This window comes from Xiphias gladius, chromosome 10, assembly GCF_016859285.1.
Source record: "Xiphias gladius isolate SHS-SW01 ecotype Sanya breed wild chromosome 10, ASM1685928v1, whole genome shotgun sequence".
NCBI classification, from domain to species: Eukaryota; Metazoa; Chordata; class Actinopteri; order Istiophoriformes; family Xiphiidae; genus Xiphias; species Xiphias gladius.
This window is the reverse complement of record NC_053409.1, coordinates 15,297,717-15,369,805: the sequence shown is the minus strand read 5'-3', so window position 1 is coordinate 15,369,805 and position 72,089 is coordinate 15,297,717. Positions and strand designations below refer to the sequence as shown.

General features: G+C 39.3%; 2 protein-coding genes across 7 annotated transcripts in view; both read right to left on the bottom strand.

Moving 5' to 3' along the window:
* Positions 1 to 23,672: 23,672 nt before the first annotated feature.
* Positions 23,673 to 48,967, bottom strand: ppp2r5ca (protein phosphatase 2, regulatory subunit B', gamma a). 6 transcript variants are annotated; one of them, XM_040137255.1, is made up of 16 exons: positions 48,716 to 48,967; positions 48,558 to 48,623; positions 47,216 to 47,366; positions 35,641 to 35,840; positions 32,095 to 32,205; positions 31,624 to 31,716; positions 31,398 to 31,528; positions 31,198 to 31,257; positions 30,876 to 30,984; positions 30,483 to 30,536; positions 30,103 to 30,273; positions 29,882 to 30,009; positions 28,906 to 29,007; positions 28,652 to 28,724; positions 27,694 to 27,810; positions 23,673 to 26,692 (listed from the first exon to the last, which is right to left on the bottom strand). In XM_040137255.1, the coding sequence occupies exons 1-16, from the start codon at positions 48,740 to 48,742 to the stop codon at positions 26,558 to 26,560; spliced, it is 1,728 nt and encodes a 575-aa protein (XP_039993189.1). In that variant the 5' UTR covers positions 48,743 to 48,967; the 3' UTR covers positions 23,673 to 26,557. The 6 variants fall into 6 exon arrangements, with proteins under 6 accessions (XP_039993189.1, XP_039993190.1, XP_039993191.1 ...); XM_040137259.1 differs by having other exon boundaries at positions 26,593 to 26,692; positions 27,694 to 27,775; XM_040137256.1 differs by lacking the exon at positions 27,694 to 27,810.
* A 19,695-nt stretch (positions 48,968 to 68,662) lies between these two features.
* The window catches only part of htr1d (5-hydroxytryptamine (serotonin) receptor 1D, G protein-coupled), a 19,400-nt gene continuing 15,973 nt past the window's right edge, over positions 68,663 to 72,089 (bottom strand). The window contains exon 2 of the mRNA XM_040137448.1: positions 68,663 to 71,183. Within this exon, the coding sequence (XP_039993382.1) occupies positions 69,069 to 70,229 (1,161 nt within the window). The 5' untranslated portion in view covers positions 70,230 to 71,183 and the 3' untranslated portion in view covers positions 68,663 to 69,068. The remainder of the gene's footprint in view (positions 71,184 to 72,089) is intronic.

Below are 72,089 nucleotides of genomic sequence, written 5' to 3'. Positions count from 1 at the left end.
CTGAATGTCTAGGCCATGTTTAATTTTTGGGCTGGGATTAGAAGAAGAGTCATGTGTGGGTTCGGGGTCAGGGTATAATCAGGGTTAAAATAACGTAATCTGTACAGATGCAACAAATACAAAAGAGACATTCTGATGAACATCTATTGATAGTCATCTATGAGACGTGACCACATCTCCCCTGTTTTAGCCTCCTTACATTGAACTCCAGTATGTTTTAGGAATGAGAATGATTTAAGATCTTACTGATTACCTTTAAGGTTCTCTGTGGCCTTGCTCCTTGCTATATTTACAACCTGTTAGTCCCATATGAGACTGTGTGTATTTTGAAATCCTCAGCAGTGGAATGACGTGCCAGAGGAAACAAGGCTGCAGATTATCCTTATTTTACTTATTTTACTGGAGTCCAGGAATCTATCCATCTAAGTTTTTATATGGTATTGCTGATTTTTCTTTGTAGCCTGGCTATAGTGCGCTATAAAAAAAGATTATTATAATGATTATTGTTACTTGAACAGTTCAACACTGTTCAGAGTGTTACATCTACTTAATTGAAAAGTCAAAAAAAACTATAAAAAGGCACATATTTTTCATTTCAAAAGTTAACTACCACACACATGACGTCACCCACTTAACTGTCTGTTCTCAGTGTATGTGCACTGGAGGCTTTAAGTTTAACTAGTTGTGATGTAACAAAATCAGGCCTCATATGTACACATCTTAAACTCAGATTTAAAGTGATTACAGAGAAACATTTCGCCCTCAGGACATGGATATGACAACAGACTAGTAGTATCAAATTCTGAACGTGCGTCCTCCTGCACAGTGAAGGTCAACCATTCAAATACATTTTTGAGTGCAGAGAGACAAAGTATGAGAGTTAATCCCATGATCCATGAGGTGTTTCAAGTATGAAAGCGAGTGTTGTTCAAAGGCTGGCAGTTTGATTTCCCACTTTCCCCAATTGTATTGCATATGACAATCATACTGTGTGAAATTTGGTTTGGATTAAGTCAATTTATAACTAGGGAACAAAAGCACCTTTAGATCAGACCTGTCAATAGGGGTGCACTGATCCGATGCAGATATCAGTCCGATACTGACTCAAACAGCTCAACACCTCGGGTATCGGTGACAAAAGGGCTTATGTATGGGGCCAATCTATTCAATAAAATTCTGTTATTCTATGTTTACGTCTACATACACGTATAACGTCATGCATCAGCAGTGGGCCAGTAGACCAGTACATTTTGCTAGAAGGAGAGCTAACATAGCATGGAGAGATTTAAAAACAAAAGGGTGAGCAGTTTGGAGGTATTTCATGCTTGCTATGCCAACAGGTTCTACAGCTAAATCCAATGTTTGGAGGGGTGGCAGTAACACTACAAATTATAACACAGCTAACTTAATCAACCACCTCCAGAAGCATCATGCTTCCAAATTCTGAGGAGGAACGAAGAGATGAGGGAAGCGAGCTGAGTCCAGACAACAGAGACTGATGGAGAGGAGTCTGTCCTTCTTCTGTCATCATGGGCAATGTGAGATCACTAATAAGATGGACGGGCTAACGGCCCTGGGGAGGTATCGGAGGGACTTTACGTGAGTGTAGCGTTATGTGCTTCACAGACACATGGCTACAGGAAGGTACTCCAAATTTCATCACTACCATCGAGGGCCTTCAGATGGTTCAGGCAGACAGGTAAAGGAACGTTTCCGCAGCCCAGACATTGAATTGTTAGCCATGGGACTACATCCATACTACACATTCAGAGAGTTCTTACACGCTATCTTGGTTGTTGTTTACATCCACCTCTCAGGTTACCCGCAACCTTGCATGACGTCATCCAATCTGTTGCCACGCGACTCCAGTCTCCAGGGACTTCAGCTGGACAAGACTCTCCCCACTTTCACTCAGTTGTGGACTGCACTATCAGTGGAGACGGGACTCCGGACCTGAAGTATGCTACTGTTAAGAGGCCTGGAGATTCTACTTCACACATTACTTCTTGCACAATTGCATTTGTACATTTTTCTAATCACTTACTATGTATTTCTTATTATTATTATTATTTATAGCAGTTTTTACTTATCACCTCCTATTGTAATTGTAACAAAACTATTCAATAAAGTTAATAAAATTTTTCTAATTCTGATTCTGATGCCAAAGAACATGACAAGTCCAACTAAACGAAAAGGGGAACAATTCAAAGAAGCAGTTTACTTTGTCCTGTCCACACAATGAGGCATACAGCTAATTAAACACTCGTATCAGATCGGTACTATGTATCCGTCGATACCAAAAGCCCAGGTATCAGTATCAGTATCGGGACTGAAAAAGTTGGATTGGTGTATCCCTACCTGTCAAATGAAACCATGGTTTCCCCCATTTTCCAAAAGTCAAACTCAAGCCTATTACTGACCTACCGAGAAGGCATGAAGGTGTTGGTCTGTAAGATTTAATGTTGATATGGTAAATTTGGGGGGGGGGGCAAAAACTGCATTTGTTGGTAATTCAAAAAGGTGTAAAAATGATGTGAAAACCTATATGTGTCATGTTGTGCTTATGAAGGAAGGAATCAGAGGAAAACAAACTGGTTGTGTTCGACAGTTTGAAATTTATTTGGTGTCATGTTGCCTGTTGAAACCTATTCACAAATGACCTGCTCACTTTTGAGACAAGTAAGAGAAAAGACAAGAAAAGAAAATCCAAACAAAACACAAATCCAAACAAAATACTTCCAGCACCTGCAGCACAGGCTCCACTGTGTTTCAGTAAAAACTGAGGTGAGACCATGACGTTTATATGATGACTTAATGAAATTGAGTTTAACTGTTTAGATTGTATGTAAGTCAGAGGAGAGAGAAATACTGAGATAAAACATAAGAAGACAGACAATGAGGCAGCGTAAAGTTAAAATTTCAGTGATTGGTTACTAGCAATAAACATTGACCTGAAAAGCTTTATCTCAAAACCTTAAAAGCACAATTAATATGTGAGGCCAATCTCCACCAATTAATCCCAATCCAGTCCCAGCAGCACATATGGCATCAGGGTGTGATCTTGTATTAGCTCAACTACCAAGTTAGGGAACTGAGAGCTGAAAAACCTACCGTAAATGCTTTAGTCCATGTGCTCACTGGGGCCTGGGTTCAAAGCAAGGGCTTAATGTAATTCTCTAGCACAACAGGATCTGTATTAGTCCCAAAGGGGTCAGTGAGGTTAAGAGCCGCTAAGTAGTAGTGTTTAAATCCTTCCTAAGCTCAGCCACCACAATGCAGGGCCCCCGACACTACTCTGGACTCATTTCACCTTAGGGTGTGGTTTGGACAAATGGAAAGGCAAAGGGGAAGGTTATGGCAAATGCACGTGCAATCCTGTATTTCCCCTAAGATTTCCTGTACCTGTTGAAAGACATATCACACGCATCCACCAGTGAGTGTGGTTGGTTTGATGTTGGTGTTTTGGTTTTGACTTAATTGTTTAGCCAAGCTTGTTTACTAAAGCTGCAGTTTCAAGGCTCATCTTGCGTAACGCAGACTCCTGGGGCGTAAATACTGTATTACTGACTAATGTGACTTTTCTATCTACAGTCTGTTTGTCATCAATAACTGAAGGACACCTCCTGTCGCCATTTGTCAAGATCTTATTTTATCTTAAAACGGATGATATCTTTTAACAACTGTTTTTGTGGAGTGCTTGTCTCCTTAATTTTACTGCAGCTAAATTGCTGCAAATTACCGCAAATTGCCAAGCGGATACCCATTAGACAAATATTACGCACACAACTCCTCATCTAAGACTCACAATAAGTGACAGTCATACATAGCAACACACAGAAATTAATTAGGAAATGTTTTAAGAGCCAGCATATGCTTTATTTTTCAAAATAAGAACCAGGTGCCACATTGCACATCTGATGTTTGACATAATTTTGGACAGCTTTATTCGAGATTTAGAATTCATCAGACAGTGGCATCAGCCATTACAGGCACAATTACTGAGGTAAGGAGGATGGTGACCTGGTTACGGATCTACACCTTGAGGTCAGAGGACAAGGCGCTCACAGTGCATTAGTAGAATCGCTTTAGAATGTGACATAGTGCCCTGTTAATACCATCACGACTGCAGTAGATGAAATGAAGATGAGTTAGTGGTAAAGCTCTGTAAATACATACTGCAAAAAAGAAGCAAATCTTACGTTGATTATACAGATTAATGTTCAAACCAGCAGGGATTATTCTGTGACCCACAATGTTTTGTGCGCGTTTTTAGAAAGCTAGCAGCTAACAATGGCAATGTCGGCCACTGGGTCGGGTGGTCCAAGCTGGTCCAGGCTGATATATCTTAACAACTATTGGATGGATTGCTCTGAAATGTGGTACAGACATACATGATCTCTAAAAGGATCAATCCAAATTTGGTGAGACCCTGAATTTTTATCCAGTATCACAAACTTCCAAATTTCCACTTGTGCAACAAAACTATTCGGGAAACTTCTATAAGTAATAATGAAATTCAGGTACCTTAGACTCTCTGCTAAAAAAAGCATATTAACATGGCAGTGCGAGTTCTGAATACCACATAAGTTGGTCGTTCAAATGGACTCTTCTCATGAATACCATAAACACAACCCCATTTCAAAGCAGTAACTGCTGAGGCTAACTAATTACAACTTAGACAAATGAAAGTTGGAGTTTGACAGGCTCTGACAAGTAAGTAGTAAGTATGTCATTTAAGTATCTAGTGATTACAAAGTGTCTCTCCAGCTTTGTATGTTCGGCTTTCTAGTGTGTTTCTGGTGCATTACAGCCTTGTAGACTACCTCCAAGATGTTCATTCTCATTATTTTTAGTAATATATTAAGTAGTTTTGATGAACACATAGTCAGGTGTAATTTTACCTTAAAAATTAGTATACATTAAATGTTAGAAAAAGTGTCAATCTTTAAACAGGAGGGCACTTGTTCGTTCCAAAGAAGAACTTTTCAGAATACTGGTATAAATTGCATCCCCTATGGTGGTGATAGTTTACCCATTGCAGATTTACCTTGGATGAACCAAAGTATTTGGCTGAGGGTAGATGTGGGCGAGAAAGAAAGAAAGAAGGAGAGAGAGAAAGAAAGAGGGAGACAGAGAGAGAGAGAGAGAGAGAGAGAGAGAGAGAGAGAGAGAGAGCAGTGTGAGCGATCTGAGCAGGCTGAGCAGCAAGAGGTTGATTTATAATTAGAGTGAATGTCTGTTCAATACCCCTGCTGTTCTGGTGATGGCTCCATTGCATAGAGAGGCGGCTTTGCTGCTGTGAACTTAATTTGAATTCCGAAGCACCACACATCTTCCGGCATTTACGGATAGCCCTGCATGTCTGGGATGATGAAGACTTTGAACAAGATTTTCAATTTTGGATGTACTATACCATATCTTGGCTGTGACAGTCACTTGTAGCCTTATCAAATCTCAAAAATAACTTGTCTAAAAGGATTTAAATGGATTATCAGACGGATTTATAAAAATACAGACTAAGGTGCAATAAAGTTAAAAGAAGTTATACTTTCCAATTGCACAGGCAACAACATCACTGATCTAGTTAAGGATGAAATTCATAATGTTTTTAGTTAATACAGTATACTGTCATTATAATTATTATTATCTGTATAGTAGAGTGTGGTGAAAAATTTTGCAATTACCATGGTCACACATGCTCTGCTATAGAGAAATGTTTTGTCAGTTCACAACTTTTACAATGCTGATGCTATCTTACTAATATAAAGTATTTCCCTTTACTTGATTGGTGGAAAACCTTTTCACTTTACAGAAACAAAAAAAAGGTAAAAGGACTTTGCACTGCAACACTTGATACTCCACAATCTACTCCACCAAATCTCCGTTAATCATATTCCACTAGCACTTCCTTTATTCCAGGTCATATAAACTTTATAGCATCTTAAAACACTTATCTGATTCATGAAACATTCTTCTACCACCACATTAAGCACAACTAAGACAACGAGGACCATGTGGAATTGATTTACATACTATAACACACCTATTGTGATGACTGTTTTGTAACTCTGGGCCTATTAAAAGAAAGTTTCAGCACGGCAAAATTTAAATAATTTACACATAAACTATAGAATGGAGCTCAGAAAAAATCTGAGAGGCAGAGATTTCAAGAGAAGTAGATGCTGACATTTAGGTTGCAGCGATTGCTGCCAAGATGAGAATGTTATTTGGCAGTCTTAAAAGTGGGATTTAAATACTGTGTTAAAACAATTTGGTGAGCCAACTGTGTTATCTATCAGCAGTGTTTAAACTGAAAAACTATCTTTGAAATTAAAATGTGTATAACAACTAGTCTTGCCTAACTTTGAATCACGATCTAAGTAACTCGTGGACAGAATGACTGATACAATCCCATTTACACCTAACAATGTTCAGCTTTCAAATGACCTGCATATCTTTGGCATACATTGGCAAGAAGCCAGACTAACCAGAGGAAACCAGCGGAGATACAGCGAGACAAGCACAGAAAGGCACCGGCGGATTCCAACCCAGAATCTTCTTGCTGTGACAGCACTAACTACTGAGCCACTAGGCCAACTGTTATTAATAATATGACATACTCTAAACAGCAAAAATAGCCATTGCACACACACCATAAGACATAAAACACATCACGTCAACAGGATTAAAGGGCAACACACATTGGTGGCATATTGTGTGCTTCAAAATGTCCATACCCATTGTTTTCCGTGTAAACCAACACACCATCAACAGGGGTTGATGGTCATCAACTCTTCAGGATACGCCATGTAAGTGTGTGTCAACCCTCTGGAAAAGCAGCGATTTCTTCAAATCGACACATCACAGCTGGTTCACCTCGACTACTCCTCTGAAATCTCTACACTTTCCATGTGTTACAGATATTGCAGTGATGCATTGCTCCCTAATGCACGTCAGCGTTTCGCATTTAAGACTCCATGGCCACACTAGCTGCCAAAAGCATTAGGATTCAACTAGAGCTGCAACGGATATTCGAATAATTGATTAACAGAAAATTAATCAACTATTCTGACAATCATTTAATGTTTCAGTCAATGTTAAACAAAACTGCCAAACATTTGATGGTTCCAGTTTCTCCAATAAGGAGATTTGTCACATTTCACAGTTTTACATTACAGTAAACTCTATATCTCTGGGTTTCTGATTGTTGGTTGAAGAAAAAACAATTTGAAGACAACAACACTTCGGAGTCTGGGAAATTAGGTTGTTCACTCTTACCGGTTTACTGATGTTTTACATACCAAAAAACTAATCAATCGATTGAGAATGTAACTGGGAGATTGATTGAGTTGCAGCCCTAGATTAAACCTCTAGGAAACATTTGTATCTGTAAAAAATTTTAAGATATTTCAGTCTGGACCTAAGAGGTAAACTGAACAACCTGCACTGCCATCTAAGTAGTCTGAAGATTCTCAGTCATCTCAGTTGTGGTTATCTAAGATGAGTCGAATCGAGGGCAACTGGACTTGGTTGTAGATCTTGAAGACTTTTTGCCTTTCATCCAAGAAGCTTCTTCAGTTCTGAGTTCAGTTCAGTTCTCAGCACTGAAGAAGTCTCTTTGATGAGAGGCGAAACGCCTTCAAGATCTACAGCCAAGTCCAGTTACCCTCAATTCACCTCTTCTTGGATGCCATCTAAGTATGCTTAAAACAATTAAAGAAATAGACTCATACACCAGAGCTTCAACATCTTAGAAGTACAGTGTGATGTGGAGCTTTTGGTACAATTACCAATGCATAATTGATACTTTTTACAACTGTATTCAATTTAAACATTTATACATAAGGTATCAATATCACCACCAGATGACTGTGTGGACATTAAACAACCACAACTGGAAGTATTTGCTACAGCTGTCTAAAGAACGCGCTGAATTTTATTAGGCATTTACTGCCAGTTGTTCTCATTACTTTGACATCAACATACAAAACACCAATGACCACATGTAATGCTGTAGAAGGAATGCTGTCATGAATTCTCCCAGTCTCTATACCACCCAAGTGGCTTGTGTGTCTATTAAACGCAGTCTTTTTTCTGAAGCAAGTTCCAAGTGTAAACTGCCAGTCATGCGTAAGTAGTCATAATAGCTTTCTGCATGTTCCTGTTTGCGCTGGGGCAAGACATAACTTATAAACACAGGGGATATACATTCTCTGTTATTATGGATATGGGCGTTTATTGGCAAAGTTCCAGCAATTACAGTGTAGAATGTGTATATCTATGCTTTCTGAAAAGTTTTCTTCAAAGAGGTATATAAACATTTAATAACCATACACAACACTAAAAAAGACAGTTGAACTTTCCATCCTTCCCCTCATTAACTGCTTCATATTTGATTCAACTCTCCAGGATATTTGGCTCATAAAAGAAAATGGTACCCTTTTGCACTTAATAAAAAGGCACAAATTAACCCACATCCTCATATTTCAGGAGAAACTGCAGGTTATGGAGGGGCATCTAGATAGTTGTGCGACCCCAGTTCAACTTTCACACCCAAACTTAAATTGTCAGTATGCCACACCATGTTGGATGTGGATATATATAATTCTAAAAACATGGTCATTGAGGTGTCAGTATGAACATCTTGCCTTCTCATTAACATTATAATTAAAGCTCAAGCCATTAACCTCCCACATTCAAGCCATATTCATAAAGCAGTGTGCATCAACATTACACACCTTCAGATGTTTCAAATAGATTTCTTGTAAAGTTTGCAGGCCCCTATATGATTATTTGATTTGATCTGAACATTTTTGATCAGTGGCCATCAGTAACTTTCAAACATGCTCTCCTTTAACATTCTGTTTCATCTCAGACTGGAAATGATGGAGTAGACGTGTGAGATATGTGAAGAGCAGAGGACAAAACATGTGCAGGGACTTAAACATATAAACCATATGGAGAGATCAGCAGGAGACATGAACGTAATAAAAGAGGAAATGTCACATAAACAGCTTGCATGTGGGAGTAGTGCATGCTAGATAATCGTTAGTCATTATGCTGAATATTTTCTCAATCACTCTAAATTCAGCTGCAGAAAATGTTAAATAGGTTTATAGTTTCTATTAATACTGATAAAAACTACTTTGACTTCTTGTCATTACGTTAATTAAATGCACGCAGAAAGCTTCATCAGCATTGTAATATAATAATATAACACTATTCCCATGACTTAGCTCACAATTAATGTACAGGGATAAGACTGGGGCCCACTGACATCAATCACAGCAAATGATTCACAGATAAATTATCTTCTTATAATAAATATTAAATAACCTCTCAAGTAAAAATTGCACTGTTCAATGTTATTTAGCAGTAACCTTACACTAGGGCTCCAACAACCGATACCAATTCTGATGCTTCAAATCAGGTTATCTGCTGATACCTATTCCAAGTACTCTTTTTCCCAAATATCAAATCTGTGTACTTCACAGTGTGGAATTATTTGGAAGCATTTTTATAGCCAAGGATTGCTACAACTCTACAAACTCTGCTGCCTGGCATAACTGAATGACTGTGACTGATAGTGTAAACACATTTTATAAGCACTTATTAAGAAACTGTTTTTCAAGTGGATCGGTCACACCCAATCTCAAACTATTAGGTACCTTTATTGTTGTTAATATTTGTTTTAGTTGTTGAAATAGTTAATTGATGTATTCGCCCCAATATTCTCAAATTGTGTAATGAGCCTTGATATGGCTGAATGGAACATGGTCTACAAACAATCTGCAACAAGCTCGTCATCTTTTCTGTCTTTTTTCCAGTCAAATTCCATAGTAAAAAAAAAATCTAAGCACTTATGAGAAAGGTTTGAACTGACTGCTTTTGCCTTGTCACAATTACAAGAACCTTTAACGTGATTGTGTTCCCTAATAAAAAAGATCTCAGGGCAGTTTCATATAGTGCCATTTTCTTTCCCTGGCTGCAACTCAGATGATTTACCCTGCGGGAAACTGCATTGTAAGTAAGAGTCTTTCACGCTGTCATGCGATGTTCTTCGGTTTCATGATCACAGGAATGTGTCCATACAAGGATATATACAGTAAATACCACCATAGCAGCATCCCATACACAATATACCTACTATGATGATTCAAATCCCATTCAGCCATAAGTTATATGTGTAGTATGTTAAAGGACAAACATCCTTGTAAATGATCTAAATACAGTCCATGTTTCAGCCATCGTAAATGTACATTTCATAACGTCTACCTCCCTGTTTCTCCAAACAGTTCCCTCTTCCAGGATGTAAATCAAGTATAAATAAAGCAAAGTGTTAGAGTTTGCAGACAGCACAGAGAGGTTCAGTTACTATTGAACTAAACATTAGAATGGGCATGGTATTATCTAAACCACTATGAATGCAGTATGAAGGTTGGTGTCTCCTGAAATTTTGCCCCCACAGTGTGTAGAATACTAAAAATGCTGTAAACAACAATCCTGTCTGCCGAAAGATCTTATTGAGTGCAAGAGTTCAGAGGTAGGGTGGGTTCAAGCTAACAGTGCCCACGTAGTTCAACAGTGTAAGGTGTTTTTGTGAAATTACCCATCAGTTGCTTTGAGAAGTGTTCATATCATATCAGAGAAAAGCCTCTTTGTCAAGTGTCTTCACATAATCAAAGGCAAGTAAAAGGCTGTATGTATTTTTATATATCAATCTGCAGATTTTTTACTCAATTAATCATTTTGTCTTTAAAATGTCAGGAGATAGTGAAACGTGCTAGAGCCCAAGGTGATACCTTTAAATTGCTTCTTTTGCCCAAACAAATAAGAGAAAAATGCCCATCAGTTTCCTAGAATCCAAGGTTACATTTTCAATTTTCATTTTCAATTTTTTTTTCTTTTTTAAAAACAACAGAGATATTCCCAAAGATATCCAATTTTCAATTTACAAAAGACTAACAACTGCATTAGAAAATACCTGGTTCTTTGATATAAAGTCATAAAAATTCTGGGTGTAGCACTTAACTATGACTCCGAAGGTGCATTTTGGCAAGAAACCTCCAGTCAATGATCTTAAAATTCAGCTTTTGCTGAATTCACTCTTGGATTCTGAGTGAATTATGGATGAATTTGAATTTTGTTCTCAACTGCAATAACAAAGAGTTTTGAATTTGCATCCACTCTGATTCGCGCCCCTGACCATCTTTTTCTCCAAAGCAACAGTGGCAAAGGCTCATGGGTATTGTATTTTAAGCAGTCCACCATGCCAAAATGATGGAAGAAACATAATAGAAAGAGAAACTAAGTTGAAAAAAATAAAACTGGTGGTCATAACATAAACCTACTGCAAATGGTCATTACATTTTCCGGGAGAGTTCTGTATATCTGTGTCAGGTAACATTGAGGGTGTCATTTGAAGAAAATTTTGAAATGGGAATAAAGATTGGGGTAAACCACTTCTGGAACCAGCAGACCCTCCCACATCTAAGCTTTATTTCCAACAGCATAAAGATGGATCCAAAAAGACAACGCTGACATTAGTTCAGTCCAGATCTCCACTCAACAGAGCCAAATTGAGAAGCATTCGAGTGCTACAGCAAGAACTGAAATGACTCATTCAAGCATCTCATACAGGCATCGAAAAAGTCTGAAAAGGTCTTTTTTGAGCCATTTTCTTTATCACCTACTAGCAAAATTTACAGTAAGGTTGTACATGCTGTGGTCTCCTTTTGCTGACGGGTGAAATAAAGGATTACTCTTGACTTCTCTTTTTTATGTAATCTCAGTTATTCTCCAAATCACCCCAAGCAGCCACCTACCCTTTTTTTCTATTTTTGTTGAGGTTTAGTGTGTCACATTCTAGTGAATGACTCTTGTGCACAAATTACAGAAATGAAAAACTGCATTAAAGTTCAAGAGACATCTAGAAATGGGTAATTTGTTCTAATTTTTTCTGCTCTGATTTGAATCCTGGATGTCCTGGTTGCTGATACAGTGCATGAACCCATAGAGCAAAATGTAAAATGAATGTTCATTGAGGGTTTGGCTTTGCTAAGCCATTTTTCCTCATGTTTTGAAGGGGTGATCACACAGTACATCTCATGCAGCTTTGTTGAGGATTAGTTAATTAAGTCACTGTTATAACACTGAACAAAACTGATAGTTAACAACACATCTCAGTGTCTTTTAATTTAACCATGTTTCTATTTTACACTGTATCTTAACTTAATTGTGTCAAGGCTCATACCTAAACATAACACCATTTATAAGCTAAACCCATCCCTCTGGTTTAGAGGGCATTTCAAAGCACTTTGCCTAAAACTGTGGTGGCACCCATAAAGGCACACTGCTGGGCCTCCACAAACAGACTGAAGCATGCCTGGAAACAACTAAGACAGTTCAGGGCCTTGTTCTTCGTGCGTGGATAACTGAGTTATCCAGATTACAATGTTGATGGTTTGACATGAGTCTGGATTTTTTCTTTTTGGTTCTTCAAAGCTGAAAATTCATCTGGAACTGTTGTCAGAGCAACAAGTCCTTAAACCCAAATCTGCACAAGTGCATCTTATTGACGGTTTGCTGGATCAGGACCAAAACATTTTAGGATGAACCCCACACATAATAGCATTTTCAAATCCAAATGACTCATCTTCTTAGATTTATAACGAAAGAATATTGATGTTATTACGATTTATGATGAGAACATGCAGTTTATTGCAGTATCACTATGGTCTGTTTGTGTAATTATCACAATTAAATTTTCATAATGAAGAGAAGAACATAAAATTAAAATTAAAAAAATAAAAAAGTTTGTAATTGAAAAAGAACCTAACCAAATTTAGATTCAGATATAGTGAGAAAAAAAAGGACATATAAAAGACAATTAAAAAGATGAATGGAGCCATTTGACATTAAAATTGTCATTTGATCACTAAAACTTATTTAAAGATTAACTGCAGAATTCACTTTACTGAAAATTTTCATGCAATTTAAACATGCTTTTTGAGAGACTTTTAGTAAGATTTCATTTTTATAGCAGGCCCATGATGAGGATGACCTCACCAGTCATGGTAATGTCTCACTGTTTAACAGTGATGAAAATGATCAGCAGCTTATCATGTGACTGCTGATCATAGTTTCAACGTTATGCTCGTTTTGCCTTTATTTCAAAATAAGGAGTGCACTGTTTTTCATGATAACTTCATCAAAGATTAACAAATCAATCCTCAAACTACGCTCAAAGAAGCAAATAAGCTGGATGAGAATAAACAGGATTATTGTAGCCTAATAACAACATGTTAGCCTGAATTAGATAAGTCACATTTGAAAAAAAGGGCCCTGATGTCTTTCAGGAGCACAACATGGAGCTGAAAAATCTCTTAATGTTCTATTTTTATATACACTACACGGTTTCCCCAAGGAAATTGTTTAGCCGATGTGATGAGCCACTCAGATCCTGACACATCTCATCTCGTGATCAGCCTACAGTCACACTCATTAAGCATCTGGCGATTTCTGTTTGAAATGGCGCATCTCCTAGACGGTTTCCTTGAAGATTTATAGCATAAAATTTTTATTTAATTTTACCAGAAAGTTCATCCTCTTTCACACAGATTTTTCTAGCCACTAATTGGGAAATACATCACCACTTGGATTGAAACTTGGTTGCTGTATAGACTATAAAACATAGTACAATTTTGATTTAAGTTCAATTTGCCACCTCACATGGAACATGTGATTGTGTGAATATACACTATGTATAGAGTTGATATTTGACAGTATTTGAATCTGACCAAAGCTCAGCAGAGGTAACAGTTAATAAGGTTATATAAGGTTAAGATTTTTATTGGCATGAGTGTGGAAAAGTGTGGCAGCAGCATAAACCACAGAAAAGAAGCTCAGCAAGCTGACCATAACCTCACATTGTTTGAGTTGAAATATTTATATGATTCTTAGGAGATTATGAAAGATGGTGGATTTTAAAAAAAATGTAAACGTGATAACCTGTCCTATACATAGAAGACATGTTGAGTTTCCCATGAAGCCCCTATTAAAGGAAAGACAGCAGTCATATCTACACACCTTAAGTCAGTGTTGTAATATTACCCTCTACTAGAGAACCAGGATTTTAGAGCAAACAGGAAATCAACAGCAACACACCTAGGGTAGGAAATGTACCCAAGAACAATTCAGGCCACAAGAGTTAAAACACTATTGAAATGCTTCATAAAACTGGAGGATGAGAGCATTATAATGTGTGCCAAATAACAACCAATAATCCCAGGCACTACAACAAGTTAGTTAATTCTCAATTAACACCAACGCAAATAAACAAAACAACAGCCTCGTAAACAATTCATATTGGCAGTAACGTTATAGCACACACATGAAATCTATTCACGGCCGGAATGTTAGCAGTAGCAGCTAATACTTAGCTTGCTGAAGTGAAGCATTAGTAGAAGTAGATCAGCGGACGTTGTAGTGAGGGTCTTCGCGGTCTCCAGCTGCCCACAGCCAGCCAGGACAGTTCAACTCTCCGCAAGAAGTGGTGGTTTGAGGCCAAGGGCTGATGTGAGGAGCTACCGACGGAGGGAGTTACAGAATAACGACAGAAGGAGACTACTTTGCTCGCAAAAGCGTCCTGAAGCGACGTGGTCCTACAGGTTAGCTTCATTATAAGGTGCATTAGCAGTGTAGTAGTAACCTAGCAACGCAAAAGAGTGAGCGGAGCAGCAGCAGTTTAAATATCCCGCCATTTTGAAAAGTGAGTGTTGGATATACACTCAAGTGACAGTTTATTAGGTACAGCAAGGGAAAATGAACCCAGTCGTTCTATAAATCCTACCTCCATGAAGATTATAGTATTCCGTTTTTGTTGAAACTGTTTCACAGAAGTGTTGATTCAACTCTATGATCATTTTGGAGGCTTTAGTTTGTGGTTCTGTAGATAGAACCGAACAGAACCTGTCAAAAATAAAGTTGAATCAGCACCTCTCTACAAACCTCTCTAAAATTGTTTCAACAAATACTGAACCTTCAAACCAGTGGTTGCAAGGAACTTAAGTACATTTACTAAAGTACTTAACCTAAGTACAGTTTTGAGGTACTTGTAGTTTACTCGAGTCATTCTACTTTATGCCACTTTATATATCTACTTCACTACATTTCAGAGGGAATTATTGTACTTTTTACTCAACTACATTCATCTGATAAATTCAGTCACTACTTTATATATTCAGATCAAAAATACAAAATAAGTAGTAAAGTAGTAGTAAGTAGTAAACAAATAAACTATGTACTATTAAAGATTCATGTAGGACTTTATAACAACACTTTATAGTACAGCTTGCAGTATACAGAGTAATTTTGTTGTATGTATGTTAATCAGGCACCAATAAAATACCTATCGATTTTCTACTGATACTTAAATGTAGGTGCAGTGAAAGAAAACAAGACTAAGGGCAACAAGGGAGTACCTATTGGGCATTTTAGAGGAAAGGACTTTTGTACTTTTTTAAATACTGGGTACCTGTAGAGCACAGTACTGGGAAACAAACTACTCTACACTTCTACACTGTGTTATTGCTACTTTTAATTAAGTAAAAGACCAGGTACAATTTGCAGGACTTTTGTATTAGACTGCATTCGTTTTAGCTAGGTGTACCTAAACTGGCAACTGAGTGTAGGTAAGTATAGTGTGACATGGTTGAGTGTAGCAGCCCAACCATTATATACTTGAATTGTTTACTGGTTATTGTGATAAGTTATTAACTATATGAAATGATCTTGCGCTATATATTATATTATATTATATTAATGTACAAAACCAGTGTTGTAAACCAGCAAGGTGGAAATGGAGACAGAGACTGACATCTAAAACTAGCGTGGCTTGACAGTTTTTTGATCTAGAAAATTCAAATAAGGTTGTATGTAGGCTGCATCAGCATAAACTGGCATATAACCACTCGACAGGAGCAATGCGTAACCACATTCAGCACAGGGATGTAGAGGTTAACCTCCAAGGAAAGAAGGCTGCTGGTGCTAGCACTGCTAACATTAGCCAGGATTGGTAAACCAATATGACATCGTTTACCAACATACGCTTTGATCCTGCTCGGTCTGAAGAAGCAAGATAGCTCAGCGCAGCAGTTTCGACTGTTTTCTGAGTATTTTCTTATTTTTAGAATAATCGACTAGTCTAAATTTAAATTTCCATTTAATCCATGGGGAAATTAGTCATTCGGAACATCCCTAATAATCAGTACTGATATTTGAGAGTTGATATTCCTTTTTTAACATGACAACATGCCATAATTACTTTTTCCAATTCTGTTACATTAGTCAAAAGTTGAGACCACAGTGTGTATTGAATAGGACTTAACTGTTGAAAAATAAGCTTGTTAGTTCTTTCTGGTGGACAAACTGTGTCAATGAGTCGTTGTCTCCAGATCACCTCCAATTTGTTCAGTCTTCTTCACCACCTAGGTATGGAACTTCAGACACATAACACGTAACAGGTGGTTGTATATAGAGGTAGCGTGGGGTTTACCATCCATTTCTCTGTTCAGAGATGGTCTCTGGCATCAGATGTGCATGGCCTCTTTGATCTTTCTCTGGTACCGTCCACAGACTCCTGGTCGGTGACCTTTGACCCCTTCATAATCCACACAGTCTGTTGTCCAGGGTTCTTACCATTTCATTGATGCACTGGGAGGTTCTTGTTTTTAGGATTTGCCATCAGTGTTAAATGTTAAATATGAACACTTCAGGAGTTGTAGACACTTGCTAGATGTTCTGACAGATGTTCATTCTGGTTTTAAGGTTGGTTGAATCTCAAATTGGATCCTTTCTTGAAAAATTTTACCCTTAACCTGTTATCTAAATCCATCCGCGTGTAGATAATAAACAGATTGTGTGTTGTTTGTCAACACAAACACTCCTTTCCAGTCTAAGCAAGTAAGTGGGTGACTCATTTTGACAGCTGCATGACCCAACAACAGAAGCTGATTTTTTTTTTTTTTTTTTGATACTGTGCAGCTCAGTCAGAATAGATGCCTCTAAAATTAAATGGGTTATAACTAGACATTTGTGGTAAATGTTTGAGAATGTGTTATTTAATTGCCTTGTTGTTGGCAAGTCAAAGCTCCTTAAAAAAACGTTTTATCATCTCTTTAGCTTACTTCCTTGATTGCATTATTGTTTATCTATAGTGGATTTGCTGTGGCTGTACTATATTTTTAGTTTGGTTTATTTTTTGAACCGTCATTCCTCTTTTGATAGAAGGTAATTATGTGAACAGTAAGTGCTGGCCAGCTGTGTAACTGACATATTTCTGAATGTACTGTAGCTTTAACCTTGTGTCTTTCCATTTATACAACACTCTTCCCACTGTGAATTGTAATTGAAAGTCTTATTATGAGAGAGTCCTACCGGTTGTCAAAGATATTGCCTGAAAATCACAAGTAAGGTCTTAGTGCTATAGTGAATGGATTCATATTAAATTGCACCAGAAAGAAGTGCAACTTTGAATAGAATACAATATACTAATGGCATTCACTTTGCACTAAACTGGTTTATAAGCCAGGGCAAATGTTTAATTAGAAAACAGCAGTATAATAACATCATATGAAGTAGGTAGAATCCTTCATATCAAGGGGAATTTCACCTACAAGACAAGCAAAGATTAAAATCAACCACGAACAAAATGCACTAAACCACGTCATCCTGCAGGGATGTTTATCAGTTGTTTTTAAACCTCTACATACCTGACTGAAGATAATGAGATGAGGCACAGACCTGAAAATGAGGAATGAGCTCTTCTCCATTCCCAGAAAAGGGAGAGAGAGAGAGATAGAGGGCCAAAAGAGTCTCTGAAACAGCTGATTAGATTACCCCATTGGGTCTGTGGTGCGGCTTTAGGCTGAGGCTCCCACCCCGCCGCTCACCTCAGCTGCCCTCTTCCTCCATCTCTCATCTTCCCAGCCTCATATGCCCCAGTCCCTGCAGAGTAACACCTCCCCCTGTAGGATCAAGGCAGAACTTCAATCTAAAAACCTTAAATGTGCGGCTGCAGCCCATGACGGCCTCTGAGGTAAGTAAACCGCCATGGCACATGTTTTCATTGTTTTTATCTATTTATTTCTTTTATTTTTATCTATTTTCACAAGGAGAGAAATCATCATGATTTCTGTAGGGGGTTACAGGCTAAACATGAGATAGATGGTGTATGTTCTATACCTCCCAGTTTCCCTGGTGAAATCTTATTTGTAACATTTAAAAGACATCATTGATACCAGTGTTTGCAGATTTCAGATTATCCAAAAGGAGAGTACTTTTCAAAACTATGGAATTTTTTTTCTGAGGTGAAAGGGAAACTAGAGGAGAAGCATGCTCAAACAGGGTGTAAGGCTGTCAGTGTCAGTTATTCATTTCAGAGTTTATCCAATGCACCTTTTATACTATGGAAGAAGGTGCTGCCTTGAAGCTAATGCAAATACCTCAATTTTCATGACAAGTCAGGAAAAGGAAGTTTTATTTTCTTTGAGAAATTAAAGTAACCTGCACCACACTGCTTAATGATCCTAAAGAGTGAATGGTAAGGAGCTTGTGTGTACAGGCTGCCTGATATCAGAGGGTGGACAAACATCAGGTGCACAAACATTTTCAGGTTTCATCAGAGTCACTGCCAATCAATGTCAAGATCTCAAAAGGTCTTCAAGACAGACTCATGTCCTACTTAAACATGTCATTACACATTCAAGAAATGTCAGTGGAGCAGAGTCCAGAGATGCTATACTAGTTTATCCATTACTAAACCATAAATAAGTCCTCATGACAACATCCGTTTCTCTTCCAGTCCTCTAAATCATGTGATTCTCAGTCAAGGAATACAGTATGAGGCATGTAAACATCAATGGCTCTCCCAAAATATAGTTAGGCAGTACCTAAAACAGAGTGGATTGTGAAATGAAAAGCTGCAATTTGTCTGCTCCTTGTGTCCAGCATCAAATGCTCCAAATGTTAAAGATCTATTTGAATTCAAAGCCATCCTCCTTCATAACATATAATTCTTCTGATGCTTGTTTTAAAACTTTGCTGGCCCTGTCATGCATTTAGTTGATGGTCTACAGACCTTAAAATTAAAGAGAACAACAGAAACCAAGCTTCTGCATCATTTTACATTTGTAAATTTAGGATGAGATTCTGAGTATATATGGTTAAAATAAAAGTCAGCTTTTGGCTCATCCTGGTAGGAAAGCGATCTGGGACACATTTCTTTGGGATGTGTTGAAATACTTTTGAAATACCTTAGTCTTTCTGGTATCACCTTTGAAATAAAGTATCTCACCCTAGCTCAGGAGAGAAGGAGGGTGAAATGGTCTAAGATTAACAGTTTTAATGAAAATGCTCATCATCTAATTGGAGTCAACAAGCGTAAACCTAAAAAATCCATATGTACATAGCTCTTCCTTAAAACCATGAACGGCAAATCATGAACTGTTTCCTCTAAAAATAAAAACTGAGGGCGAGAGTTACTGAAATGAAAGCACAGAGCAAATTTGTGCTGTGCCTTTCATTTCATTTGTGCCCACAATCTGTGTGTAGCATCTATCTATGTGAAACTCCACTTGAGAAAGATGCTTATTCAAATTTAAAAGAAAATAAAAAACATTGAATCAGACAATAATACACATAAAAGACACATAAAATATACAAAGCCACCATGACCTGTGGTCTTGCAGTAGAAATCATAACCACAACTCCTCTTTCCCAGTGTGTTTCCTGTTATTAAATAGTCAGATTTTGTCTTCATTTATATTTATTGCATTCCATACTTTTCTCAGAAAATCAGTTATCTGTTTTTTGATAAACTAATACAATGCAGCTCATGGTGCACATGGCCTGATATCACTGGGATTTCTATGGAATAAAGGTTAATTCACATGGACCTAGCTTTTCTCCTCTACACTTCCCTTTTATGTTATTCGCCAGTGTTCTTCAAAGATAGACATTTCCACACAGAACTGGCCTTGAAAAACTGCACGAACCTTATCAGAGCCAAATCGATTAATTGGTTAGTGGATCTCCAGAAAATGAATCGACAACCAGCTTATCAAACTTAAGAATTTGGTTCTTTTTCCTGTGTATTGATTGGTTGGTTTTGGACTGTTGGCTGGACAAAAATCAGCATTTCAAGGAATCCATTAAGAAAACAATCATTAGCTGCAGCCCTAAACCCTTAAGTAAATCCAGCGGAATTTATTTTTATATTGTTCTTCAACGCATATGCACCTCACTGCTGTCACGGGGAGTGTGGATTTGGATGCAGGCAAACTGTGCTTAGGCTGCTGCGTTGTTTTTTTTGGCACAGAGGCGAAGAGTATGTAAGAAACGCCAATAAAAATCTATGTAGATGGATGGATAGATAGACACAGTGTCTTACTCCAAATATACTGTTGTTCTAACGAATGACATGTCTGACATTTTACATAACAAAAAGCCCACTAAATTAAATATTGTTTGCTCTTTTACCACGAAAGGTTGAAAATGCCATTTCACTGCAGGCCCGAGCTTTTATCTTCTCCACAAAAGACATTCGGAGGATACTGATCCCAAATCAGTAGCAAGGGGATGTAACATTTTGTCGATGAGACAGCCGTGGCTGCTAGTGGCAGCCAGTGATGTTCCAGATGGTAGAAGGTTTCCCTTCCAGCAGTCTGTCAGTCTTGGCTCTCAGCCACCTGTGAGTCAGGTAGGTCAGGTGAGGACAGCTTAGCAACAATACACCGCAATACACAAGCCCAGGAGATGCTGTGGGATTTTAAAGAGCAGGCTGGCCTCTGATCTGGATCAGTAAGAATTAATTTCGGTATCGCCTTTGTTTCCCCAACACATTACACATAATAGGTCATCGTGGGTTATGTTAGCAATATTAATGTCACGAGAAACAGACATCACAGTAGTGGCCTGCAGGGGCCATTTTCTAACAGTCATGTCCTGAACAAAGACACTTGATTAGCAAACAGAGTGACACCCTGGCTGCAGGTTCACTTTGCATCATGGTTAATATACGTAAAGCTAGTGAGAGAGAAACTGCTTTTGATAATCTGTAATTATTACCAAGGTCGTAGCATATTGGAACGTTTTACTTAGAGCAGATTGGCAGCTGTAGTTCCACGTCTGATTGTCTAACAGGGTTCAGAAGAGCATCAAGGAAACACTGTTAACATTTTACCCAAAACATGTAGTGTCACACTAGTGTTCATTTCATTGTCTGGTATTATGTTACATACTTACGGTAGATTTGTATATCACCACAATTTAAATCCCTACATTTAGGCTCTCAACTTTTATAACATCTGGATATAATCTTGCTGTTTTGCATTACTGTTTCACTGCTGTCTCCGGTCAGTGGGATGTTTTTATGTTTTAATGTGTCTTCATACATACACACTACACATATGAGCAGACATAATGCATCTGTTCTTAGCTTACTCTTAGACTTATTCCAATACTATGACCTGCTTAAGTATTTTTTTATCTGCTGTCTGATTTGATTTTTTTTTTTTTGTCTTTATTTTTTTTATGCTGCTGTCTCGGCCACGTCTCCCTTGCAACCTAAATGCGACTTACCTGGTTAGATAAAATAAACACAGCCATGCCTTTAACTCTACAAGAAATAAAATAAAAATTGCACTTGTGTACATGTACATAATATTCATTCATCCATCCACAGACTGACAATGGACTATCAGTAGTTTAAACTCACTGAGAAGTGAGCACATGAAGTTCTCCTCGGGCCTGCAGCTATGCTGGAACGAATATTGAAGCTGAAAAAAGAAACTTTCCAGTGTGGAGATAAATGGGATCATGTTAACTCCTCAGACATACAGGACAGAATGATGGAAAACATAAGGCCATGACAAGGGAAACCATATTGATTTTATTTATTTCACCTTCACCTTGTGTAACACCAAGATTTAATACTCTCTCACCACTGGGAGATAAGTTACTACGGCCAACTGTTACAGGAATAGAAGGCAACGAAATCAAAACAAAAAACCACAAGGCACGTGTTTTAACAAAAAGAGCTGACTCTTTTATTTTCTCCATTTCTGAGAAAAACCAAATTCTATATCTATCCCTACGAAGGAGCTTTGACCTCTCATATTACTTTCTCAAATGCAATCAGCTCAATGTAGAAGAATAAAGTCTCTATTAATTATTTGAAACTCCATTAAATGGATTAAATACATTGAACAGGTCTCTTCCTATGTCGGCAAATGTAAAGAATATACTGGAGTTTCCTTTCAGTGGTCACTGAAATACTTAACTAATGATGTATAGTACTGATTAATCTGCTGATTGATTTCTTAATTAACTGATTAATCATTTTGTCCATAAAATATAAGAAAATGGTGAAAAATGACTTCAAAGTCTTTCAATTTCAGTTCAAAACCCAGAGATATTCAGTATCAGTATTTGGATATTGACATATGACAAAGAATATCAGCACATCGTAATTAATGTGATGCTGAAATCAGAGAAAGTTTGGCATTTTTGCTTGAAAAATGACTGAAAAAATGAATTGATTATCAACATTTTCTGTCAGTTGATTAGACGACGAATCATTTCAGTGTACAGTTTCTTACAGTTTAAACTTTTATATAATTCACGCTCCAAAAGGCCAAAAAAAATCTCCCAGGATGTGAAAGTTCTTGAAGTATTTGATTCTACTGAACATCAAACTAGTACTTCACAAATACAGGATGAATCAGTTGAAATAGATGGAAAAACAATGGTTTGAGTAACACGATAACACTGAACCTCATGTGGTCTCATTTGGTAAACTGGTTATTATTGATTTTACAAAAGTGTCCATTTTGTTATGAAATGTTAAACAAATGTTTTTTTTGTCAGTGGAGCAGTTCCAGATAATAATAAAACTTTGTGACATATTACGAGTTTTCCTTTCTGTAGATACTTGTGTTGGGAAAGAAAGGTTCACTGGCAAACACTAATGGCAAACATCTGTCCTAAACTACTGGAAAGGAAGACTGTGTTGGACCTGTTAAAATAATTTCACAGTAGCTTCACATTGCTGTCACAGAAGAATCCGTCATGTCAGGGTGCTGCTGGGAAGCCAGTGAGACAGATATTTTCCTGCGGTGTATGTGGGGGATTGATTATTGTGTAGATTTTTATCTTTGGTTGAGATATGGATGATATTTGTGTTGCTGATTACTGGATTCCTGAGATTTTTTGTGATGCATTTATGGATCAGATACTTGAGATGGATGAATGCTGCATCAACAAGTGGTGTTAAGATGTAATCCTCCGCAAATCGTAATTGACAACTGTTAGTAAATGCCCATTCCCAACTATCTGGCTCCCCCTTGTGTTCAAAACAGCCCACTGCCAAAGCTGCTATTGACCAGTAACATTACCAACATATCAAAGGAAATGAAGAGGACATATAATCAGAACAATTTTGATAGTTGCCAGTTATGCATATATATATATATATATATATATATATATGTGTGTGTGTGTGTGTGTGTGTGTGTGTGTGTGCGTGTATATAAAAACACATATACATACACACATATCTTTTGTTTGCCAGGTTATTCACAGACAAAGAATGTACAGGACATTATCTTAGGATCAATTAGACCCCTCTCATGAAGAAGCTGATTATACTCCATTAACAGAAAATCCAAATTGACTTATTTGGAGTTGGGGAGTGGAGTGTAACAGGTACCATCAACGGCAATCACTGATACACGGATTGGTGTATATCACCTATGTAAAACCTCTGTGTTAAACCATGAAAGAACACCTCACTTCTGTAACCAGCTCTCTGAAACCCCAAACAGAAGATCATGAAAATTAGGAAAAGTCATCAAGTATCAAGCTGATAAAACAATGTTTATGTTTTGTGAGCTGTTAGAGAAAACAGGATTTCCAGGATCCAGCCTCAGTACCCTTGTTACAGCAAATTAACTTGTTTATATACAGTATTTTACTTTTCATTTAAGATGTGTGCCCTTTTAGTTAATTAAAGCCAAAATGGATGCATGGTTGAAAATATATATTCAAATATTCTCTTTATTCATTCTATATATATAGTTGTACACCACTAAAGACAGTGATAGGAGCACACAACGGGCTTGAACATTTGCCAGTTATTTAAAGGAGGGAGGAAACTTTGCAGATTTTAATAAGAAAAATAATAACATTTTCTAAATTCTTGTCACTGAAAGTACAGCCAAAACAAGAGAAATAAGAGGGTATGTGCCAGATTGACTTCTTTCACTTGCTATTGATGTTTTATTCTGTACAGAAGGACAATTTGTACAAAATTAATCTAGATATATAACACTACATGAAACAAGGTAAATCATATATACAATATTAAATGAATCATATGGTACAGGTCACATACAAAAGGACACTTTAAGTTATCATGTTTTGGAAATAATATGTTAAAATTAAAAGATCTGCAAAGATCCTGCAGAAAGAGAACAAGCCACCAAATCATTTTTAAATCATCTCGTTATCATGGATGACTTCTTGTTTTCAACACTAAAATAAACCTCTAACATCTCTGACTCAAACTCATAAAATCCATAAAACATCTCTCCCAGCAAGCAGGACTGTTTCATAAATGCAATGACCTCAACAACAGAAATCAGTTTGGTGAATGGCATTCCTCCAGGGTAAAAGGTACATGTTTAACATGGTAGTTTTAATTTACATCTTTTTGCATTCAAGCAAATACAGTATTAATACAGTTAACAAGCCAAGTCACAATGTCAGTTTATTTTCAGCATCTGGCATTTTTGTGGCCATCTGATACCAGTCTTCAGTATTGGGCCTTCTGAATGGCCAGGAAAAAGAAAGGAAAAAAAAAAAAAGAAAAAAGAAAAAAAAAATCCAAAACCTGACATCCACGCTACTAACCTCCAGAGACAAGACAAAGGAATACAACACGTCAAATATGAAGAAATCTAGCAGACCTCCTCAGTTTAAACAATGGTACTGACTGGAAGATACTTTCCGACCTTTAAAAACTGAATTTAGGAATGGTAGCAACAAAAACATGCCACACTTTTAAATTGGAATTTAAATTTACGGAAGTCTTTTTTTTGTAGCTCTCAAGTAATTTCTTTATTAATCATTTGATTTCAGTATGTTAAAAGCTACTGAGGCTACCAGGTCTTATGATTGATAATAAATTAATTCTATTTTTAAGTAATAATGAGGACTTTAAAACATTTGTAGCATACAATACCATCAGACCTTCAAGCTCTTTAAGAAGAAACAAAGAGCAGAGGTCCTAACTTTGTAACGGCTGCTAAAAACCATCAGCGAGCGGAATTTTCAGGTGTTAAAACACACAATCGTGTGACGGTACAGATCTGTGCCTCCTCTTCCATTCAACACAGTACAAAAAAAAACAAAAAAAACAAAATTCCTTTACACAGATAGACATCCCTATTCATTTTACAGTATATATAAAACCCAACACTCACCTTGAACATCCCACGGCCGTGCTCTCAATCTTTCTACTCAGCATGTAGCCATTATGTGCATGTTATAAAGCCCAGTGTATTGGTACTGCAACTTAGCTAGCAAATACATACAGCTTTCATTCAGGTTCATCTCAACTCAAACACAGTAAGTACCATTGTTTGAACCATCCAGGCATCACTATGGTCTGGTTTTCAAATATTGCCAATGAACGTAAGGAAGCAAGCATATAAAAGAGCAGTGTATGGCACAAAAACAATAAAATGGAAAGTGTCAGATGTCCACAGGACAACTTCCCCTTTCCTCGCCATCGTTCCTGGACATTGCAAGGCTAAGGACAGGCCTCAGTTTGGTCTTAAGTGTGCTAAACTAAAGAAAAAGTAATTCAAACGTCAGTGACCAGAAACAAAGGCAAGTGTCCCTGTTAAAGTCACAGATAAAAACATGAAACAAAAACAAACATGAAGAACACAACAGTCTTGGCACTGATAAGATGTCCGATAGATTCAGCAAAAAATAAAGAAAACATACAACAGATGACAGGAAAGTCTTATCTTTCATTTGCCAAACAGGTTCTGTTTTTGTTCCCTTTGACAGAAAAGAAAACCAAGCAGAGACCAAGGGACGATCCTTAGACAGTGAGTCAGTCAGTTCCTATGTAACCATGTCCAGTCCTTTGTGAACGCGTTTGCAAGAAGGAAGGAAGGAACCAGGTGAGAGGAACCAAAGGGAAAACAATGGGAGAACACGCTGAATATGGCGAGGGCTAAAAGACACAAAAAACACACTCCCGCTCCTCTTCAAATAAAGAAAAAAACCTGAGAAGGCAGAAATCTGATGGAAATGGATACAGGGCTTCTGCACTGGGGCAGCAGGAATGAAGGAGAACGAAGGATTCTGGGTAAACTGATGATAGAAGGAGGGATGAGAACCCAGCATAGGTCGCCAGTGTAATTCTGGCGACTGGGCCGAGAGGGCAGAAGGGGCAGTTGAACCAAGAGCCAGCAGGTGGCGGGACCTAGAGTCCATCGTGGGTGGTCAACATGTCTTCAGCTCTGCGGTGGGACTCCAAGGCTTTTGTGGTGTAGATATCCTGAGGCAACTCAGATTTACGACGCACCATGGGCCGCTCTTTCCGCTGGTCATGCTGCAACTATCAGACGGAGAACAAAGACAAGAAAAGAACGTTAGGCTTAATTATAATAATTCATTTCATCAACTCCTGTTATCGTGCCAAATCGTCCCTGTTCTGATCTTATATTTGCGATGAAGTACAACAACAGCTGGGGCACAATTCAGTTCCATACATCAAAATCTACAGAAGAAAACCAAGACTGACTGGGTTAAAACATGGTGTGCTGAGCCAAAATATTGAAACAACAACTTTAAATTAAATGCACAACATAATGCGTCTTATGCTAGATTTGTAGAGCCCCAAAGTGTTCAATATTAAATAAATTAGACATTATGAGATGAATCATCATATTAATAAACGTGTAAAATATATATATGAACCATTAACCTGTAACATAATCTAGGAAATTATTAAAACTCAACTGATTATCATGAAATGTTTTATCATCCTTACTGAGTTTTACTGGAGTCAAACTTTATTATATCTTATATTATTTCAAAATTTCATAATTTCAGTTTGGGGACAATGCCACTTTTTATTTCGTAATGACAGTGACGATGAATTTCACAATAATAAGCTCCTCCTGCCTCTCTCATTCATACATATATATTTTAAGATTTTATTAATGATTATTTATTTTGTAATTACTTATTTATGTACAGTATATAATACTGAACACTTTGGGGCTCCTTGGTACTTAGACATCAAGCGAGGGGAGGTAAACACACAAAACAGAAAGCCTTTGATTCCAGTGTTTAGTCCAGATATGTTTGTTCCTGCATTTTTTTTGACAAGTAGATTAATTAAAAAACAAACAAAAAAAACAAACAAACAGAAAACCCCCACTAAAACTAAAATGAAGACTATATTTTATACACAAAGTATACAGTGATAATTACTGTAGTGCAAGCAGCTTCAGTTAGAAGACTTTGCAAGCTTTGGTAATACACAAATCTATCAATACATAGAGCAATTACGAGAGGAAAGATGAACAGAGACAGAGAGAAAGTCAGGTTTACCTGAGTCGCGCCCTCCTCAACTGTCTTTTTTAACCTCTGAACATCTTCTATCAAAGGGACATCCGTCTCCATTGCTATAGGACTATTGAGGTCAGAGGAATCAACATACATAGAGAACTATGTTGAAAAGAAAGGGAAACAAAAACAAAAAACACAAAAGGATGGAGAAAAGACTTTCAGTCGCATGCAAAGAAGAATGACTCAAGAGGCTCTGAATGAATTAAAATAAGCAACTCCGATCTATTGCAGTTATGAGTCTAATATGCTTTAGTTGAGGTGTAGGAATAGAGATGATTGAAAACATTCTCATTTCTGATTTATTTGCAATTACAGCAAGTGTGTCAATTGATCAGATCCTTTACTGTGCCAGCTCTTTCTTCCCGCGGCACTTGGGCACACGGGGGGGGGGGGGCACGACAGAGCCAGTCTAGACGTTTCCCCCTGCCTCCAGTCTTTGTGCTAAGCTAAGCTAACAGGCTGCTGGCTGTAGCTTCACATTTACTGTACAGGCATGAGAGTGTATTTCCTAAAATATTGAACTTCTGTTTATATAATGTCCAACACTAAAGTACATTTTACGTCAGCTTAATAATAAAATCAGTTTTAGGAAGGGGAAATATCAAAAGCAGGTTTTTCCACCTCTATTGATTCAAAGACTTCCAGGGATCCTGTCATATTATAGATACCATTCACCACAACTAAGCACATTTTAGAGCACTCGTCAAAATCTTTCCATCTTTACGAGCAGAGTATCAGCAAATAGAGTCTAAACAAACCTAAGCGGGATAAGATTGAAAGGGAACTACAACTCAGCAAAAAAAATGGCTTACAGGAGACACAAGACACTTACTTCATGTATATAGTCCCACACACACACACACGCACACGTACACACGTAAACACACTTTGGTGGTGAAGGAAAAACAGATGTGTTTAAAGGACTGCGCACACTGCTCACCTGAGGATTTGACTTGGCAAGGTTCTCAATCTTGATCCAGGCCTCTTCACGTTCTTTTGACTTCGCCTTCTCTCTGTTAAAGACAGCACCAAACCTCCTGTCACTAATCTGTTCCCCACCACTGATAAATGTGAAATCCAACACAATAATTCAACTGCCGTCTTAAGACTGACTGCAATGTTGTATCACTCAGACATCATTTATTTTTAAAGATTTAGTGAGTGGGACAAGTGTCTGTCTGTGTTACTGCCTACTTGTTTTTCTCAGCCCTGAACTGCTGTGTGCAGTCATCAAAGAGCTTCTGATTCATCTCCATGAAAAGCTTCAGAGCGTTGTAGATGAGGCCGTGGATGGTCCTGTCAACAGACACACACACACACACACAGAAGAGGAGTTGTATAAGAAAAAAATCCCACAACAGGAGAACCAAAGTCAAGGAGCTGTGATCCCGGACTTGCCAACCCGTTTTACAACACATGAGATATTCAGGGCAGCCAATTCAACAGTAATATAATCAGGAAGTGCCCACATTGAAGCAAATGCATTATATTATTTTCCCACACTTGCACGCACAACACACACACAAAAAAAAAAAAAAAAAAAAAAAAGGTCAAGAGTAAAATCTTTACAAACACAAACAACATTACTGTAAAGGCCAATTTTGCCCCTCAGCAGCAAACCTTAATCAGTAACACAGATTAACAATTAAGTTAAGAAATTATGCTTGACACTTGGAAAACTGCTAGAGCACTTCAAAATTACTCACTGAAATTATTGCATAAACAATAAGCTTTGAATTGTTGGTTGTGACATATTTTAATTTTATTTTTGATGTAAAGCAGCTTGAGCTGAAATATTCAACTATTCTTGTATTGGGCACCAGAATTAGAAAACTTCAAATCAAGTGTAAAAGGTTGACCTGCAGCAACAGGTGCAACAATAAAAGGAATTGCTGGTTATATTAAGCAACCTCTTAGAGATTTGTTATGATAAATACATCTGATTAAGTGCTTATATCACATGCATGAGAGTACATTCTGTGACCATGCCCGATTAAGTCTACACACACACACACACACACACACACACACACACACACACGAGAGATCACAATGTGAGCTATTTTGTCAGGCGTTGTTAGACTGGTGTTACATGCAGTGTGAAGTACATACAGGACTTTTACGGACGTTGGTCCAGCCCGTGTGGAGATGCTAAGCTCAAGTATCTTACTTGTTCCAGTGGGTCTTTGAGTTGCGGTACAGGGCAGGGAACATAATTGGCAGAATCTTCGCTGCGTTGTCGCTGATCAGACTCATGATGTACTCGTTGTTCCAGTAGTACAGAGCTCTCTCTGCCACCTACAGGAAAACAATATATGACAGCTCAGTCAGGCGCCTGAATAACTTATTCCCTGAGTAATGATGGTAATATTGCCAATACCCATCAGTTACCTGGAAGTGTGGGCTCGACACACACTTGGCCAGCTGTCTGAACAGAGGCTCCTGCACCTTAACAAACTCTGAGGGCTCGATGACGTCCAGGATCTCCTCCAGCTCGTTGAGGAACATCACTTCCTTGGGACTGTGAGTCTTTGGCCAGTACTTCAGTAGAGCCATTACCACCTGTTGGGATGGTGAAGACAGATAATGCTAGTGCTGAATAACTGTTCAAGATGGATTAGGGGGGAGCGGCAGTAAATATCAGACAAAGAACTAAGAGATGAATTCTTGCATTTTTACATCAAAAAGTGAGCTTGAAATGAGGAGTTTCAGCGAGAACTTTTAAGCAGAGTAAAATGAAAATTATTCTGCCACACTTTTATCTGACATACCGGCTCAGTTAGAGTGCTGTCCTTTTCCAAAAACTGCACCACACAGTAAGCCAGCTGCACAACACAAACAAATACAAATCATTAAGCTTTCAAAGCATTTGAATTTACGCATAAGCTAACGAAAGGTAACACGGCAGGAGACACGGGGTGCCTGAGGCACAGACTGGCTAGAACATGCAATAGCAGCTTTTGACAAAACCTGCAGAATGACCTGCTGCGCTCATGAAAAGAAGAGGAGTGTACTTAAAGCAGGTTTGGACAAGAATATTTAAATACATTAAAAAAAAAATGTAACCATTAGTAATGCCTGTGCCGTATCTCTTTCCGAACAGCTTCACAGTTTCAAAGCTAAATTAAGTTCCTCGTTCTTCGTTTTTTGCTCAACAAACTTGCCTGTGGATGGTAGACACTGAGTGATTTGACTTTGTGCAGAGGCAATAAAACCTTCAACAGGAAAATTTTGTGCTCTTCTTTTAGTGGTAAGGCAAATCCATTGATTATGCTGTAAAATAAAAAATACAAAAGAATCATTAGAACATTTCAAAAACAGTGTGGCATGATTAATTAGCTTAAATACTTACACTTAGGAAACTTTTACATTTAAGATAAAAAAAATTAAATGCAATTAAGTTTTATGGTGTGTTCTTTTGTTTGTCAATGATTTCATCCGTAGAAATGAAATTGATGTGCTTGTACATTTAGTTAAGGGCCATACCTTCCAAGTATTTCCAGTAGTTCAGCTATACCATTATGGTGCTCTGTCTCATAGATAAACCTGTGAGAACAAACAGGAACTGGTTTCAGTGGCAGAACACAGATTCCATATTTGCCATCAAAAACACGATTCATTTGTTGACCATTTCTCTTGGTATAAATGATTAAAAACAAACAGAGCAGTGGGAGAACTGCACTGACCTATAGAAAATGTTATTGATCTGTTTTCTGATGTACGCTCTCAGCCCCAGGAACTTCCCATAGATCCTGTGAAGGGTAGTTTTGAGGAAGTCTCTCTCTCTGGGATCCTCGCTGTCGAATAGTTCTAGGAGCTGCAATGAAAGAAGAGTGAAATGTTAATGAAAGCTGTGTCTTTTAATTTTGTTTTTTTCTGCCTGAGAGTTTGACAATATATTATTTTTTTTACCTGCATAACAAATTTCTGGTCGATGTATTTCTTCGCTATGTTGGGCTGAAAGTCGGGCGATTCTAAAAACCTAAGGAAAAATTCATAGACGAGCTGCGAAAGAAACAAACAAGAGAAAAACAAAGGACTTAATTCTTGGAAGGGATTCGCGCAAACTTAAGGTAAAGTGAACACAGAAGTAGTTTTTGAATGCTCTAAAATCGAGTACATGATTTTCAAGCTGTATTGTATACTGCAATTCTCAATTGTTCTTTCAATTCTGGGTGTACATCAATACGGTGACTGCTGGCTGTTAATTCTGTTCTTTTTATATATACATATTTCTATTTATTTATATGCACATAAAAAGTAATCATACAGCAAACTACAGAATCCTAACCGCATGCTTCAGCCATGCTGAGTCTCTTCTAGGTTGAGAATCATTTATAAAACTCATTGTTTTGCAGATGATTAAACAATTAAAATGTCAACCTGGAGGTGTGGCCACGCCGCTTCAAGTGTTGGCTCATCTTCCTCTGGATCAAACTCTGCTCCAGTGGGGTTGGACGATGGAGGCAGTGTTCTGAACATATTCACGGCAAACTGGAAGAGGAGAAATGAAAATGATACCCTGAATGTTTATTCCCCTGGACAGAATGCTATTCATGTCAACTTCCTTTTGTTTTAATAACCTGGAGCCGTAGTTCATGCTTCAACCGTACCAAATATCTATATAAATTTGAAAAACATACTGGCTCTGCATCTACGCAAGTTAGATTACAATAGCTTACAAAAGATTGTTTTTCATTTAAAAAAAAAAAAAAAAAAAAATACAACTAGACCTGAAATTCCTGTCACAAGTTTCCCACTCGTGAATCAATGTTTACTGTCATGGCGTATCGTTAAACCAACCGTGAAACCACATCAAAAAGACTGCTTCTTCAATTTGATCACTGTTTTCAAGAATGCCGATCTTTGGATTCTTTTCATAAACCCTGGTGAGTTTCACTCTATTTTGTTTGAACAACGCACTGTTTTGAAACAATCCATGCAAATAGAGTAACTGCTGTTACTCTATTTGCATGGATTGTTACCAGGACGTACAGCGCAGCCTCCTTCGGGACAAATCAGAAGCACATGGGGTTCAGTACCAGAGGCAGCCATAAAGTAGATGCACTTGCTTGTGGAACGTTTGTTTAAAGGTTGATTATAAATGGCATCATATGACGAGTACAGCTCATTTATTCAGCTCCTAGCCCTTGTGTTAAATGATTAGGAACACGTGTTAGTGTCACATTTCATGATTTCATTTTTCAATGTTCTTGCAATTCTGGATTCGTCACTGCTCAAAAAGTCAGAAAGGAAATTACATCAAAAATAAATAAATTAATTAATTTAAAAAAAACAAAACAAAACCCATAACTGTCTTAAAAAATGAATTTGATTTGAAAAATTTGATGCCAGAGTCTAGAATAAAATTAACAAAATTCTAGTCATAATTCTAAAGGTCTGTGCAATGTCTCATCTGGGGTATTCTGAAATAATTTTTCCATGTTAACTTTGCAACTGGCCTCCAACGGTTTGGCCCACAATAATCCAAGTGTGTTGTGTTTCTGGTCTCACAGTGTCAACTGACTCCCCTGAGGCCTGCTGTTCCCTGCCAGGCAGATCATGGGATACTGCAGGTGGCCTACTAAAACACTAGGAGCCTTGTTTGAAAAAACAAGCTACAAGGTAGATAGACTGTCCAGGCTGTGCTGCGCTTAAACTCAGAACAGGCGGTGGAGATGACTAGGCTTTAACTCCACAATAGAAACTGTAAATAGAAATGTCATAACCGTGGCTATAGCAATTCTGCTTCAATGATGAAAAGATAAAAGCGGCGAGGGAGGAGAATTTGACTAAAACTTAAGTGTTTTCATCATGTTTATAGCGCCATTTCTGTGTGTCTGCACACTTAAGATTGTGATGAAATACTAAGCGGGACATCTGTCATCATGATAATCTTGTTTTGCTCAGATTCTTGCCTCAGTTTAGCTGCTGTAGATCAAAGTAAAAGCAATTCTTCCAATTATTCCAAACAACCCACTGTAGCGTCTACGAAAAATGTAAAATGAATCACTTCTTGCGCCAGGGGAAAAGTCCTTTTCTGGGAAATACCCTCTTATAATGGAAAACCTTTCATGTACTGTGTGTAGGTTGAATCAATTAGTAATGCAGAGTAGAAAAAAAATAACATTTCTATACACGAAACCTTGCAGATAATTCTATTCATGTTTTGAAAGAAAAAAAAATTACCTAAGAAAAAATCTTTTTTCCAGTTCCAAAGTGACTTTAACCTACTTCATCCTTAAAAATAAAATGGATTTTAAAATGGCAACATCAGACTCTCTGATTCACCCACTAGTTTGAAAAAGCTGTGTGCATTAATGATGCCTCCGATTTCTTTTGATCATCTTTGTGATGTTTCTGAGTCCTCCTGTGGTAAATTCAATTGGTTGGACATGATTTGGAAAGGCACACACCTGTCTATATAAAGTCGCAATGCTGACAATGCTTATCAGAGCAAAAACCAAGCCATGAGGTCCAAGGAACTGCCTGCAGAGCTCAGAGACAGGATTGTGTCGAGGTGCAGATATGGGGAAGACTACCAAAAAAAAAAAAAAATGCTGCATTGCATGTTCCCAAGAGCAAAGTGGCCTACATAATTCTTCAATGGATGAAGTGTGAACAGCCAGGACTCTTCCTAGAGCTGGCCACCCAGCCAAACTGAGCAATCGGGGGAGAAGTGCCTTGGTAAGAGAAGTGACCAAGAACCCGATGGTCACTCTGGCTGAACTCCAGAGATCCTGTGCGGAGATGGGAGAAACTTCCAGAAGGACAACCATCACTGCAACACTCCACTGATCTGGGCTTTATGGCAGAGTGGCCAGACGGAGGCCTCTCCTCAGTTAAAGACACATGAAAGCTGGCTTGGAGTTTTCAAAAAAGAACCAGGACCCTCAGACTGTGAGAAACAAGATTCTCTGGTCTAATGAAAGCAAGATTAAACCGTCTGGCCTTAATTCAAAGCATCATTTCTGGCGGAAACAGGGGCTGCTCATCACCTGCCCAATACAATCCCAACGGGGAAGCATGGTGGTCGCAGCATCATGCTGTGGGGTGTTTTTCAGCGGCAGAGACAGGGAGACTGGTCAGGGTTGAGGGAAAGCTGGGACAGAGCAAAGTACTGAGACATCAATGTGATATTTTTTCCTTTTTAATAAATTAGCAAAAAATTCTGAAATTTTGTTTTCACTTTGTCATTATTGGGTAATGAGTGTAGACTGAAGAGGGAAAAAACAAACAAACACAAGCAAAGGGCTGCAACATAACCAAATGTGAAATAAGTGAAGGGGTCTGAATACTTTCTGAAAGCACAATATACAGCCTTTCCTTGGGGGGGGACTGGCGCCAATCCCAGCTGACATATCACAGGGCTTACACACAGAGACAAACAACTCTCATTCACACCTACAGGCATTTGAAAGATATATCAAACAATTGTTTTGACTATAAAAAAATAAAAAAAATTCCCAGAGCCCAAGGCAAAATCTTCACATTGCTAATTTTTTTCCAACCAGCAGTGCAAATCCGAAAGAAAATAATAATAATTTGAGAAGCTAGGACCTGCAAACCTCTGGCATATTTGCTTGGAGGAAAAAAAGAAAGAAAGAAAAAAAAAAAAAAGCTGCCAATCAATCATGGCAATAGCAAGCTTATTTACTGAACAAATCATTTCAAGAAAGATGACTGAATGGATGATCGGAAGTTAATACTTCAAGAAAGCCAGCCCTAAGAAGAAAAAGCGCATCAAAACATGATCACAAAAGTCAGCTGGGACATATACCGACTGTTCAATCATAAAATCAACTCTTTTTCTAATTTACCGTCCAACCAGTTCTGTCGTGCAGCTACAGCCCGCCCCTATTCTCAGCCCAAGTGTCACCCTCATCTTTAGCTTTAACCGCAGACTTAATCCCCTCCAGCTCTACTGACCATGTGCACCACCTCCGGATAGATGGGTTCTGTGATGACATTCCTGTTGTGAGTGATGTACTCCACCATTTCGCTCAGCGCCGCCCGCTTCACTTCCTTCCATTTCAGGTCGCTCAGCGGGTCAGACAGGAAGTCGAAAAGAACGCAGCACTGTCGTAACTTCTGGATGAAGAGTTTCTCCTGCTCCGCCGGGGCCACATCTAAGGAAAGACAGAAGAAAAAGGTGAGGTGCGTGAAGGGAAAAAACCGGAGAGAGTCCGGGGACAACTGAAAGAGAGTTGAAGGCCAAACAAGGCTTCACACTGATGATGGAATAATATGGTTGAGAATATTTGAGAATGGAGCCATTTTCAAAGAGTGAGGGGTCACAAGTGAAAAGAGGGGGACGGTCTCACTTCCAAGGATGACAGTTAAAACAGGAGTGTGATAGAAAAAGAAAAAAAAAAAAAAAAAGTAATAGGAGGTAGCAAGACAGTGATGGAGACTAAAGAGAGAGAAAGGCTGAGATGGTTAGAGCCCAGAGGGGGAATAATGACAGAGCAGAGAGGAGGAGAAAACACACAGAGAGGGAATGGAGGATGATGGATTTGGGAACTAGGTGAATGGTCACAGTCTAGCCATTTCTCTCTCAAACGCACACACACACACACACACACACACACTAAATATTTATAAAGAGAACCTAGCTATTTAAGTCCGTCATTACATTTGTCCATGGTGGTTTGAGGACTTCCTTTTTTGCTTCATTTCCACCCGAGCACAGCCTTGTAAACAAACAACCTCTGCCAGTCAACACTTCACACATGACAACATGAAGAGGAAATAACCATAACTAAATTCCAACCTGCTAATGTGTTGCAGTAATAACCCATCATGACACCATAATTACATAGTTATGTGATTCAACTTTGATGTAGCTTGTTTCTCTGTCTCCTAATGATGCCTGTTATCTTTGCATGTCAATATTGAGGAAACTTCTTCCCTTTCCCTCAGCTACCCAAATAATTGCTTATGTGGCACTGTTAATTTAATTTAGGATCTGGACAACTAAAACACACCACACATTATTGCAGTAGCTTTATATTTTGGGGGAAAAAAGAAGCCAGTGCCAGTACCAGCTATTTCTGCATACAGGTTTGTGGATGTGTATGGTAAGATGCAAATAAAGCTTTATCATCCATTGTTAGAATAACATTTCACAATAACCCCCTCCCTTCATAGATCAGATACTCCTCAATGAAAGAACGGATATGTTTTTAAAAGCTTATTATCTCAAATGCCATACAGTACACTGTAATGAAACTTTTGATAACCTCCGGGTAGAGAAAGGTCCGTTCCCCGACTGACTGATGGAAATTTGATTCTGTAATACCCCAGCTGGAGCTGTGATAGAATAGGCAAATTAATGTCACAGTATTCCCTCACTGTACTCAGGTGTGGGTTAATTTAACTGACAGAAGCAGCTGCATGTGACAAACACAAGAGGTCTGTCAGATCAAGACACTCTCATTTGGTTGCTAGCGATTTATAAGGCACCAACACAACAGACTTAAATATGATTAGTTTTGCTAAGATCATATTTATGCTTTCATTCATGTCGTTCCTGGTCAGGTATGTTCTGAATTTGATAGAGGATGAGGGTTAGGTTTTTTTTAGCCATCACTTTTTCTGGCATGTTCCCCTTCAGAAGACGAAAAAAAGTAAACCTTTGACCCAATACCTCGAAAAATAGGCAATTGAGGCTTAGAATACATATACAAAGAATCACGAAAATGTGTGCATCTGGAGTAGAGCTATAGGATTTTGCAAAGTCTCATGAATTTAAGATAAGTTTTCACATGAATCGTTTCAAGAAAATTCATGACATGAACATGGGAGGTCCTAGCTGAGTGCAGTAAAGACTGTTTCCTATTATATATGTATATTATTAGGGGAGCCAAATTAGATCAGATATATACAGACCAGTGACAAATTAGAGGAAAAACAGGAATAAATGAATGGAGAAACATAACGAATGCAGATGCTTCCACACAGGTGCACTGCATGGTACAATTGCCAGTCATGCTCTGTGGCCTGTATAAAAATGCTGAGCAGGCCCAGTAGATTCTGATTTTGTATCAAGATGGCAAGAAGAAAAGATCTAAATGACTTTGAAAGAGGGTTCATTGTTGGGGCATGGATGGCAGCAGCTTCAGTCACAAAGACTGCTCACCTGGCTCGTGTTTCAATAGGAACAGTGACTAAAGTGACATCTGCATTTAGTAAATAGGGTCGGAAATTGTGGCCGACAGCGCACATTTGATGACCGTGATGCTCGTGCATTAGTGCGATATGTAAGGAAAAACAGGAGAGCAACTCTTCTTCAGGTGACTGTGAATGTCACTGCAGGATGTGATCAGACTGTCAGCAAGAACAGTCCGTCGACAATTACACAGAGAGGGATATTATAGCAGGGTTGCAGTACATAAACCCTCATTACAAAGATGAATGCGCATTTGAAAGTTCATCGGTGCAAAAACCATAGGCACTGGTCTGCAGAGATGTGGAAAAAAGTGATATGGACAGATGAGTCATTCTTCACCATATTCTCCACAAGTGGGCGAGTGCATGTGTGGCGTGCACCAACAGTACAGGCCTGAATGCTTGACCCCTACTGTGAGGGGGTCCAGTGGCTGTGTTTTGCCGTGGGGGGCATTTTGCTGGCATGGATTGTGTCCACAGAAAATCAGTACAAAGTTGTCCCGAGGGATCACCTTTATCCTATGATGAAACATTTCTTTACTGATGGGAGTTGTCTCTTCCAGGATGACAACGAGGTTGCACGAGGGGTCACTGACTGGTTTGATGAGTACGAAAATGATGTGAATCATATGCAATAGCCTTCGCAGTCATCAGATTTCAACCCAACTGAACAGCTATGGCTGATTTTGGACTGACGGGTTAGACTGCCCTCTCCCCCACCACCATCAAAACATCAAATGATGGAATATCTTTTAGAAGAATGGTTTTCATCCCTCCAGTAGAGTTCAGAGACTTGCAGAATCAATGCCAAGGTGCACTGAAAATGTTCTGGCAGCACGTGGTGGCCCAATAACTTACTAAGACACTTTATGTTGTTTTTTCCTTTAATTTGTCACCCATCTGTTATTCAAGGGAAAAAATAAATAAATAGATGAGTCCCATTCCTCTTCCATGACTACTGTACTGTAAGCTGTGGGCAGAAGGCTTCCAATTACTGGGATAAGCAAATTAGGTTAGGGGACAAATTGTGATTTATGCATTTTAACCATTTTATTCTTAGATAAATTAATTTGTTCTTTGTGTTATGCCGCTGCCTTCCATCTTGTTTTAATTAGACTGAAAGTAATGAGCAAATAAAAAAAACTGACATAAAATTCTGCCAATTCAGTCCTGTAGTTGTTCAATAAGATGGGAAAACACTGCAAGAAAAACTTGGTAAAGACACTTGGATGGAAAAAATAGGCAGCTAAACGTATTTGCTCCCAACCTAATTTCAGTTAACGTACTCAAAGAGTGACAAAGGCCATAGCACAGAATAGAGGATGGGACACACGCACACAGAGGCGCTTGAGATTCTTGCAAACAGGTAGATTCTAGGTAAGAATGTGGATATCCTATTCAGACATAATGGAGATTTGGTCCGGACACGGACACACAGGACACTTCACACACTTCTGCAGCGTCAGTTTCAAGTCAGCCAATTTATCTTAATGACAGTTAAAGGCTGGGAATTCCAGAGCAGAGAGGGTAAGTGTGTGTGAGCTGCCATTATCGGCCATTTCCATAAAGATTTGACGACCAATGAGGCTATCACTGTAACAACAGGAGAACACTGCGAGTGCCAGAGCTCCTATTTAAAATCAAATACAACAGAGAGGTTCATTCAAAACATTTATAATTATTATTATTTCTATGCGGTCAAAATCAGCTGAGAATTGTTGACATTGTGGAGAAGACGTTTCAGAATGAGGCTTGTTAGTCACTGACAGGAAGAAACAGCAGCAATAAGGCGGATAGGAAACTAGTGTTGATTTATTTTCACGTTATCTTTTAGTGCACCATCTCTCTGCTTGGCATTAGTTTTGTGTTGTAACATAGTTTGTCATTTATGCTGGTTGCACTGGGACTTGAACCTGGACTGGAATGTGTGGCCATGCCTTGCACCCCTGACCGCGTCAGACTTGCATTGCTCCTATTACATAAGTCTGTCGCCTGTGTTATAAAGTTTCTGTACACTCCTAAAATACCCAGCGGGTTGTTGTGTAACAGATAAAGGCCCAGTGTTGTGATCCCAAAACTGATGTTAAGCACAATGTGACTTCTATTAATGTAACTAACAGAAGCCTTAGGAGAACAAGCATGCGCATGCACACCCAAGTATCGTGTCTTGTAGAGAACAGAGAAAGATTTATCAAGGCCCCCCTGTTCAAAACAAATATAATAAATAACTGGAGTCACACTGGAACAACGGTCTTTACTTTTCTCTTTAAATAGGTCAAATGAACAGCTGCTAGTCTGGAGTTAGAACTGGTTCGGCAATCTGCTTTATCGACAGCATGTTATGATCAATGTAAACATTGACTGATTACTATTCATAGATATGTAGAGGGACAGTGTGTTACAGTTTTGAAGGCATATGAGCAACTAGTTTGGCCACATTCATTGTTTGAAACTGATTTGGCTGCATTGTGAGCAACACCTGAGAATGCATCCAGCATAAATACTGCAGATTACAGTTCCTGAATCGTGGCTGATGGTTGTGAGGAAATAGTCAAGAGGCATCTATCATTGCCACACTTGTGACACATTCATAGTTGCAAATTTGATGCAACCTTGTAACTAGTAATGGCGAAAAGAAGTGCTTCGCAGAACTTGTCGTTAAAATTAAGTCTTGTATCTCAAAGAAACAGACCGTCTCCCAAAATACCTGATAACGTGATGATGGCTCTGAACACAGGCATGAAAGCATCCATAACATACCGAGGAAATGTTGGGATGTGGACCCTGATGCAGAGGTGGTCAGGGTTGACGTGTCAAAATAGTTAGTGTAAATGCAAATCCATTCCTAACAACGCTGAAGGGCCACCTAGTAATTTTTGCGGTGTGTGTGAAGATCTAAAAAATATCCCAAAATTGCCAATGTGCTTGAACTAAACAAACATGGATGGTGGTTTTCATGTCTATACCTGGGTTGGGACACCACAATCCTGTACATGTTTATGTAGAAAAGCACATTTTTTTTGTAGTAAGAGTTTCAGTTTCCCCACATACAGAAGCAAAAATGTGAGTAGCGAAGTGAAAACCGCTTCCCAGTGGTCACTCAACCATTAAATTGAGACACATTCAAATGCCAGGTATAAAATGCAATCTGTCTCAACTGGACCTAGAGTCAATCTTGAGGTCAGGAGATAGGACATTTGGTCTGAACAGGGTTATAATGATAAAGACACACAGTGAGAGGAAAGAGAAAGAGGCAGAGAGTCTGAATGTTCCCCAACACTGATTTGTCATTCAAGGCAGTCGTCTCTGTGGCTCAATAGAGTGTAATCAATAATTGCCCGCGGCTTAATCTAACGCTGGGCTGCACCCAAGTACAGTGGTAACTGGCTGGGCCTTTCAAACATGACTGAGTGCATTGTACACAGCCCGATGCTGTAATCCTAAAACATTACTGCCTCTGCTTTGACAAAGATGTCTGGACCATATTGACAGCTGTGCTCTGTTGACAAAGACCTGCACTTAAGAGAGACAGTCCGATTTCATTTCTTGTGCCTTGTTTTGAGAAAAATGTCTTGAAGGTGCCTAAGCATGTCACTCACAGGAGGGTGACAGGGGAAAAGGGTGGGGAGATGGAGAAGGGGGCTGCTGCCTGCTGCAGAGCAGTGGCTTTCTACAGACTACACACTATGACCAATTTGTGCCCAGATGAACTGGAGTGTGACAAAAATGCCGGGCCCAGTAGAGCAGCTAAGAAGGAGGTGAAGAGGGCAGACGATGTTTCATTCCTCCTTAGCGCTTCCTTAAGGGCCGCGATTAATAATTGCACGCACAAGTACAGAGACACACAATTACAATCAAACACATGAAAAACTAAGGAGAAGACCCTTCCCTAGGCTATGACCTCACTTCCTTTGACATCACTGGCTTGGCGGGGGGATGGGCAGAGAGAGCAGCTAGCTAGTAAAACCAGATTTTTATGTAGCACCCGTGTCTCGCAGCTATGCAAACAAGCCGTACAGACAACCGTTCGCTAGTTCTTTTTTTTTTTTTTTTTTTTGAGTGCAGCAGAGCCGTTTTCCAAAACACAGAAACAATGATCTTATCTCAAACGCCTGAATGCTGACTAACCAAGCAGTAACCAGTGGAGGGGAACACGAGCACAGCAACACACAGCTCGCTTGCTCTTGCTCTCGCTCAGTCTCTCTCTCTCTCTCTATCTCTCCATCTCTCCTTAATTCCCTAGGACAATACAGGAAGAATCATTTGTCCTTACGTACCTCTGAAGTGCATAAGAGCCACCGGCTGAAAAGGCCCGTTGGAATTAGGTGCATCCACAACCATCCTGTCTCCAGACTTATTGCATGTCAACATCTAAACCTTAACCAGGAAGGCGATCCACTCAGGGCGAGAGGCCAGCCTCCATTTTAGCACAAAAGCAGATCAGAAAATGAAGCTCTCTGCTGCTGGAGGGAACTGGCTAGTTAGTGATGTAAGCAGCGAAGGAGCCGGCTGATTGGCCGAGCGCAGGCGGCTCTGGAGCAATGAGGGCCGAGGCTGCTGGTAGAGAGGGAGTCCGATTGGCTGAGCGGACGCACAAGGGGGCGGGACATACATTGGAATTTTGAGTCCGGCTCCTCCTCCCCACTCAATGGTCTCCGGTGACGCTCTGCACGGCAGACCCAGCTACAGATCTTAGATCAGATTGATTTAAGTCTTTTGCACAGTTTAACCATTAGCAGGGTTTTCAGCATAATCTGACTTAGTATAAGCCTTTGGAAATAACTTACTCTGAGCGTGCTTAGAGAGAGGGAGGCCCCAGTTGAAGCTTCAAAGTCTTTCATTGTTTCCTCCTGTCATCTCTGCTTGGTTCTTTATCAAAGGGAGGTGGGGAAGAGGGTCAGAAGGGGCCTCAGTTCTTTGGATTCAATGAAGAACAGAAGGAGACGAGAAGAAACCACATGAGGGGCTGAGGACAGGACTAGTGGGGACTTGGTGCTCTCCAGCAAAAAAAGCCAAAGAACTTCAGTGGAGGCTGTGGTGTGATTATTCACAAGATGAAAGACCATATCAATCTATACTGTAGTGTAATGCTGAATATAAACAATAACTTGAAATCACGTAAATGATCCAGTCCTGTAAGAGGGTTTAAAAGGACGTATAATAGATGGTTGCATGCTTTTATTTTCTTCAATGAGAAAAAAACAAATCTACAGTCAACCACCTTCGGTGGCTCCACATAATGTATTTTATATAATGAGAGGATTTTATGAGTCACACGCTATTCGGGGCAAAGGCAGAATTTGCTACATTATATTATTCTGAGCGAAGTACATGTGCATAGCAAAATTAGCTCTAAACAGGAAATGAAACCGAGAGGATAGAATATTAAATGCACGGGCACACAACGCAGGAAACTGCTGCAGCTCCTCACTGCATTCACAGCCTGTCTCAAAGTTTAAATGTGACTTGAACTCTTTGTTTTTAAAACAAATGGTCAAGTAGATGTCATACAAGACAATAGTATGTTACACTATATATGTTATGTATATAGTTGAAAGCTTTAGTGAAATATTCATTTTGGAAGTCATTACCCTAACATAAGTCCAACACTCCAAGGCAACAAATGAATAATCTGCATTTCATCTTTACATAATGAAGTATCTTCCCCTTGTTTCATGTGATTTATCACAGGACACACTGTGTGAAACCGCATTCATGCCAGAAGGCTGAGCAGAGTTTTCATAACATTGGGATTTACCACTCCATTTTCACAGTCCTTTCACAGTCTTCTAATAACAAAGGGACTGTGCTGTCTTCCAGCAATGGACACAGTCAGGCAATTAATTAAAATTTAATTAAGTCCATCAAAGAGGCTGTGATGTACAGTATGTCATCTTACAGTTACAATTAGAATTACCACTCAATAATCACCGCATCCTGGTAAAATGTTGAGGTCTAAGTGCTTTGATTAAATTAAAAGAAATATCCTGGTGCACAAAATAGCCAAATTTTAAAGATATATGATCCAAAAAATATATGTCTGACTTATTTTGACAAGGTAAAATTTCATCTTGGCTGGTCATTTTTGCCTCAGTAGGCGTAGTAGTAAGTTAATTTTGGACTTTCTGTTGTTTTTATTTCCTCTTTTTTGTCTTTACTTTAATGTAGAGAGGAGAGGAGAGGAGAGTAGGGGAAAGGAGAGGAGAGGAAGGCCAAGTGTATAACTAAACAGCTCTCACTCTCGACTATAACATTCCACAGCCATGACAACGGGCACCGGTATTTGCAGAAAGCTGCCATTTATTTCCTACTAGCAGGACAGGCTGGGTAAGAAAAAAAACCCTATTCTGGTAATGATCTATATTTTTTATTGTTATCACATCCCATGAAAAGACCAAAACCAAGAATGAACAGATCTTTCTAACATTTAGTATTTGTGTAGCCTCATACAGTAGTGGAGTAGTAGCACAGCGGTATGCATGGATGGATTATGAGAAAATTGGCCCCGAGGCACAGGCAGGTAAAAGGGCCCCCACCCCTCCTATACAGGTCCCGCAGACTTTGCGTCTCTTTGTGGTCATTTTGTGTCCCTGGCAGCTTTACCCTTCAAACACAATCTGCCATATGGAAACAGCGTACTCAAACAGAAATGACAGACATTACAATATAATACTGTGGAACATTTTTAAAGCTGACTGAGAGAGCCACAGATACCGCACAACTTCCATTTTTAACCAAAAGATGGCAGCACAGGCAGTAACTTGTGCAAGAGCCCTCTGTAACACAAGCTCATCACTAAATGTCTCAATAACATTTGGAACAATGCACTATTCATTCTTCTTCATCAGACATGCGGTGTGGCCCTACAGTCAAAGTTGTGTCCACACCAGCAAGTGACCAATGGGATTCTGTGGTCACTTGTTATTAAAGACTAAAGCGTGAGCTAAAATGTGTCATATTTTTTCCCTAATCAAACCATTTATGACTTTTCATCTGATAATGTCACACAGACCCATGTTGCCCCTCTTTCTCTCTCTCTCATACACACAAACACACACACACACACACACACACAAACTCACACACACACATACGGAGAGCACATAAGTAACTTGAAAGCTTGGGGCACCAAATGGACTTTTTGAGACGTCTGCATAAAAATGCCTTCTCTTGCTGCTAGAAACAAACTCCATTTACAAATATTGCCCCGACTGCTCTTGTATTCTCTCTGTACACTGATCCTGGTCTCCAAGTACTAGTCGGTGAGATTTGATATTTTCTGACATTTTTTTTAGTAGTTTTCTCTGTAGTTATATTTTGATGAACTGCAGTTGTAGTTGTTTATTTGTGTCATGCACAAAAGAGTTCCCAGTCCACCAAATTTTAGTGTGCTGAAGGTAGATCATATAACCACATATTGCATACAAAGAATTTCTTTACTAATAAAATCAGTCGCAAAACAAGCTCCCTTAGGCACAACTCGTCTTTTATAATCATCCAGTCAACCAGAAGAACTAAGAAGAGATGGACATTTTACTAAAAAGTCAAATGTAGCCAGTAAATAATTTTATCATGAGCAATAACTTTGTCTTCAGTGTCACCCAAACCACATGACAAACCAATTCTTTCCTCTGCAGGGAGACCATTAAAGCTTCCTGTTTCTACAACTAAGGTTACTGCAACTGAACGTACCTGTAAAGTCAATGTTTGTAATAGTGAAAATATTTCACTATAACATGTTTTGAAAAAAAAAATTTGAACATATAAAATAAAGATTCCTCTGGTCCAGAGATGCTGATGCAAAAGGTCCCTGTTAAAGAGCTTTCCGGTGAACGATTATTTTTGTCATCGATTACTCTGCAGATTATTTTTTTCCAGTAATCAATTAATTGTTCTGTTGTTTGTGGGGCTGGAACTAGGTGATGTTTTGCATATTTGCTTGAAAATGTAATGAATCAATTATTAAAATAGTTGCTGGTTCATTCTCTGTCCATCTATAAACTGATTTATCACCAAATCTTTCAGGTTTAGCTCCAAAGCGTCTGCTTTTCCAAGTAAGAAGGTAGATTAGAAAGAAACCCCAGAGACTTAACTGCAACACACTACATACAACTAAACCTCATTCATTGCAAATGGGGGACTGAGCTAGTAGTTATCTTGACTTCATTGGACCTCTAACTGTAGAGTCTGTAATCACAGAGCAGCCCATGAACTGTCAGGAGTGTAATTTGAGATCACATTCAATGCATGTTTCTCCAAGTCACCACCATCGACCGAAGGGTCGGGGGGAGGATTTTATTATTATCATTGTTTTTAAATGTACAAGTTGAGAATAAAAATTGTGACACTCTTTGGCCACGTCCCAATCGATCTTGCAAATCCTCCGGGCTGTCCACCTCTATTGCTTCTCTGTAGTGTCACCAAGCTCATCCAGGTATGAGAACAAAGCATAGCTGGGTATAGTTTACAGGAACCCACTCAGGCCAGATCCTGTCTGTAATGCTATGTGTAAACAAAGAAGCCATGAAAGATTGATGTAAATGTTCAAGCCACAACTTCACTGTCTTGTCTAAGAATCGGCGTCAGTGGGATATGTGCTAATAGAGTCAATCAGTACGGTAAATTAAAACACTGACGGAGGGGCCAGCTTGCCTTGCTATGATAATTATTTTAAGTTTGTGGAGTGGTGATCACTAAAATAACTTTAAAACAAGTCCAAACCTCCCATTCAGGCTGTATTATTTGACAGTAATAAGATACTGTAAGCTTATGCAAGAGTGCAGTACAGGCTGAAATTTTTATAGGACTCTGAGATGCCTCCTGCTCCAAATCAGGGTTTACAGTTTATGTTTGATTTGGGCTTATGTTTTGAGTTGTCATTGGCTGGCCCAGATGCTACCGTCTTCTGGTCTCCTATCCTTGCAATCGGAGTCAGAGTTATGTTACATGAGCGAGCCCTCTGGGGGTAATATCTGTTTCTTCCAGGTACGGCCGGAGATGAAGCTGATAGCACATCATTTGCATTACAGATAAAGCTGTTGGGCAGTCTGCTTAGCTCTAAATTATGTAGTGAGCAAAGACCTCAAGGTTAAAAAGACGGTTATGAGGATCCACCAAGGCTATGAATTGTTAATATGATTCCCTTCATCCATATAGGGCAAACATGCAGTCTTAGATTAAGTTCATCTAGCATTTTCCAGAAGAAGAGTAAAAGGTTATCTATTTGTATAAGTTATCACAGAGGAGGAAAATGTAGAGGAGCAGCATTTGAGGAAAGCATGAAGAAAAGAGCGATAGCTCCTTATAAAGATATTGTAGACTGAAGGAGGCATACTTGCTATTGCAGGTAGTTTCTGTAGTTCTCTGTTAGCACTGAGGGGGAAAGAGGAAGTGCTGAACCTCTTCTCCCTCGTCACGGCCAAGTGTGACCCGGGCTGCTTTACCCTCATCAGCTGAGTTGCAGGGGGCACTTTCTTATTGGAGCCCTGCAGAAACAAGAGTTGCAGAGGAAGGACTCCCGTTACTGGAGCAGGGTAGGGTGAGGTAGTTCCTGCCGCAAAGGAAATGACGCAGAAATCATCTTACTCAAGTGTCACTGTGGAGTCGAGAAACGAGGGGAGGGGGAGAAGGGGTGAGGGTGTTGTGGTTAAGGGTCAGGTTCCTTTCTGAATCAGATCAGGTGATTCTCAGCGAAGGAACCTGATCACAGCCGGTGGTGTGCTGTGCTGCATCTGTCGACAGAGTTTGGGATGGACCTCGGTGGACAAAATAATTGGGCACGGATGGAGCTGATAAAGCTGTCAGTGGGAACAAACAGCAGGTCCAGCAGTCAATCACGCAATGTACTACACTCAGTATCAATGATGTACGTCAGAAATGATAGGGACAAAAATAGCTGCTACAATGCCTAGTACTATACTCGGAGGCCAAACAAGGCACGATGGGGTGAGCTAGAGGATCGAATGCAGAGAAAATAAAGCGATAAGATCATGCTATGCTGTCACATGAGAAACTCTTCCTGCATTTCATGAGAACAAAAGGTCATTAAATCTAAAAACAAATGGATGATTGGTGAGTTTCTATGAAACCTGTCAACAACTGGTCATAGAAAGCATGTGTAAAAGCAACTGTTAAAATCAAGGCAGCGCAACGAATTTAGAAACTTAATGCAAACCTATGGGATATCCTTGGATGTGCAAGTGATACATTTAATGTGCGTGTGTGTTTGAGCTATAATCAATCAGTTTTTAACATCACAGTGAAGCTTCTGAGTAGAATCTAAACATCGTTTACCAGTAAACCTCTAGTCCTCAGGGTATTAAGGCTGTTTGCTCATTATGACACCAATTAACACCACAAGCAAACCAAAAATAGACAAAATCAACAAATTTTCTAAAATGCTCAACAGCGAAAAAGAGCCTGTGCCCCAATACACGTCTCTGTATCATCCCTGTAACAATAAATGCTACTCAATACATTTGTTTTTTCTTACTTTTTGTTTGTAAGTTTTCCCTGACTTTAATTTTATGGTATGCTTTGTGGTATGACATGGTATGTACGATAGTCATACTCATATTTTTTTCTATATGCTGGGACTACTATTACATTCATTTGACATTTTGATAAAGTAGCCAGTGCAAGCCCTCTCTGGACGGTGAAAACTTCCAAACACTTACTTCTTGGTCACCTGCAGGCCCATTCTTACTTCCAGATTTTTTAGATCTTCCAGATTTGGTTGTTTCCTAAACAACGAGAAATCAGTAAATTGGCGAGAAAACAAGATTGTAATACAGTAAGAGTTATCAAAGAACACGTCTATCGAAAGCCACTTTACCCTCTCTTTTTTGTTCTTGTGAGGCATACTGAGACGGGAGTCCCCGGTGTCAACAGTGAAGCTGTGGTCACACACTTAAAGCAGAGGGCTGGTTGACACGGCTGACCATCCAAACACCACGGGGGCTGTGCCACAACAAGGTGTCATTCTGTCTCCGTGGTGGCCTCCGAAAAAGATCTGCCTCATGACTGAGGGGAAATTCCCGGTCACGTTCGCTGCCAACGTCCAACTCACCGCCGCCGTGGCTGCACTTTTCTGGCACCGGCTGTGTCCCCGAGCCTGAGCCGGAGGTGTGGATCCCGTGCCGGTTGTGATATGTGGTCACCGCCGCAGGAGGGCAGTGCTGCATCTGGAGAGGAGGAGGGAGAGTCGCAGCGGCGGAGGTGACGGGGTTGACCCGGGATCTGCAGCCCGGACTCAAGGCCTTGCTGTCAACACAGATTTCCCCCCGACAAGGCTACTTTCTACTTCAGTGAAGTAAATTTCTGACAACTTTGTGATTAATCCAATTATGTAGACCCAAATAACGCGGAGTAAACCCTGGGCAGTTGGGGCCCCTGAGGGTCTGGGGCCTTTGGCCTACTTTTACCCGTTGGTAATTCAGCCTTGGTCTTGATAGGTCACACGTGGATAAGTTTGCCCTTCTTCTCATAGTTGGTGTCTTTAATATTCTAAGTTTAACGTTAGGGGCATCTCAGTGTATGTACGTTACTCTGTGTGAGGTTGAGGTTACACAGGTGTTAAAGGTTGTTTTGTTAGGTAAACATTAAAGTAAAGATACTCCAAAAAAAAAAAAAAAAAGGAAAAATTGGACAACATGAAGTTGCGTCACCTTTTTTGACCAGATCCAGAACAGAACAGTGGGCATGCAAACACCCAAACTCTGATAACCCCGTGTTAGATAAAGCGGTACCACTTTTTGATAAGGCACTATTTATAAAGGCTTTATAAGCTGTAATTAATGTTTTTTTTATAGATGATTAATAAATTGTTAACTAATGCTTTTTCAGATCAGTTATAAGCCATTAATTACAACTTTTGGGTTGCCAAGTTGTCGAGAATCCCCTCCCCCCCCAAGCACATGACTTTGCTCGCACTTACAAATCCATTAGGCAGACCCCCTCCAAGCCACCGAGTCTGCACTTACAAATTTTAGTAAAGTAACCTACTAATGTTAATAAATAATTAATAAAGGGTTCCACAACAATACATTCAGTTTGTAGTTATTAATGTTAATAAACTGTTTACAAAAAGATTTTGGTCCAGATGCCCTGCAGCCCTTCTCCAAAAGATAAGTGGTCAAACAGGCCATTAGGTCTCCCTAATGAATAATAATGTCTCCCTAATGAATAATAACCCTTCTCATGTCATCACCTTCAAATTAACATCTGTCTGGGCCTGAAGTAGTAAAGTTTTCAAAGTAACATTTGTCTGATGTGTAGCCTACCTTTGGATTGTGAAGCATGCTGGTGTAAAGTGAGAGGCTAATAAAGTAATAAAGACATTGTTACAGATCATTTAAAAAGGGCAAAATGAAAGACTGACACCCTACCCTGGTGCAAATATCTGAGAGCAGACCTCTGCATGTCCAACTACACCGGATGTAAAGAAACACCACCCAACTCATATGGTAACCAAATAGCACTGTAAAGATGAAATCCCATTTACAGATGCCTATTTAGTTTATTCAAATTCAATCCCATTTATTTTGCCACTTTAGCTGAGCTGCCTGCAGCTGTCGGAGAACACAACAACGGGATGTTATTATGGAGGTTATTCTCGGGTGCTTGTTGTCCCCTTTGCATTTGTTAGGTTGTTGTAATATGTAACTCTGCCCATATGGTGGCAGTGCTGTATTCTTTTGAGTTCAGTGTAACATTCACTCCTGCTGTAATAGTTTTCAGTTACTTAAAGGCAGGTGTACACAAGGAAATCGAAAAATCTTCCATTTGGGATAATTTCTTCCTTCTGTGCGTTTTTTGTTTAGGAGTTTGTAGACAATTCTGTCAGATGAGATTACCACGCAGTGATAATGTAACTTTGACAAAAACAGAAACAAAATCAATGATCTCCTTAGAAAAACTGTGTGTGTGTGTGTGTGTGGGGGGGTATAAACCACCCATATGATACTTTATGAGATTTTACTTGTTGTCGAATTTCTTCACCTAGGTGGAAAAATTGATGAAGTCCCACCTAGAAAGATGTAAACCACAGTTTACTGGTCCATGTGACACAGGATACTTGTTTTCACATCTACAGGGAACACAGGTTTTATCATGACTGATTGGAGAAGAAAGTCCAGATTGACATGAGCAATGAATGCATGTGTGGGCTACAAACAGAGTAGGATTGTTTTCTATTCTGGTTGTTGATGCAGTACACTGGTGGGTATTGATTAGGTTGTGAGAGTGTTCTGTTCTCTGAATCATTGCGTTTTCATCTCTGCCTCTGTCCATGGTCAGAGCTTCATCATCAGCATGGTTTTATTACTGTGTGATATGGCTCCCTTCATTTCCTGTCTCTGCAACAGCGGTGAAAGCGACAACACTGCACGTATATGTACATGGTTGGGTGGACGGACGACTGTGCGTGTGACAGCACAATATGCCCTTTCTTCACAAAGAAATGCAATAAATGAACTACAGGCAGCTAGTGTACTGAAGAATATCAGTGATGCAAGGGAAGATTTGCTGTTTTACCATTTTTCAATACATTAATCTAATATTTTGTTCACATGAATCTGCTCAATAGCTTAACTTCAGGCTGAGAACAATTCTCCCTCTCAAATATTTATTTTCTCTTCTCTTCTCTTCATTACCCTGGGTTTTTAGCTTTCCTGTGAGAATTAGCTGGTTTAAAATCTTTAACCTTTGTACAACCATTTAAGCTATTTTACACCAGTCCTGTGCAGCGCAGTCACTGAAGTGTGAGTTGCCATAACACCAGCTTGTTTTAGGGGAAAGCTGTCCAGCCAATGGGCCTAATGAGTTGGGCTGCTCAACAACAGCTTGTTTACTTTTCCAGAGTAGAAAAATAGAAAGGGGTAAAGTGACAGAGAAATGGACAGCTTGTTATAATGGAAGAAAATTGCTGGAGAGAACAAAGAAGAACCAGGGGAAAGATGGCTTGGTTGACTGTAATCATTGAGTTGTATCGCAGGTGCACGATCCCAAATGATAACACTTACAGCAAATGTGTATTGATTGTCACACACAAGCTCACACTTACCTGTCGGTCTGTTTACCGGCTTATATGCGCAGTGATATCGGAGGTGTCCATTCTGGTCGTATTAAATGTAAGTTTCCAGATTAAATCTGAATCCACATTATGCAGTGAGTGGCAAATTAAACTAAGCCTTGCTATTATTACATCCTTCAAGCCTGGTTCCAGACCTCTGAATTTCCACCCACATCTTAAAGTTTTACCATTCTCTGCTCTATTTTTGACAAAAACAATTTACAGTTTCCCCACAAGGTCCATTTAGTAGCTGTTGTGGAGCTTTCAATCGTATCACATGATATTCATCAGTAGATGGAGCTTTTATCAGTTGTTGGTGAATTGTAGATGTTTTAATTTCCTTTTATTTCTCAGCACTTGCAGGACTTCGTAGCCATCTTGGCTTAAAAGTTTAGTTTCAAATCTCATTTTTGCCCTGGGAAACAGCAGTTGACAAAACAATCTGGCCTCAACATCTATTTAGTAGCTGTTTCGGAGATTTATATCATATCAAATGAGCTTCATCGGCAGATTAAATTACACTTATTATTTAAATGTAACTTGGCCAGCAGCTGGGGCAAGAGGAAAAGCCATTCTTGTTACCAACATGCTACCTTAAGCATGTTCACATGCACATTAGCAACTATTGTTGACATGATTATCTTTAGCATGATGGGGCGCTCTCACTCTGTGTACAGAAATAGCATCCTGGTACCCTCACGTTGCCCCAGCAGACGGCCTGTTCGACGGGCTTTGAAGAACATCGTGTAATGCCTGCTTCAGGAAAATCATCCTCTGGGGTTCAACTTTCCAGTTTCTCCAAGCCGACCTTTCGGTCTTTTCACCTGGAGCTACTTTCTCCAGTCACCTTGCTGTTTCATGCCAACTCTACTGGATCTCACCTCATGTTCCGCAACCTACAGCTAGTGCTGCACCAGCTTCAACCTCTTCTACTTTCCCTGGGGTGTTGGAGCGCTCCCCAGATAGTTCTTCCCTGGGCTCTTCCCTTTGCATTTGTGCTGCAGCCTGATTTCTTGCTTTTACAGAGATGTTGTACTTTTCAGACACCTTTTATCAGTCAACCGTTTGTTGTTTTCACATTCAAATAATTTATCTTTTAATGCAGTGTCAACACCAGTAATGTTTATATTCACTGGAATAGCACAGACCAATATTTTAAATTATGATCATTTAAGAAATATACAGAATGCTTGTTGATTTATGTTAATACTACTCAAATTTATACATTCAAACATTTACTGATTGGCCTTTAAGCTATGGTGATACTGTGCTACATACACACCAAAGATATTTGCCGTTTCTTTAGGTAAAAATTCTATTCTAATTAATTCATTTAAGTTACATTTTAAGTTGTTCGTTCAGAGGACTCATAATGTTTATACCTGTCTTATACTTGTTTAGCTACTACTCCACGCCCAATAATAATAATAATAATTTATGCAATCTACAACAAGATAAACTTCTCTACAAAAAGACAACTCAGACATTTCACTGATGAGCTATACACAACCGTTTTTAAAAAAAAAATCTTGCTTCATTTTAGGCAGATCCCTGTACAGTGCAAGAAGTTAAGAGAGAGAATATAAAGGTAAGATCATCAGTGTCGAAGTTTTTTTTTTAATCTTCCATCCATTACACATCATTATGGTTGATGCCAGACAAGTCACTTCTAATCCATAACTACATTTAAAACAATTATGTCGACCATTCAGCTCTGAAACAGAGTCACTATCTGTTGACTGGATGATTTGTTACGCTTTGTTTTTACCACCATACTCACCTCTGTCTGGTTGTAGCAATTGCAGGCCTTTTCACAATCAGATTGTACATTCCCTTTGGCGCCAGCCTCTGACTTCCTCATTTATTTCAGCACCAGGTTAAAGTTAGAGAGACTCACTGACCAGCAATTCACAAGGTGTTTGGGCTACAAGGTCTTAAATGTATTTTGAAGTTCTGGTCATGATTTTTAAATCCACAAAAACGAAACAAAATGGGACTGTTTTGATTTATTTGGCAATTTTATAACCAGAAAGAGAAAATGTCATCTTAAAGTCTATTTATTCAAAGCTTTTGTGGTTTAATTCAAAGCATTAAGTGGCAGTATACAGGCAGGACTATGCCATTTAAGGTAAGCGACCATTTAGATATCATTTTCTACGATAATAAAAGTCCAGATGTAATGAAAAGGTTTTCTGTGACAAGCACAAAACTCCCAGGGATAGATTCTCTCATCACCCCAAGTGCACAAACAGCATCTCTCACAGAGTCTAATCTGAATTGCGGTGGGTCAGAAGGGCCTGACTTTAAAGAAAAGCCCTGTTTCTTAGAAAACACACACATGCATACGAATGCAAATAGAGCTACAATATATTTTAAAACACTCACAATTTTAAGTCAAGCTGTGAATCAGGACAATAATGACTTGGTGCTGAATAATAGTTTGGCTGAGTCACTCTTTCACTGCAAAGTCTTTGTGAGGAAACGAGAGTTTTCAGCTTCTTCCCATGAGCCTTGAGCCCGGATTGAGGTGAGTATGAGATTTTACCTTAGATATTTCTTGCCTTTTGTCTGTGAGGGCTTGAGATTAAAGGACTGAAGGGAGCCTGTAAGAGCTCCGTTATCTGTCAGGTGGTTATGAAACATTAAAAGGAACTGTCATCATGCACGTGCCTTCCCCACCTGTGGGACATGCATATGCATGCACCAAAACGTACACAGGCTTTAAATATATACATATGTGACAGAAGGGAAAATGCAAACAAACACATGCATTTAAATCATCACACAAGGACGTTTTGTGGCAGTTTTGTGATCAGTAAAAAGGGCTGGGTTTTAGTTACACTATTTGGTAATCACAGGGTTTAGAGTTCAAGACTACAGATACAGACAGTAGGTATCTCTGCTCCACTTTCTACAGGAACTGTTAGACATTTTGGCAAATAAACTTATCGGCTTGTTTGCCAAGAGTTAGATGAGAAAATATATAACATGTCATATCTGTCTGATCAATATGAAGCTGGAGCCAGCAGTCGATTAGTTTGGCTTCGCTTAAAGACTGGAAACAGGGGGAAACAGTGTGCCTGACTGCGGCACTGCACATAATCCCCCATTGATAAAGTAAGTAGTTTGTAAGAGAATTTGAGTAAAGTTGTTGGTATTTTGAAAACATTTTTGAGTGGTGTTTAAATGTTAACCTCCGGATATCTAGTCTTGAAGATTATTTATGCACAAGATAGAGAAAAATGTCTTGTGCTTTTATAAAAGCATCTACACACCCACATATGCCTGCACAGACAGACACTGATCAACACACGCACCCACAAACATTCGCTCAAACAAAACATCATCCTTTTGATGAGGCCCAGTTACTGTACAGTGCATTATATACCGGTTCAGGGTAAACTCTCCTCTCTATAAGTTACCTCATACAGTACCTGCCGTCACCTGTCTGTGACTCGCTCATTCTGCTGGAAAGGACTGTCGGACCGATCGGCACCTGAAGCTGTCGTCTCATTTTGATGTTTGCTCTAACACCGGTTTGTCAGTCTTTGGTTGCAATGAAAGAGACAGGCTGAGGTACCTCTAGGTTCTTGTAGCACACTTATTTCAAATGCCGATGCAGCGAGACAAGGGATCACTCTTATGATTCGGAATGAAATCTGCAGGCTCCTCTAACACTGTCGGGGACACTGTGTTAGGATCAGGCGTTTCTTTTCCTTTTTGTCTTCGCTTCTCTTTATCTATCTTAAAAAAATAGGAAAGGGAAATAAAAAGGTCTGTCACAGCTGCAGCTGTCAGTACATTAAAAGGAGGAGAAAAGGTCGGGAGAGCAAGAGAAGGAAGGCTGAAGGAGGGAATGGCTCAGACGTAAGAGTAGCTCTTCATTAATAATCAGATTTAGCTGCAAACAAAGCAAAGATGCATTTTTATTTAATTCACTTTTATTTAGATTTCAAACACAATATAATATAAATTCAGATTACAAAAGAATATCGCCAGTGTTATGTACAAAGCTTCATTGCTTTGTCAATGCTTTTCACCAGCAGTGGCTGTGAGTGATTGGTTGAAACCCCACAGACAATTCGGTGTTAAAGTCCCACGCACATTTGGTGTTGCTTGTATACTGACTGGGATTTTGTCGTACACGAATGGGAAGAAACACTGGCTGATTTTTTTGGAAGCTCTGAGAACACAACAGTCAATTAATGTTTTTACCGCTACACAAAGTCAAACATTTGAGAGACATTTAATCAAACAAAGAAGACAAAGTCAAGTTCTTTAAAGAATGCTCCCCCAATTTAGCTTTGGACTCTTATATCATTGTCAGAATCACGACGGACAGTTTAAAAAAAAGGAGCCAGTCTGCTCAGGTGTGGAAGGAGCATCTGCCAATCATGCTCTATATAGGCGAAAATGGAGCCAAGGACCCAGACACATGTGCAACAAAAAATATACACGAATATGTGGCCCAAGTATGATACTGATTTTTTTTTTTAATTCCATGCAATAGCAACCCTCAAGGGTAGAGTGAAAAGTTTGCTGTCATAGAGATGGGCAAGACAATCTTTCCTCGAAGGCATTCATAGTGTTACACTCATTTGTGCACACGAAAATTGACAGGAGCCGCTGTGCAAAGAATTTAAAAAAAAAGAGTTGGGGAGACAAGTTCCTACCCTGACAACTTTCTCATCTCTGCACAACCTGGCCAGTGTGGGTCTGTGTGTGCGGAGGGCTGGGGGTGAGGATAAGGCATCCAGTTGTGTATGGATGCAATTCATTGGCATAATAACTGGACACATATAAGAAAACTGAATACTGAATTTTGACATTTAATCATTACTGAATCCCACTTTAGCTCATCTCAACACTTCACTTGTGGTTCTGATTACATAGCTTTTAATGTAGCGGTTAACAACCCGCCTCTTCTGCTTGTAGCTGGAAACGCCAGTGTTAACAGAGACAGTTGATAACAAGCTTCATGATACCGGTAATGCAGAATAACCAATGTTAGTTTAGCAAGGAAGGAGAGGGAGAGAAGAGAGAGAGACAGGGACAACGTATGGGTATATGGCGGCTAGCCAAGTTCTCTAAAACCCTTTTTTTTTGTCACCTTGTGGACAAACTATGAAATAATGAACTTCAACACAACACGCGACATGCTGCCAACAATAAGTTTATGCAAGTGTTGTTTGAGTAATACAATGTCTTGGTGCTCACCTGGAGCTCAACCTGACCGATTGTACTGATTAAGCACAAAAAAGTACGAGCTTGAACCTGACCTTGATGGACGACAGTTTTCGGGGGGGGGTCAAATTTCCCTCTTTCATACACTGGGGGGGACGTGTCCCCTGAGCCTCTGTGGCAATTACATGCATGGGGGAGGGTGGTTGATAGGATCAACCCCCTTGTGGTTTCAGCTGGTTGATGCTATTCAACCACCTGAAAAGCCCTTAATTTGAAGCATACTGATGCCTTAAGGGTTTGCAAAGGGGAACTCCGGCAATTTTACACATCAAAGTCTGTTTACAGGTGTGGGGGAGTACCAATGCATATGTGACAAAAGTTGTATAAAGCCTTTTGTGGCTGTAGATGGAGCTGCTTGAAGTCTGACAAATTGCCTCAAGGGATGTCACTTGAGTCAGCATCAGCTGGGGCTGAGGAACACAAGTTTGAAAATATGAAAATAAAAATAAGTTTTGTCAGCAAAAGTCTTATATTTTACCTATAATATCATAAATGAGCAGGGAAATTTGTGGATTTTAATGATGGATTTTAATTCAGCTGAAAACATGTTGGGATGTGCATAAACTACAATACTTTCATCACCACACTTCATTACAGATAAAGTCCTGCTGAAAAGGAGGCTTCTAAGATTAAATAAGAATCTGTCCGTCTGTCACTCAGGGCTTGTTCTGACTCCTCTCTTCTGCACCTCTGACTATCTCAGACTGCCTTTTCTCTTGCTCTGTCCTATTCAGATTTCTTCCTCCTATCTCCTCTTCGCTCTATCCTCTGCGTTCGCTCTCAGACTCAACTCCGTTCCTTTCTGCTGGTGAGGTACTCAGGTCAGAAAATGAGCCAGCTGCTCGGGCTAATCTGGAGGAGACAGGCGGCTGCAGACCGCAACAGAGGTTGACAGAAAGGCCAGCATTTCCACGCTGATAAAAGACTGTGCTCGTGTCTCAAATCAGTTACCATTCAACTTGACCTATACAATGTACTCCACCGCCACAGAAAAGGAAATGTAGTTACATGTCTGGAGAGGCTCCATGGCCAGACGTGAAGTTCAAAATCACCGTGAAGAAGTAGAAATTTAAATTTCGACATTAGGACCTCAGAGTGATGGAAAAGATGATGCTGTGTATTGGCTGTTATGAGGATCAAATAAAATAAACCTTCAACAAGGGAATAATGGAGATTTTTTTTTTTACATCAATCATCTGCCTGTAAATAAACAGCTTTTTGAGTGGTTAATTGCATGATTATATGTTACTGTATGTGTGGGAGTTGTAGATTGGTAAAGAGGGTTTTGTTAATTCATGCTTAAAACATTTTTTTAATCTCTGCATTGATTTTTTTTTGGGGCTCTGTGTCTCAGCTCAAGGCACAGAATGTAAAATATGATTTCTGCCAGGTACCGACAGCATAATTAGCCAATAATGGGTCCTTCAAACTGTTCAGAAACCAGACTTTTATTTAGAAATTCCAGACTAATTAGTCCCACTGTTACTTCTTTGCAGGCATTACAGCAAGTATGGTCAAGACTCTGCCATTTTATCTCGGCCTCTGGTTGTATGGCAGCACTTTACATCAAAAGGCAGTTGGGATGAAATTAATCTTCTGGCAAAGTTAGGCAGTGAGAAATTTCTTAGAGGATTTCTGGTGCCCTTTAGGTAGAGTAATGTGATTGTTTTTTTCTTGTGAGCGCGTGTGTGTGCACAACTTGGCTTGAAGGGAACACCAGATTTTCAGGATTGCTCGGAGTATTTCTGTCCTAAAAGTTGTTTAAAAAAGAAAAATTTGCTGGAATTACAAAAGTTGTATTCTCATGTTTACTACAGTCGTTTATATTGGCAGTGTAGCTTATGTATGTATGCCAGTGAATAAGGGCGTCTTAGCTATGGTAGAGGTGTGGCTTTAGGGATGGCAGTGCTGGTCCGTCCACTTTGATCCAGACTAACATAACTAGACAACTATTTGATGGTTTGCCATGGCATTTTTCTACAGATATTAATGGTGCCCAGACGCTTAATCATACTGATTTTTGTGTTCCCCTGACTTTTATAAAGCACTACCAACAGGTCAAAGTTTTCCCTTATTCTTTGAAATACTGTATCTCAACACCTACTCCATGGTTTGACACAAAGGATTTTCTAGGTTCTCAGAGGGTGAATCCCTGACCTTTCCTAAGCACAACCTCACAGAGCTGCTAGCATGGTTGTAGACTCTTGTTCTTCTTTAAACGTGTAGTTTAACATGGTAATATTGATTAAGCCCTTACTTTAAACACTTCTTACCACATACAGTGCTTTACTTTGCTTTAACCTGAATGATAGCCAATCTGTTCACTGTTAAAATATACACAGTGTGGTATCACAAAATGGCGTATGAATAACATGGCAATGTCTTAAAGTCATTTCACGTGTTATCACTATGCAGTTTTTGCTTTTTGAGTGCCAATTCAAACCACATTGTTTTTCTACTGACTAACCCCTAACCCTAACTAAGACGGTGCTAAATGACGTGCGAAAAGCTTAAAATGCGTCGACATGACACGCCAAATGTCTTTGAAAAGTGGCTTACTATTTATATGCCATCCCACAACATCACATGGATATACTTTATATAGTAAAAGAAACAAAAGCCTCTCTAGCTGCAGTGAATTTCGATTGACAAAACTGCAGCAGTGTGGGTCTGAAAAAGCAGACATTTTTTCATCCCTGGAAGAGCATGCTGAAGGAGCAGGAACTATGAAGTATTTATTGGAGCTGTCACTGGACAGCGTAGGAAGATCACTGTGGTTGGGTTGTCCACTCAGCAGTGCAGTCGCAGCCCACCACTTATGGCTCACGCCCTGTTGTAATTGAAATTTAGATGAAAATGAAGCAGCTTTTGCCGCGGCCCATATGAATTACTTCCGTAGTAAAGATGTACTGAAATGGTGAAAACATAATACTTCCACAGTCTCCAAAAAAGGTTACTTCAGTGCTGTTGAAGTAAGGAAAACATATTATAGATGTAGAGTTAACCAAATAAATATTATTATTAATATAATATATTATTGATATATTATTCCTATTAAAGAGGGAGTCTACATGAAAAATGTGTCCTTGTAAAAAGATGGCCAGGTTTGATTATGAGATTTATATCTTTCATCTCAAGATCCTGTTGACATCTTTTGATTTGGTGAGAAATTATCTGTCTTTGAGTAAATTCCTTCTCAATAATTAATGGAATATTTTCTTCTTATTACAGAATCTTTTCATGTTGTTATGAGATAAGGATCATACAGCTGATGTCTCCTTATTACAGTTCCCGTTCATGAGTTACAAGAAAACATTAAGGCAGCTACTATGTACTTATTTAGTTGTGGTCTCAGATGTGTGTGTTGCAGCTGGTCTGTGAGCAGTAGGTTAAAGGTAATGAAATCCAGCAGTGCTTTTCTGTGGCTACTATTATTACTATATAGGGCACTGGCTCTCACTTTGTGCAAAAATGTAATTACAAATAATAGACAAGACCAATGTTGCCAATTTGTGTAACCTAGCTGGAGGTCATAATTAAAATGATATTTTTTTTTTCCTCTGCAGTCAAAGAAAACAAAACAAAACAGATGAAATAAAAATAACGTTCAAAAAAAGAATTGAAAGATTATTTAATTTGTTTCATTTTCCAATTCTCACTGTCATTACTTTTTCTTTAGTGTTTTAAATAATTTGAACAAGGTACACTTCATTAAATAAAGATGATTGCCATGCCTCATTCCATTTGGGTTCATCTGTGGTTCATCTGCTCTAAAGTAGATAGATCACTGACTGGAACAGACAACCTCTGGGCTGTGTGTGTGTGTGTGTGTGTGTGTGTGTGTGAGTCTGTTTGTGTTAATGTGTGTCCCCCTCCTCTTCTTCTCTCACCCTAGAACCTTACATTTTCTCTGCCAGAAGCTCCTCAGTGTGATTAACATTGTTGAGCGGTACACACTGTCACTGTGTGAATTGTTATGGCAGCCATATTTGCTTATGTTTGTGCCAGAATCTGTCTTTGTGTGCCTGTATATGGGATCTGTGCATGCAGCTCTGTGCATGTAATGGTCTGCATGTATGTAGAAAGGTTTCTGTATTTTTTCCGCTGTTATGATAGCTGACATTAGCCTTTTTTTTTTCCCAAACCAATCCCGCACCTGCTCTTACTGAGTAAATAGGCGGGTGTATTTATAAAAAGGGTTTATAAGGTTAACCTGCTCTTCCATTGTGGCTGCCCGTTTGCTTTTTGAAAGGCTTTACCTGCCATGTGTTTGCTAATTGCTGAAGACTCAGTGACCAAAATGTTATAGGGACTTTTAGTCACCTTTAATATCCTGACCTTTTCCTGTCAAGCCCCTCACTGTTGCCCAAAAAAGAGAATACCAAAGGCTAATTGTGTCATGGCAATGTAAAACTACAGGTCTGACATCAGTGCAACTTGAATGTAGATTTAGTTTTGGGCAGCTCAGCTGTGTTGAACTAGATCTATTTGCGACTTGAAACTAACTACAAAAAAATCTGAGACTAATCCCACAAAAGTGACATTGTGGTAAAGCTGTAAAATGATAACACCTTAAAATATATATCACACTAGTTGTTGGAAAATTCTCTTACTACGACTGCTGCTACACGTTTAATGCAAGTCACTGTCCAGTATGATCTTCTATTGCACCGACAGTGTAACATCACCTACTGTAAGCTATAATATCTCTGATACATTATCGAGAGCTATATTATTAATATGTTTTAATTGTTTTGGCTCTAATACCACTATTCTGACACTAGTAAATTTGTTTCCATCCAAATGTAGCATACATTTTAACCGAATTTTGACAAATTCAGCAAAAGAAAATGCAGAGGGTGCAAAAAGATAACGCAATTAAAAAAGTTCAAGTCAAACTTCGAATGGTGAAAATAAATGTAGAAAACATGATGGAAATATGGAATTTATGTTTAGGAACTCAACAGTTCAACAGAGGTCTGATGTTTTCATCTAGCGCTTTTTTTAAAATCCCTTTAATGGAGCAGAAGCTTCAGTGCATGTTTAGTGGGCAAATTGTGCCCCTACATCAATTTATCTTGGGTTCAGTCCTTTTGTCTGCCAACCATGCTGCTTGTGCTGCAAAACAGTGGCTCTGAAGCAATTTTCTTGCTTGGTTAACTTACAGTCCAACCTGCAGTTTCTTGTGGAATCAGCAGATACTCGGTGCTTTCCCTGTGCTGCCTGATTTGAACTCTTTCTTACAATATCCTGCTCCATCATCCTGTCAGAATCAAAGTCTCAGTCATGGTTGTAAGTCGGATGTGATGTTTATGCTCGCTCCCGAGAGAATTGCCTCAATGCCTCTCCTCTGCTCCCCTACAGCGCCAACAGCGTGCACACTACCTAAAGTAAGCTAAAAAAAATGGAGTCTGCTAATGTCAACAAACAACCGGCTTCCAGCACAAAAACAAAACATCTGTTCTTTAAATTCCCCTCCAGACACAGTTAAAGTATGTGAAAATACTCTGCTATGATTTTGTTTAACATGTTTTTTGCACACAAAAAGTGAAAAAAAAAAGGGGGGGCTGAAAAGAGGCCGGAAGCACATCTATGCTTACTCCCTCACTGAGAAATTCTGGATCTATGAATATTCAAATACACAACTATCACAGGCCTCGTGCCTCGCCCACCACAGCCGCTTGCGTTTGGCCGGTTGGTTTCTTTTGCCTCACCCTGCAAGTTGACAGGTTTGTGACATATGAAACCCAGGCTGTCTGAATCTGTGTTTTTGAGACTGTCATTCGTATGTTAACAAGGTTAAAAACTTGATTTTCTTTGGAGGGGGTCTTTAGAACCTGTTATTTTGTAGCTTTTACGTGCATCTCCAGTCTAACGTTACTCAACCCACTCCTATCATCTGTTTATAACATACATTGTTTTATAATTATCGTTGTCCCAACAGTAACATCACTTGACAGTTTAAAAGGTTTATTCTATAATGCTGAAAACATTAGTGCATTGGTTTCAGCAAAATGAGAGTTGTGATGGACGTCATCACGTCAATGATGAAGTGTGGCAACACGTCTTATTTATAATATGCTGACATCGCCGAGCCTCTCAGTGAAAGTTAGTCAAACGGCTATCGATAAACCTGGCTAGCTAGCTAATGCCGAGGTTTCATAAAAATGCAGTCAATGTATCATGCGACGAGAATGGATCAGTTCAACATCACTACCTTATATTGTGCTAGATTGCATGCTGTAGAGCCAGACCTATCTCCACACTTTATTTTAGTGCTGTGCCAGCGCTGGGGGTCAAACATAGTCTATAGTCTCAAATACAGTGTATAGTCAAAGTATAATAACAGTGTTACTTCAGTTACCTCATCTATCAACATGATGCTGGTCAATCACGTTCAGTCTCGTGTATGTCATGTCACCGTTTTGGCTGATGCGCCTACCTACAGAGTGTGAGCACGAGTGCGAACGTGAGCAACAGGATGCTGACTGCAGTTCACTTAACAGCCACCAGTGTCATTAATAACAAGGATTTCCTGAATGTTACATAGAGCACCTCTAGCAGTACATATGAAGGGATTTGAGGTGACTGTCTTGCACAAGACTTGAAATGTAAAATATTCACCAAGCCTCTTAAATCATTTATCTCCCATGTTTGATCATGTATGTTGAGTTAGCAAAGATGTCTCTGTGAGTGTGTGTGTGTTATTGTGTACACATGGGAAGCATATAAACCATACAGAAAATGCATGTGTTTAAGGTACGTGGTAAGAGCGCAGGCTATGTGACTGTGCATGTGTGTAGGTGGAGGGAGGCTTGTCAGACTGCATAGGTGCCTGTTAATCAAAATGTGAGCCGGTTGGGGACAACACTCCATCTCATGTTGAGAACGATTGCGCAATTCATTTACTGTATCCACTCCTCGTAGCCTGCTGCAACTCTTTTCTCAGACAGAGAAAGTAAGAGAGAAGTATTTGACAGTCTCTCTTACAGGACATTCTTGTAAAGTAAAAAGTCAGGTTAAAGAGACATTCTGACGGCTTAATCTTTCCAAAAAATGCAGGAATTTGAAGTAAGAATATTAATCTCTATTTATGAGGAATGTCCCTTTTTTTTTAGCCATGCTAGTGGCTAGCTCGAGCAATGCTAATGGTAATGGTCTCTTGGTTGGTCGACCACTTCGGTCCAGGCTAAAATATCGAAACAAGTGGATGGACTGCAATGAAATTTTATGCAAACATTCATGGTTAAGTGAGAATGAAGCCTAGTCATTTCTGCAATCCCCTGACTTTTACTCGTAATCCAACATGACATCGACATTTGTAGTTTTGAGTGAAATGTCTTGATAACTATTGAATGGATTACCATGAAATTTGTAGGAATGGAAATAACTTTGATGATCCCTGCTTTTCGTCTCGTGCCTTCAGGTCAATATTTTAATTTGGCAATATTGGTAAACTAGGTTAGAGTCCACTCTTGAAGCAAATTGGTGAAAAGTGGCGCTTTATTAGTCTTTGGCCTGACCTGGTTAACAGTGTCTGTTGGACTCCGTCCCAGGGGGCTAATTTTGTTTGTTTGCAGCGCTGTCCCTCTCTTTCCATTAATTTCCCCTCCTCCAACTGTTTTCCTCTATGCTCCCTTTCAGGTTTCCTCCATACACAAGTCGAGAAGTGACAGTCCCCATCCCATGAGGTTAAGTGCATCCTGACCTTTTGCTTTCACTGCTCAAGACAGCCTAACGTTATCTAGAGCAGTCTCTTACCCACGCCGATCTGGTCAGAAAGAACCAGTTTTGGCTCCCTTTCCTTTTTTAAGCACATAGTTTTTTGGCATTTTAGCCTTTATTTGATAGTTCACAATAGAGAGAGAGAGACATGAAAACCTGATTTAAACCCTAGATGTAGCAATTGCATGGCATTTGCTGTGCTGCCAGGATGCCTCTTTAGTGTTTCTTGGGGCTTTGCACAGATACGTTTTCATTTATGTAATTTGTTTCAATTTCTTCTCTTCATACTGAATAATTTAGATACATTTGTAAGCCTGAGTGATTTCCAAAGGCATAAATCAATAGCTGGTGGGCTAATTGTGGTATCTTTAATGCTGTGTCCTGAATAATTAGGTTTTATTTGTCTAACACTGTTAAATGTGACCCACCTCTAAATTCAATGAGCACATTCATTTTGTTACACAAGAGTAATATGGCCTCTCTTCACAGAGCTTCACAGTGTAATTCACTTGACACTCTGAAGGTTACATTAGCCATTAGCTTCTATGCCAATTGATTATTTATTTAAAGCTGTAGCTGGTATGTTAAAAGAAAAAGTATGAATGTTTTTTGTCCACCTTTTTACTTGTGTCCTACTTAGCTGTTGGTGTGCAACTGAGTGACATCTCTGACCAAAGGCTGATTTCATTTTCTTAGACAACTGAATTTGAAAATGATATTAAAAGGACATACAATCCTCATCAACATTAAACCAATATGGAGATAATTATTCTGACTGTAAGTGATAAAAATTAGTGTAAAGCTGTGTCACAAATACATACTACATAATAATTCTATACAGTATGTACAACATACAAATTAATGACTATTACCCTACTTTATCATTTTATTCTAAAAGTAAATGATACAATATGTGAGACATCAGTAGTCAATCATTGTGACTTTGGACTGTCACTGCCGAGTTATGGTTTTTTCTGAAGATTTTTTGGAACTTTTTCACCATCGCAAACCAAAGTATTGGGCAACATGAAACGATCTGGCGATGGCACTAGATCAAAGGTTAAGGCATCACTAAAGTTATTATGATTCATTCTGAGGGGGACACGACTGTGAAGTGGAAATCCACCCAATAGCTGATGAGACATTTTACTCAAACCTAATTGTGGCGCAAGAGGAAAAATCAGAGGATCATTAGGATACATGAATGACATTAAGTTTCATGGCAATTCATCCAGTGGCTGTTGAGATATTTAAATCTGGATCAGTGAGGTGGACTGACTGATCCACATTGACATCCATAGAGCCATTTTGCCAGCACGGCTAAAAATCAACCAATTAACCAACATGACATCTATAATGGTAACGTCTTATGAAAGCCATACTCTGCTGCACAGTGGGCCTGTGGCTCAAACAAAGCACTTTTTGGAAACGTGAACCAATAAATTGCACATCAATGATACATTAATTGTAGGTGGCTAAGCTGGTCTCTTTCCTGTGGACTGAAAGTAGTCTGCTCCAGCATGAATGCACTGACTATCTCAAAGGTTGTCCAATCCACCAGGCAGCCCAGCCAGTCATGTTCAGACCTGTGGAGAGAGCGAGTATATGTATATGTATAGACGGCAGCCACTCTGAGGGCCTAACATGAGGAATTGATGGTAGAAAAAGATGAAAGTCCAGTAGGTAAACCTGTGTTGTTGCTCCAGAGGTGAAAATGGTTTACTCTGGTCTGATGTGAATCTGTAGAGTAAGTCACTTGAAAAGATACTAAGCCTACAGTATACTGCATCTGTAACTGCAACTTTCCCTGCAAACATGTACATCCAAAAACTGAGAAAAGAAAAATTTTTGTTATATAGTTTTTTCTATTAATTTCATAATTTGCATATCCCATTGTACTGGAAAATGAATCAGAACCATTGAATACATTTCAAGGTCGTCTGGATGTTGAGTTGCTCGCCACCAGCCCTTTGAACTGATGCCTGCAGCAGGCACATGCTGAACTCTGATCATACCAGTGGTCCTTCCTGAAAACAATCCATTGTATGGATCCAAGGTTATCCGACTCCTTTTTTGTTTTGTTTTGTTAATATAGCAGTTTAAAGTCTCAACTAAATATTTAGTTTTTTTTTTTCATTAATGACAAGAATCAGGCTTGTAAATACGTGGTTTCTTTGATCACTCCAGAGACTAATGACTAAATCCACCTGCACCAAATACAGCAGCAGTTCAGGTCACGCATTTCCCACTCACTACCAGTGAGGCTGTTTGATTTGAATGGGATGGACAAAATAATAGGAACACCTGTCAACATATCGCAACGTGGTTCCACATTACCAGAGATTACAGCCTCCAAAATGATCATACAGTTCAATCAACTCCTCTTTAGCACAGCTTCAACAAAAACTGAACATTGTAACGTTCATCCACGCAGGATTTACTGCAGGTGTGTTGTATTAGACTGCATTAGCTTTAGCTAGGTGTACCTAATAACCTGACAACTGAGTGTATAATAATTATAATAATTTGATTAGATTTTTTTATTAATAAATGGCACAGCAGGCTTCCTTTCATAACATTTAGAATGAATCACAATTGTGTGACATATTTTGTTATGCTCTGGTGCAAGAATTTAACATTTAACATGTGAGTACAGTAGAGAAGCTGTTGTAAACTTGCTAATAGTATAAGTTTGATTAGATGCATTTGTCAAGAAGATACATGTAATATTATTGCCAAGAGTTGTTGAGTTGGTTCAAGTTGTAACAACTCACATTTATTTTCAGGACCTTTAGGAAGAGGAGTGTCAACAGCGATCGTAGACCTGGCCAGTAATTATCCATGTTGACCACTACATGATAATTGTGATGGCTAATCTCAAATTAAGCTTGTTTATTGTCCAATCTTTCATGTCTTTATAACATTTGCAGGGTCATTTTTTTTTATACCCTAACTCTTTTTTTTATGTTAACAGTATCTCTAGACATTAGTTTATACTTTGATCATCTGATCTATTTTAAATTTAGTTCCATCCCTCATAAACGTCATTGTATTTTTGAATCCTGTAAGTCTGTAGTTGTCAGGAATGAGCACATCAACAGAAGAATAAAGCAGACAGCAGTTTCATGAAGACACTGTCAAAAAACACTGAAATTATCCATGTCAACTTTGTCATCGTCATCATATAACATTAGATAATCAGTTTTCCTGCATGTTGCATCTGCCAATTTTTCACATAAAGGCAAAACAAACATTTACATTAAGAAAACAAACAAACTAATCAATTAATTCCTCAAAATTAATAATTCTCTATTTTCTCTTAGTACTTTGATCATTTGCCCTCACCTCGTCCTTCTTGCTTGAGTGTATCATTTCATAAGATTTTTTGGAAGGGTTTATTTGTTGCCATGGTACGGGGTGTTACTTGATATTCGTAGGCAGAGTGAAAAAGCTGTTTCCATTTCAGTCTCTGTAATGACGAGACAAACCTCAGTGGAGAATAGCGGGTATAAATGTGAAACACTTGACAGTCCTCCCTTCCTCAAACCCGCATATATTACAGTAAAGTAACTACCTTTTACCAACACTCATACAGACACACACACATGCACCACTTTCAAGTATAACTGCATATATGGAGACATTTTTACTGAATCTCTAGAGTGTTTGGTCTTTCTAAGTTCTTTACTGTACCACAGAAACATTATATGGGAGTAGCAGCATACAGTATGATACAGCAATCAAGACAACATATATTTCATGGCTTTTCATTGCTGCTGGACTGAATCCAGTCATTCTGAGTTTACTCTTTCCATACAGTCACACCAGTCTTTCTCTGCTTTTGTTCAAGAAATATCAGCATTGTCCCTGTGACATTAAATAGACTTCAAATCCCCTTTATTTATGTTTTGAAGATGAGTTCCATAATTCTTGGGGGTAAAGATTTTTTATTCTTTTTAAGCATGCATGCATAAGTCTATAAAATCGATATACTGTAGGAATCTAAAGAGATATTGCATGGAGCTGTATGATGTAAAAAACAAAAACATATCACACATAGCATGTGTTTACCATTATCTTGTTTTTCTTTGTCTCTTTCACTCAATGTTTTCCTGGAGAGGTCAGTTTTAATCCTCTGTAAGGTTTCTCAGATGCACCGTCTGAATTTGATTAGTTTCTGGAAAGCCTGTTTGAACTCATCGTTGAACACGGTGTATATTACTGGATTGATGAGCGAGTTCAGGTATCCCAGCCAGGTAAATACATCAAAAAGCACCGGATTGAACCAGCACTCTTTACAGATGGCCATGACGAGCGTGCCAACAAAGAATGGGAGCCAGCAGATGATGAAAGCGCCCAGGATGATGCCCAAAGTCTTGGTTGCTTTCCTCTCCCGAGCTGCACACAGACGTTTCCTCTCCAGCACGCTGTCTGCTAGCTTCACTTTCACACTATTCATGAACAGAGGCGATCCTCCCCCTCCTCCTCCTCCACCACCTCCCGTGTTGCCAGAGTGTAGGTGTGCTTCCTGGTTGGAGGCAGAATTAAGAGAACAGAGAGAGGAGCCTGCAGAGGTCTGGATGAGCTGTGCTGTGGTGAAACGTTTCCCCGAGGACGATGGCGTCTTAAAGATGCGGGAGCGGGCAGCAACATAGATCCGTCCGTAGAGGATGATGAGAAGCACTGTGGGAACGTAGAAGGCGCCGAAGGTGGAGTAGAGGGTATAAGAGATCTGATCTGTATTCACCACGCACTCTGTGAGCTCCCCCTGGGCTTTGGCCTGCCGCCAGAAAAGTGGAGGCATAGAAATCGATATGGAGATCACCCACACCACCCCAACCATGATCCCCGCCCTGCGCATGGTGCGTCGTTTTGAGTACTCCAGGGCATCTGTGATGGCCCAGTAGCGGTCCAGTGCGATCACACACAGGTGCAAGATGGAGGCCGTGCAGAAGGTGATATCAGACGACAGCCAGATGTCACAAACAATCTGCCCCAGCGTCCAGGTCTTGCTGACAGTGTAGACGATGCTAATTGGCATGACTAAAATAGACACCAGCAGGTCTGTGACGGCCAGGGAGCCGATCAGGAAGTTGGCGGGTGTGTGGAGCTTCCTGGTCAGAAAGATGGTGGCGATGACGAAAGCGTTTGAAAGCACGGTGGCCAAGGTGATGATAGCTAACAGCGCAGACAGAGAGACCTGCAGGCCGAGTAGCGTGGCCTCGCTCCAGGGTGGAATGGTAGTGGTGTCAGGACTCACTGTGAAGTTGCTGGCGAAGTAGCCCAGTGAGCTATTATCCAGCTCCATCTCACCTCTACTCCTTTTAAAACCTTGTTTCTAGAAGGTTTAGAGCAGCCGCATCACTATAATCTAAAACAGCACACAGATCAGGTCATGCATGGCACTGAAGAAGCCCGTACTCATGTGTGGCACTGGTGCTTTTGGCTGTAGAAAGTATAAAAAGTTGTCTTTTATGCTCCTTTCAGTAAATAAGACAGTATTTTTCTTCATTTCCCATCCTGTTATTTCATATCAACCTTTAGCAAACAGTTCACAGGTCACGACCAATGCTCATGTAATTGAAACCAACTAATTTGTCCATTTCTCCTCTCCAATATTGATTCGCCTCACTGGTGTAGCTGCAGGACAGACGAATCCTATTTTGCATGCAGCTCCCATCAGACAGCCACTTATTTTCTCACTCCCCAGTGCTCTTATCTCATCTCCAACCAGCAGCAAGCTGGCAGCAACACCTTCAGACCAAGCCTTCCTATCTATCAAATGTTTTAATGGGCTCCTCCTTTTCAATAAAGCTAAGCGGGGAGTTGCATGTACGAAGATGATGACGACAGATACACAGGTTTGCTTGTTGTCTCTCTTATCTATTCTGAAGTCTGTGTGAAGCCCTTTAATTTGAGGTTTGCATTGAAACTTGGCCGTGCGTCCTGTCTTTGGTGATATTGGAAAGCCAGAACAGTACACTTACATGATCAACATCAAAACCAGACGAGGAAATATTCTAATTATCCAGTCTGATTGAAGATAATTGTTGGATGTCCATGTGGTTTTGGCAGATATATAGAAATTTGCACTAAAACACCATGTTCAGCAAAGCTTTTTTTCAGGTTGCCAGTATTAAATGCTTGTGTGTTAGCTTTTCCTCTTCACAGTGTTGTCTGTCAGATAAACTTTCAGTCGCAGTGTCCACACAGATAAGGTTTTGTCTGACTTTTATGCAGCCTCCTCTGCAGCAGCTTCTCCCTGGGAGGCACAAATGAGGGGAGAAAATAGGAAGGAAGATTAGTTATATTCAATTTACCATCATCCCCTCCCCCATATTCTGCAGACGCCCACACACACCCACTCCCACAAACACACACACGGAAACAAACCACCTACATGACAAAGCACATACATTAGAGGAGATAAATGCACAAAAACAACCTGTAAATTCAACCTCTACCTGTATATGGAGGATTATGACTTGATACATGGACTTAACACCCACATACCTTCTGCCATGGAGTTCGTTTATTACATTTGTTGTGAGACTAGAATTGAAATGTAAATTGAATATAAAGACACTTTCCCAATGTAAATTCTTAGCATTAAGAATCACATGCTTTCCAATGAAAATGCTTCACTAAAAATGACGCCCTAAAATATAATTTTAGAGTGTCCTGGGGTGGTCGCCTAGTGGTTTAAGTTGCTGACCATGTAATTGCATGTAACTTGTTCTAAACCAGTTGGTTGTGTGTCATTTCCCATCTTTTATGCCTCTTAGAAATGTCCCTCCCCAAAAAAACACAAAAAAATGTACAGTTGGTTGAGATGTTTCCCACCTCTGTCTGAGAGCCTCGGGATGTTATTTGATTTTACATTAAATATTCAAAAACAGCAAAAGACCATTTTTAATGTTATTTTAAATCAAATATCATTAGCAACAGCAACTTTTTTTTCTCACTGAGAAGGCCCCAGATAGATTTTTGGTCGGAAACTGGAGCACAGTGGTACAAAGAGAAACTGACCATGTTGCATCCAGGTAAGAGCTACAAAATTAAGACAGGAAGGAAAGCTGACTTACCTTCAAATAAGTTAAAAGAGACAGGAAGTGAAATGTGGTAATATGGTATCATATCCCAAGGGGATAATACTTCAAATGATTGT

Coding starts and splice junctions, on each gene's coding strand:
- ppp2r5ca (XM_040137255.1), bottom strand. CDS start 48,742: ATGCCTCACAAGAACAAAAAAGAGAGG. Junction 30,274..30,482: donor ACAGCACTCTAACTGAGCCG/GTATGTCAGATA, acceptor CCATCCCAACAG/GTGGTAATGGCTCTACTGAA. Junction 30,010..30,102: donor TGTCGAGCCCACACTTCCAG/GTAACTGATGGG, acceptor GTTTTCCTGTAG/GTGGCAGAGAGAGCTCTGTA.